The following is a 60,948-nucleotide window of genomic DNA, read 5'->3' as shown; positions in this document are numbered from 1 at the left end:
GACCTCACACCAACAGGTCTCAGAGGTCCCATTCAAGGTCAAGGCCTGGTCAGCCCGTGCAACATTGTGGCTGGCCGTTGCAGAGCAGTGGGGGTCAATGGCAAGGGAGACCCTGGCAGGGGTGAGCTGGTGGCTGGACCCACGGAGCAGGTGGTGATGGCCAGTGAGAGGTGTGGGCCATGGGCCCACCCCTTGGCACGAAGTCTCCTCTGCCCCTTGCCCAATAGGAGCTGTTGCTGTGTTCTGCTTTCTCCCTCCCGGCGTATGTGAAGTGACTTTTATCCAGGAGATGTGTCCGGTCAGTCAGTAGATCAACAAACATCGACTGAGCTTACAAAACATCAGACCTTGGCCGGGAGGGCAAAGATTTAGCCTCTCCTAATTACAGAATTCATTCACTCCCCAACATATATTGATTGAGCATTCACTGTACGCCAGGCCCCGAGACAGCAGCGAGAGAGACCAACATTCCAGTGGAGGAGATGGAAAAGGAACACGCGAAGGAACAAATGGGACAAGTTCCCAGAAGGAAAGGGCCTCGGGGGAGACAGAACATGATGTGGCTGCTATAGTTGGAGGATTTGGGGGGCCTCCTTGAGGAAGGGGCCTTGGGGCTGGGGCCTGGTTGATGAGAAGTAGCCTGGGAAGCGGAGAGGACGGGGAAGAATGTTCTGGGCCGCAGGAGCAGCACATGCAAAGTTCCTGTGGGGAGGAAGAGGAAGCCGGCGGTTCTGGAGGAAAGAGGTAGGATCCCAAGGGGAGGCCGTAAGGGGAGCCCAGCAGTTTGGATTCCTCTTGTTGTGCAAAGGACAGCTGTTGGAGGATCCAGGGCAGGGAGGGACGTGATTTGGTCCCGGCTTCCGAGGGTCCCATGGCTGTGGTGAGCTGTGACTGCGCTCCAGCCGGCACAGGCACGGGGCGGGCGGGGACACTGAGGGGAGGGATGGACGCGGATCTGCTTGCAGTCTGAGTCACCAGGAATTAGAAGCCTCATGAATCTTAGAATTAGACTCTCCTAATTAGAACTAGAATTAGGAGCCTCAGAGAATCTTGGCATTCGAAGCTGGCAGGAAGCTCACGGGGACCTGATCCCTCTCGGGCAGCCTCAGCCCCCAGGGCCCCACCCTTGCCACCCCCCCACCCCCACGCCCCCATCCCAGTCTCCCTGTGCTCCAGCTTCAACAGTCTGAGCTGAGCTGTCCCCCAAGCGATCCTGCTCCTGCCACCTGTCCCCTGCCCCAGATGTCTCGGTGGCCATACAAATAGCCAGCTGCTAAAAGACAAGATCACCCAGTCCCTCGAAGCAAGGGGGGACCCTGTGACCCAGAGTGTCCTGTGCAAAGTACTTCACAGTATTACTCTGTTTGCTTCTGATGAGGACCTGAGGAGATGCATGCCATTGTTCTTCCCATTTCGTGGATGAAGAAACTGAGGCTTAGCGAGGCAACCTGCATCCCCTCAGGGCCCAAGTCGGGGCGGGCAGGGCGGGAGAGGAGGGGTGGGAAGGCGGAGAGAGCAGCGCCTGGCACAGTATTTTTAGCCACTGCCTGCCTGGCCTGCGAGGGGAGGGGAGCCGAAGACGGTCTTCAAGGGAGGAAGAGCGTAAAGTGATGTCTTAATTGGGATCCTCGAGGAGAAAAACTGTTACAAGTGCTCAATTATTTTATAATGAGCCCGCCAGTGTGAGGAGAGAGCCACAAACATTTGCAAAGCTGCAAGATGTGTGGGGTGCTGCTGTGGGGGGCGGGAGGGACGGAGGTCCTCTCTCCTGGCTGTGAGGAGCCGGCTGCGTGCCAGGTCCCCCTGCCCCCCACTCACTCCCGTGATGGGCCACGGATGAGGAATCCAGGCCCCAGGCGACGTTTTGGTGAGCCTCCAGGAGCGGACAGGCCCTCCCACCTTGGCCCTGATAGGGGGGAAAGGGGGATGGACTCCAGGGATTTGGGGTGCTGAGGGCAGGGAAAGACGGGCGCCCTGGGAAGCACAGGGCAACGTCTGTCTCTGTCTGGGCCTCCCTCCATCGCTCCCCATCGCTGTCCCGGAGAAAGTCCCAGCTCTGCGGGCCTCGGTGGTCCTCTGGGACTTGCCCTGCTGACCCTCCACGGGCCCTCCCGGTGCCCCCATCAGCACCTCTCAGCTAACTGGGCCTGGGAGGTTTCTGCCTCCAGGCCTTGGCTTTTGCCATTTCTGCTGCCTGGATCCTCACCCTCCTTTTGTTTATAGCTGAAAAACTTATCATCTTTTGAGGTGTGCCTCGGCTGTTTTCTCCTCGGTGACCATCCTGTGTGTTTTGTCTGCCTGGCCGGCAGGCAGTGTCTAGTGAGTCCTTGGGTAAATCAGCCCCAGCCAGGGCCTCAGGTAACTCATGTAGCCAGTGGGGGGTCGGACTGAAGCTTTGGGATTCTGAAATGCTCAAGCTCTAGGGACCAGGATCTGCAGTGCCCAGAGGCGAGCCACAGGCCCAGAGAAGCTTTCCAAGCTGTTGGCCAGAGATCAGATAACCTGCCGGGGCTCCACCTCCAGCAAGGCCTGGCCCGGGGCAGGTGGTCAGGGTGAGTGACAGAAAGCAGATACTGTTGCTTCCATTTTACAGTAGAAATTTTAAATTTCGAGCTACTTTAAAACATACAGTTTGCCTTCACAAGTATGTCTAGGGATAGAACAGGGGCTGGGAAATGGAAACCTGAGGCCAAATCATGGCTCAGTGCTCTTGAGAGCAGGCCCCAGGGGCCTCCACTTCCCCATCTCTGAAATGGACATGTTAATTGCCTCCATGGTCCTGGAGCCAAGGTGAGGTCCCCAGGGAGCTGAGTTCCCATTACAGAGGCTCAGGGATACTGAGAGTGGCTGGACGGGCCAATGGAAATGTGTGTGTGTGTGTGTGTGTGTGTACAGCACAGTTTCTCAGAGGCAGGAGTGGGCTGCCTGGAGTTCTTCCCAGCATCCCCCCCTGGCCTAGGATCAGGATTCTGGAGGCAGCTGCTGCAGGGGCAGGAAAGGAGCAGGAACAGGACTCGGCAGAGGAGGGGGTGCTGTCCTCAGGGGGCCATGAAAGCCAAGGGGCTTCTTGAGGGGGCGAGGCACCCCCTGGCCTGCAGCCCTGGGTTGACGGCACCATCCAACTGTATAGGTGGGCAGTGGGTGCCTGAGAGGTCAGGGGAGAGGCAGAGAGGAAGAGGAGGAGCAGAGCCCCCAAGCTCTGTCCTCACTCACTCGCTCACTCACTCCTTCATTCATTCCTCTGTTCATTTATTCTTGCTTACATCACGCCTTCCTCCCTCCCTCGCTTCCAGAGATCAGTAAATGTTTCCCCAGCTCCTGCTCTGCAGCAGACCTCATGGTGAGTGCTGGGGACAACAGGACAGAAACAGGCTCTGCCCTTCAGTCAGGTCGGGGAGGGAGACTCCTTCCACATTTAATCCACAATTATAGTCACAGCCACGTCAGGGTCTTGGGGGAGGAGGTTGGGGGCTTCCTGGACAGGCTCACCTCTTTGCTCCAGAGGCCTCTCCTGTCTCCCTTTTGAAAGGTCAAAAGGACCCTCAGCTCAGGTCACCCCCTGGTCAAAACCTCCCCATGTCTCACCCTCTCTAGGATAAAAAGACAAAGTCTTCCAAAGGCCTCAAGTGTCCCCATGACCTCCTGACACAACCCTCCTTGGCTCTTGACTTTGCTCTCTCTGCTTCTCCCAGAACTCACCAGATAAGTCATACCTCAGGGCCTTTGCACATGCTGTTGTTGCTGCTTGGACCACTCTTTCTCTAGATATCCTCATGGCTCCTTCTTTACCTGCCTCAGGTCTTTTCTCAGTAAAATTTTTGTGGCCCAACCAAAAATTGCACCCCCACCAGCCCACCCCCCCTCACCCTGGTTTATTTTTCTCCATAATACCTAATATTCTAATCCCTCACTTAGCTTGTTTATTCTGTCTCCTGCATTAGGGCCCCAGCTGCCCAAGGGCAAGGATTCTGTATGTTTTGTTGACTACTCTGTCTCGGCAGCTGGCACAGTGACTGGCACACGGCGGGGCCCAACACATCCTACCTGAATGAATGAGCGATTAACTTGGTGCCCGCGGTGCTGCTCCAGTGTTGCCAGGCTAGGCTTGGCTGGAGAGGTTGGGAAGGGGTGAGCATGGGCAGCAGTCCTCCTCTTCCAGCACACGAGCCCCAAGGACTCTGCTGGGTCCAGTGTTGAGGGTGAAGACCCAGGTAAGTTTGAGGTAGGTGAATGGACAGATGGGTGACTAGGTGGGAAACGAGTTGATGCAGGAATGGATGGACGGGTCAGTCAGCGGGGGGCGGACGGCTAGCATGATGGTGCTGGTGCTGCTGCCGCTGCCGAGGAACAAGGAGCATGTCCTGTGTGTTTCTGGAGTGCTCCTCCCACACATCACATAATCCATCTCGTTTCATTCCCATCACCACCGTATGAAGGGAGCATTTATGTCCCCATTTTACAGATGGAAAAACTGAGTTTAAGGGATGTGAAATGACTCGCTATGGCTTCCCTGCTGAGGAGAGGTTGAAGCCAGATTTGTCCCCAGATCAGCTTGGCCTTCAGGGCACCCTTGCTGTTCAGGACAAGGTTCCTACCACATAAGTGAGTACCCTCGGGGAGCGGGCAACCCACCTGGGGCTCTCTGAGATCCCACCAGCTGGCCTCTGGAGAAGGAGGTCTGTGCAGACCTGTTGGGTCCCACCTGATGTTGAGAGATATATTGGGCCCCAGAGAAGTGAGGACAAGAGCAGCTCACCCCCAGTCCTCCACACGCCGCTGGCACCCAGCAGCCCCGCTATGGGGCAGGGGGTGTGGGTGGGAGGAGGACTGGCATGACTCATCACAGACGAAGAGAGCCCGTTCCAGCCAGCAGCACGAACCCCAGGCCTAAGGCCCAGCCAGCCCTGCGGACCCAGGCCCCACTGCTCTGGGTCTTGGTGCCTGATAAGGGAAATTGGGTGTCCTCATCCCCAGTGAGATGATGAATGCAAAGAGCTTGGCACATGGTAGGGTAGGGAGCTTCTGCTGACGATGATTCCAACCAGCTCTGCCTTGTCCCTCCAAGGGACCCTAGGCAGGTCACTGCTCTGAGCCTCAGTTCCCTTCTCTTTAAGTAGGATTCATGCCCAGTGTGTAGCCCAACCTGGGGCACAAACTCACAACCCTGAGATCAAGATCTGAGCCGAGATTAAGAGTCAGACACCTAACGGGCTGAGCCACCCAGGCGCGCCAGTTCCCTTCTCTTTGAAACGGGAAAGCAGATGTCTACCTCGCAGCTTTGCTAGAAAGATTCTGTTTTTCGAACAAAGATTTATTTTCCTGGCCAGCGTTCTGTGCGCTAGGGAGACAGCAGTGCTTGAAACAGACAAACATTCCTGTCTTCAGGGAGAGACAATTAACATAACAAATAAGTAAATTACAGACGAGAGAGAGAGAGAGAGAGAGAGAGAGAGAGAGAGAGAGAGAGAGAGAAGTAGGAGAGAAGTGTTAGAAAAGTAAATTTGGGGAAGGATGGACAGGAGAGGGGGTATAATTTAAAATAAGCGCACAGGAAAGTGTAACCCTGAGAAGAGATCTTAGAACAAAGACCCAAGTTTAGTGAAAAAGTGAGACTTGCCGGGATCTGGGGGAAGAACATTCTGGCAAAGGGAGAGGGAAGGGGAAGCAACCTGGGGTTGACAGGTCCTGGTGTGTGTGGGAAACAGCGAGGAGGCTGAGGAGAGGAATGGGAGATAAGATGAAGGGTAGTGGGGGGCCTTGAGGCTGTGGCTCAGCGGGGAGGCCCGGGAGGGTTTAGAGCAGAGGGTTTTAACCGCTTCCCAAACTGCTGTGTGAAGAAGGGCACATTTGTTTTTCTCGCCATGGGAGCAGCCCCTCTCCTGGGCCCTTTAGTGGCTGAGTCCTACTCCCCTCCAACAACTCCATACCAGCCCTGGTGGCCCCTGGGGAGACTGCAGGGATCCGGTGACTTCCCTGTACCAGGTCCCAGGCCAGAGCTGGCATTAGGAGCCCAGGGGCACGTGGGGGGCAAGCTGGCAGACAGCTTCCCCGTCAACACCCAGCTTGGGACCTGACACCCCAAACCTGAGCTCCCAGTTCCAAAGCCAGAGGGCCACTGAGGATGCGTACATAGGCACGTGCCTGGAAGCGGCTACATGGCCGCACCAAGCCCACAGCACGGCCAACGTCACGTATAGAAACTTCATCGTTTCCACTCGGAAGCGGGGTGCGGTCCAAGTTGTTCCCAAGGCAGAAAGCCCTAAGGATGTGTACTGTATACCCTGGGATCAACTGGAATTGTTTCATAAGCAAAATGATAAAAATCCTTTCTCAACCTCCCACTGCCCTCCCGCAGTAATGCTGGGGGGTAGCAGTGTGTCTAACCTTCTGAGCCCCCGAGACGGGAGAGGCTGAGAGGGGCCGGCCCTGGGATGGGGGGCCTGGGCAGGAGGGGCGGCGACTGCCTCACCCAGCAAGAGCTATGTGCTGACACGAAGCCCTGAATTCCCCATCTTGCTTCCCTCACTGCACCCATTTTGTGCCTAAGCCCTGGCTAGGCCGAAGGCCCGGGAGGGATCCCGGGACAATGGTGCCCCAGCTCCGGGCACTGACCTCGGGGCAATAGCTGGATGGGCCTGATCTCCGGCAACCCCCGCCCCCCCCCCCGCCACCTCACACACCCAGGACAAGCTGACCAGAGCCCCTGCCCTGTCATCCAGGCCTGTTACCCAGAAACAGAGGCCCTCTGGTACTTGGACACCTCTTGTGATGTGGTGCTCACTACCTTCCAGGGCAGCTGTGTGTGGTTTCCTCCCACCAGCCCTTTGTCCTCACCACTCCCCCTGCCCTGCACACCCTCCCTGCCCCCATGCTTACTGTACGGTGGGCCATCAGGCACCAGAGATCTAGGAGGAACTTGAAACCATAAACTACTATCCCCTGGAAGGGAGCACAGCACCTCGGTTATGACCATTTAGCCCCGAGTCAACCACTTCATGGCTGTTCATGGCTGTGTGACATTGGACTGAAGAGCTCCGTGACTCAGTTTCCTTCACCCATAAAATGGCAAAAAATGCTCTAATGGGTATGGAGACGTAGGTAGAGAAGATGCCTGGAGACGTCAGTGTGCCGGTCCTGGGGATGAGCTGAAACACACTGATGTCTTTGGTCCTCCCCAAGATCCTGGGGGTTCCCTGCCACCGTGTCCAGCCAAGCGACCAGCTTCGGGGATGTGACGAATGGCCTCTTTCTCCACAAAACCTCTGTTGCCAGTGTGAGAGCCCGTGCCGTGCACAGCCTCGCCCTGCCCTTCTAGCCTCCTCCTGGCCAGCTCTTCTGGTCACCTCCTCCCTGTCTTCTTAGTGACAGTTTCAGAGATCAGAGGTGGCGGGCCTGCAAGGGCCTCTGGGCCAGAGGCAGTGGAAGGCTGAACCAGGATTCTGGGCAGGGACTGAGGCCTGTGGATGGCAAGGACGGGACCCTCCCGGCAAATGAGGAAATCAAGGTTCCAGGGGTGAATGTATGTGGCCTCTCAGGGCACAGAGAGGTGAAGCCCCCCTCAACTACAACACCCTTTTTCAGACCCCTGGTCCAGAGCTGACACATCCCCTTCTTGGTCTGAACCTCCAAAAGGTTGTAAGACACCGGACCTTGTGCAGATGTATGTGCAAAGCCCGAATGAGGAGGGGCAGGGGTGTGGACCCACAGCAGGGGCTGAGAGGTCCAGGCCTGGGGTCCTGCGGTGTCTGTAGGAAGGGGCTGTGCACCACGATGGCGTCATTCCTCTGGGGGCCTCTGGCCCTTTTCTGTGTCTTGGACCCTTCCTCCGAATTCTGGTCTTCCATGCATCCAATATCTCACGGGACCCCAAAGGAGTAAGTCGTCACAATAGTTAAAACGCACTTCCGCGCTTTGGTAAATATGTTCTTCTTTAGGAACGCACTGATGGTAAAGTGGAATGGCTCCTTTAATCCCAACCATACTTTCAGGCCAGAGATGAGCATTAGTGATGTTCAGAAAGTGAACATTAGTGATGTCCTGCATACCCAGGAGAGGAATTTGACCACATCTGTGACCTTCCTTGGGGGGCAAAATTCTCCACCACTGCAGATACCATGGTTTGCTGCCTCATTGTAGTTGAAGGAAACACCACATTTCACCTGGAGGTTGGTAAAAATAGTGATATTTCCCCCTGTTCCCATACATGGACAGGGAGTTCCTCCTCATCTCATCTGCTCCTGTGCTCGGGGAGTGTCACAGTGGCCACCCCAATAATACCGCATTTGGTGAATGGGGGGACATGTGACCATCAGGGCTCTTCATGAGGCCGGGCACTGCTCTCGACACTGGGTGACTAATCCTTCTCGCGAATCCTTCTCACTGCCCCACAAGGCAGCCACTCGTGTGGTCCCCATGTGGCAGGGAGTAAACTGAGGCACAGAGAAGTTAAGTCGTTTGCTCAAAGTCATACAGCGAGTGAGTGTTGGCATCAGGATTTGAACCCAAGTCAGTCTGACCCTAGAGCTTGGGCTGCCCACCTCCTAACCACGCAGGAGTTTGGCTCATTTGTTTGGCTCATTTGAAGGGTCATTGTTGAATCCTCTGTGATCAGAAGGGACGTTCCCTGGGGCCAGGCTGGGCTCTCTGGATTTACAATTGGCTCTATATTTATCATCCCCATCCCTGGGCAGGTTAATGGATTTTAAATGGAGTCGATGCTAATTGCCCCGTGCTGTGGATATGCCTGCCCAGGGGGAGAGTTTCCTCCAGTTCTAGGACCAGATACCTTGACACAGAACAGCATCAGACCCATGGTGAAGATTTAAATGGGCCAAAATGGGAGGAAGGAGGGCGCTCAGGGCCAAGGAAACGGCGTGGGCAAAGGCGTGGTGGCAGGACCCGCTATGCCTCCTGGGGGGAGCCAGGCAGGCCTCTCATTCCAGCAAGTCCTCCCGGTACATGGGCACAAGGCGAGGCAGTCTCTGAGGAGTTTCTGTGAGATTCAGGTCATCACAGAGTGTTCATTAATCACCACAGACAGGACGGGGTCGGGCAGCTCCATGGGGAGTCCGGAGCAAGAAGGAACTGGTCAGCATGGAAAAATGGAAGGGAGTCATTTGGGACAGCTTTCTGGACCAGCCTCCCAGGGCCATGGGGAGCCCCAGGAGGAGGAAGTCTCCCTTTACCCTCAGCTTTGGGCTATTTTAAAAATTAATGACTCTAGGGAGGCACATTGGAATCCTTGAACATGGTATAAAGATACAACAGACTTACAGAGAACAGTTTGCTTCCTTCCTGCTCCCCCAACCCTGAGGTCTCCTCCCAATAGCCAGTTTCTGATGTCTCTTTCCAGAACATTCTACCAAACACCTGTGTGTGTGTGTGTGTGTGTGTGTGTGTGTGTGTGTATCGACCAAAAAAAAAATCCCGGTGATGGCATCCATCCCCTCTTCCACATCATGCTTTCCCACTCCATCTTACAGAACTTTCCCCATTAGATTCATTCAACAAATATTTCAGGAGCTAAGTGCTGCCCTGTGGTCAACCAGGCCAGACCTCTGTCCTCGTGGGGTCTGGGTCCTTGCTCTCCATAGCCGTGCACTGCCCTGCTACACTCGTGCTGTGTTGGGTTTTCATTCCCTGGTGATGCCATGCAGCCTGTCCCTACTGCAAGTGGTGAACTGGATGTCCTTCTTGGTACCCTGTGTAAGCAGATCAGTGGGATAAATTCCATGATGTGGAATTCCTGGGATAAAGGGATCTATCTTCTTAACTTGGCCAGCTGTCACCAGATTGTGGGTGAAACGTCAGGGTCTTGCTTGCTGGCAGGGCAGTGGTGCTGATGCGGATAGAGAGGGAGACTTGGGAGCCAGAAGTGGGACGTGCATGGGGAAGGAGAGGAGAGAAGCCCCCTCTGCCCTCAAGGACCCCCAGTTTGAGGGAGAGGCCAGATTGGTAAGGCACAAGGGTCCAGGAGAGCTGCGATGGGGAAGCCAGGGAGGTTGTGGTCGCCTAGAGGAGGCGTGGGACCCAGCCGCAGAGCGTGGGGCACCTGGGGAGGAGGTCTTTTCACTGAGCACCTGCTGTGTGTGTATTGCAGTGCTGGGCCCTTTCGGGGAGCCATCCCCCCAGAGATCTACAACATCCATCACTCATCCAATGAATAACTGGGGGACCTCCTAGGTGCTGGGCAAGGAACTAGGGGAGTGTCATGACCTTTCTACAGCTGAGGAAACTGAGGCTCGGGGTGGGGGGAGGAGGCAAGAGCTGAGGATCCAGGACTGTGGTCTCACCACCCCTCCCCCCTCCCCCATCCCTGAGAATGGCCCAGGCTGTGGGTGCTCTTTAAATAGGAGCATCCAAGCTCCCCTGATTCCTGGGAAAGGACCTCAGGACACCGGGAAGGTTGTCCACCCTGTGGCTGAGTTGTCAGGCTTATTACATTGATGAGATAATTTAACCAAAAAAAAAAAAAAATGTTGAAGCAATAAATGCTTTCTGCACAAAGTCTGAATGAAACAGACCCGATGCTGTCTAAGGGTCCCACGTGTCACACACGTGCCAGTGAGTCTCTCACCTCAGAACGGAGGCTGAGGGCCTGCTGAGGAGCAGAGACCCCGCCAGGTGGTCCTGAGTCTGGAGTGCTCAGGAAGCAGGTATAGACATTTGCCTCTACACGGAAGTGAGTGAGGAACAAGGCCCCCCTCCCCGGAGGGCACCCCACCAGCAGTTTCACCAGACTTTTGCTTTGCAAATCCAAAAGTATCTGTAGATTTTCTTGACATACCTAGGATCACGTGGCAGACCCTCTTCTGCTTCTCGATTCCTTCTGCGGCAGGGTGGCAAGGGCGACAGGGTATCATGGCCAGTGAGCTCTCCACTGCCAGGCCTTACGGATATCTTTCAGTTTCCAAGTCAGGCCCAAATCGGAGAAGATGAAACTGAGTCCCAGGGCTCAAGCCCTGCTCCCTTGCTGAGGGCAAAGGGGCTGGTCATGGGGGCAGGGAGTGACGGCCCCATGTGGGGACCGCAATGAGGGGGGCACAGGGAAGAGGCAGGCAGTGCCCACCAGGGTGGATGGGGCTGGGTAATTGGCCGGATTATCCCAGCAGGGAGGCCTCCTTGGGGGAAGCTATTTTTAACTCTGAGAGGCTGAAGTGACTTCCCTCCCTCGCTTTATTGCCCTTTATTCTTGTCATACTGGGGCCTGCAGGCCTTGCCCGTCTTCCTGTGCCTTTCGGGGAGGGGAGAAAGCGACCGGGAAGGGAGGGAGAAAATACTCTGCCTGCACCTGCATGCTTGTCCCCCACGTGGTTCTGCCGGGTGGCTCTCAAGCACCCCATGTTAGAGAGGAGGATTAGAGGATCAGAAGGTTTGAGAGACATTTTGGAGGTCTTGCTGGTCTTTCAAGCCACGACCTCCACCAGCAGCCCCTTGAGGCCACGGAGCAGAGTATCCGAATCCATCTCAAAAATCTCTCAAGTTGAAAAGGGGATTATTTCAAGAACAACAGAGAACTCAGAAGTCCAGGGGTGGATCTAAAGGCCCCAAGGAAGCATGTCTGGAATCGTTTCTCTCGATGTCTCAGCTTTGCCTTCCTCCCGGTGGGTCTCCTCTCCTGGGAACTAAAGCTCCTTCTTCAGCTGATCCAGCCAAAGTCCTAGGGCCAGTTCTCATTGGTTGACTTCGATCACATGTCTATCCTCAACCAATCACAGTAAAGCTCCCAGCCAGGGCTGGGTCAGGGGCTCACCTTGGGCGGCGGGGACGGTCCCAGCTTCCGAGAAGCACGTGGTAGAGAGTATGGGCCATGGGTGGGTGCACGGGTGGATGCGTGGGTGTGTGGGTGGGTAGATCCCCGAAGGGAACGGTTCCCAGAAGAGGGGCCCAAGCCGTGGGAGGACGTGGACCGCTGATGCCTCTAGGGTCTCGTCTCCAGAACGCGAAGTGCCCGATGCCCGGAAGTTGCGGGATGAGCGTGGCCCAGAGTCCCAGGCGCTCCCTCCCTGGCCTTCATTAGCTCGTCCTCCTGACAGCTGCAGCTCTGTGGGAGGCCCGGAGGAGGGGCCCGGGTGGCCAGGGTGAGTGTCAGAGCCTGTGCAGGCAGAAGGGGGTAAGTCAGTCAGGCCGAGTGGATCGATGCCTGCTTCCTGACGGCCGGGAGGGACTCAGTGTCCTGTTTCCAGGGCCGCCATCCGTTCCTCAAGTTCTGCTTTCCTCCAATCAATGCTGCAGGGTCAGCCCGGGGCCTGCGGGTGCCTGGGGACTGCGAGGGCGCAGGGGAGTCACTTCCTCGACCTCTCTGGCAGGCACCATCACCCCTCCCCAGCCCCTGACAAAGGGCCACCAGACTTGGCCAGCAGACCTCCACCTAGCAGCTCACAACCACCCCAGGCAGTCCCTTCCTGAGACCTGTCTGGGCGTCATCTCTACATCTACCAGCTGGGGGTGGGGGCGTCTAACTGCCCACTGATGGGGTAATAACGACATGGTCCTTCATAGTAAGTCCATGCACGTGGGCATTTAACCCACAGCGTGGCTCAGGCCAAGAGTGTAAACGGGGTCAGCCACTGTCACCATTATTGTTATTATCACTGTGATGTCTTAGGGGAAAATGGCACTGTGCGAAGAGCCTAGGCTGAAGGCAGGACTCCCAGGTCCTGGCTCTGCCCTGCTGTTACTGCCTGAGTGGTGGTGGAGGGGGGCTGAGTGGGGGAAGGGGAGGGGGCCTTGTGCATCCCACAGGAAATGCAAATCCTGGATGTGCTAGGCTCTGTTCTCTCCCTTTTCAGTTGTTGCAGTGAGAGGTCCCAGGACCCTGGCCACCTGCCTGGAGGAGGAGGCAAGGCTTCTGCTGAGAGCCATCCTGTGATCGTCTGGGTCTCTCCATCCTGTGTCCGTTCATTTTCATTTTGCCGACATTTACTGCACACCACTCTGTGCCAGGCCCTGGGCTGTGAACAACCAGGCAGACATTGTCCCTGTCCTCATGAACTGACAAACCCCGGAGGAGACCAGCAGTAAATAAGATGTCTCAGAGACTGGCCAGACAGGAAGAAGATAAAATGAGGGGTGGTGGTGAAGAGGAGGTGAGGGACTCTGGGGGGCCTCTCCAGGAGGTGCTGCCTGAGCTGCCCCCAAAGGAAGAGCAGTTTGGGGAGGGAGCTCAGCACCAGAATCAAGGTGGTGGCATCCCAGAGTTTGGGTGGCTGGCAGGTGCGCCCCCGGGGGAACAGGGAGGCTGAGGGGTGTGGGTGAGGTGCGGCGGCAGGTCCTGGGCCGCTGGGACTTTGGTCCTCACACCTGCTCTGCTGGGGGAGGTTCAGTTGGGCATGTAGTGAGTTCTGTTGTTTCAAGGGTCTCCTGATTTGGAGGTTGGGGCTGGGCCAAGGTCTAGGTGTGGCAGAAGGAAGCCAGGCAGGCTTCTGGGGAGAGGCAACCCTCAGGACGCAGAGATGCTAGGAGGATTCTGGGGAGCACTGGTGCAGCTGCACTGGTGAGGGACAGTCTGGTTTTCACATCTCAGTCAATGACCAATTTATGCCTGACACAAATGCATCGGCATTGTTAGATTGGGACGTGATTATTACAAGAGCTGGCAGCTCTGAGCCTGCTGCCCCCTCGGACCAGTAAACCCCAGCTGGTGGGCTGCCTCCTGTTCCCACCACCCCCTCCCATGGCTTTGTGGCTTTGGATTCAACCTTGCCTCTGTGGGCCTCACTTTTCTCAAATGAGGGAGTGACTCCAGGTGGGCCAAGGGGCTCTTTGGCCTCTCCCTTTTCAGGGGTTGCAGTGAGAGGTCCCAGGACCCTCTGGCCTGTGGCTCCTAGGATGCCCAGATGAGCAAATATTTCTGGAACGACTACTATGTGGCCCGTCCAGGGCTGGGAGGGACTGCCCCACCCGCAAGAAAGAGAGAATTTCAGATCAGGGCAAAGTGGGGCGTGGTCAAAGGGTGTTAGCCACGTTCCTGGAACTCCTACTGTGTGTAGGCTGCTGATCTCCCATTCACCTCATTGGCTTCTCTCACGGTTACGTGAAAGGGGGTTATTTTACAGAGACCTCAGCAAGGGAGGTGTCCATGGTGCCTGTGCACAGCCCTCCTGGGTCCCCTTCAATGCCACAAGGAGGCATGGAGTGATCCGTACCGCCGCCCCCCGCCAAACACACTGGTGATGGGCAGTGCCCTAGTGCAGCCAGGAACCGCTCTGCTCACAGACAAGGAAGCTCTGGGGCAGGTGTGTGAGCTGGCCTGAGAGACATCCCCCATGTGCCCCTGTTCCTCTGTGGCTCAGTCCCTGCTTCTGGTCATGGTTGTGTGCACGGTAGGGAGGCTGGGGCCCCACGTGGCCCAGGAAAAGCCTGGGTGTTGGGTGTGTACCAGCTGCTTCTAGAATATGATTTAGAACTGACTTGAATTTCGACAGGTAGGGGGGTTGGGATATGGACCCCAAAAGCAATGGCCTGGGGAGTCAGGCTTTCACCTTTGCCGGACATTCTTTCCTGGATGAGCCTGGGCAAAAGACACTCGCTGTCTCTGTGCAATGGGTCTAATAATGGCTCTGGGGGAGGCTTGGGGTCCAGGGGCAAGACCCCGCTTGGTGACTCTCTCGGTGGCGACTCTGTCTAGGGGTGCTCTGGTGATAACCCTTGTCTCAGGAACTGTCAGAGTCCTAGACACAGAGGAGCCCCAAGGTATTCCTGTCCATTCCCTAGCCAAGACATTTTGCTGGAACTTTCTCCCAGCTGAGGGGCATCCCAGCTCCTCTGGGGGCCCCATGGCAGAGTCTCATGGGAGCAGTGCCTTCGGGCCCATTTGTCCTGGGGTAGAACTGTGGCCTCTCTCCTCTGGGAAACTGGACAGGGGACAGTGCGGGAGCTGAATCACTTCCCTCCTCGGTCACTTCAAGGGAGAAGGAGAAGTTTCCTGAGTGCTTTTGGTCCTCTGGGAGGCTGGTCTCCGAGGAGGAGGCGAGAACCAGGACACTGTGTCCAAGGGAAGGCCGAGTGAGGCGTTGGGCTGGGATCTCCTGGGATGGCCCTTCTCTCCGCTGCAGCCCAGAGCAGCCGTCTAGGTGAGGGGGCAACGGCTCTCGTTCTGGGGACAGGTGTGGCTCTGAGTCCTGGCTCCACCTTCAACAGCTCTGTGACAGACAAGGGACCTCTCTGTGCCTCAGCTCCTTCTCCTGTAAAATAGGGCCATTGGGCGTCTGCACCCCCTTGTCGTAGTGACAGTGAAATGATTCAAGCTGGGTCCTCAGCATGGAGCCTCATGCAGCTCGACTTCGCAGGGAATGTCAGCTGTCGAACCCAGCCAGGAGCCGCACTAAGTGTGTGTAACCCTCACTGCAGCTCCGTGAGGCAGGCATTGCTATTACCCGCAGTTGGCGACACGACCTGGGAGCAAGGCCTGGGGGGGTGGGGCAGTGACCTGCCTCCACAGCTTCTCAGTACAAGCCTGGACGGCCTGAGGTCGGTGGGTTCTCTGGGTGGCTTAGGCCAGGTGGCACCTATGAGCTGCCAGGGGCCCGGAGCTTGGGGCTGTGTGCCTGGGGCCATGCGCCTGGAGCTGGTAGGGCCTGCAGACCGCCCTGTCTGAGCAGCCAGCAATCTGGGCGGTGGCCAGAGAGCCGTCCTCCTCGGTTAGAACCCTGCAGCCAGTCTCCCTGCTGTGCAGACACATAATTATATTTCACATTAAAGGGGAAGCTGGAAGCCAAGGGGGCCAGGGAGCCCTTTGAGGCCTGTGCTCTGGGCACAGACCTGCCTCCTTGGCCCAATTCTGTGGCCCCAAGGCTGAGCAAAGGGTCAGACTGGTGATAAAATGGGGTCTTCCTGGGCCAAGGCCCAGCCGGGCAGGTCTGTCTGCCAGGATGAAAGGCCTGGGCCTGGCGGGAGGTTGAGAGATCTGAGGCCCAGACAATAGGCCCCAGGAGGCTGGGAGGGTAGGGCGAGTGGGGACAGGCTAGGAAGAAAGCCTGAGCCTTGCAGGGGTGGCAAGAGAAGAGGGTCACACGGGGGTCAAGTCAGCAGAGAGAAAGAGAGAGAGACAGGGAGAGAGAGGGAGAGTAGGGGGGAGGAGCACCGAGGAGAAAGCAGGAGATGGGAGAAGCCAAACAGCACAAGATGGGGAGGAGAGAGATGCTATTAAAGAGGGGGAAAGGATGTATGTATACGAGTGTGCATGCCTGGTGTGCAGAGAGAAAGGATGCCGTGGGAATGATGTACAAGCCAGGATCTGTGTCCACAGAGGCACACGTGCAAATACCACCCTGGGCGCACACGTATGAGTGTGTGTGTACCTGTGCACCTGCAGCCGTCATACCTGTCCGGGTGTGCATCTTGCCTGCTTGTATGCCGACGCCTGAGCGTGTGTACCCGGCTGTGTGCACGCGCGTGTGCAAGATTCCCTTGCCTGTGTGTGCGCTGGCCATGCACCTGTGTGTGCGCGTGTCCCTGGAGGACATGCCTCTGTGTGTGTGTGTCTGTGTGTGCGCGCGCGCGCCCCATTGCGCAAGTGGCTGGCGGTGTGTGTGCGGGGGGCGGCCCGGGGCTGGGGGCGCTCTGGGCCAGGCTCGGGCCCGGGTGGGCGGGGGCAGCGGCGGCGCGGCGCGGGGCGGGCGTGCTCTCGGCGGAGAGTTAGAGGAGTTGCCGAGCTGGGTTCTGGTGGCAGCGGGGCGCGGAGCTGGGTGCGCGCCGAGCCTCTGCCTCCAGCCGCCTCCTCGCCCTCCATTCCTCTCTCCCCGCCTTTCCCGGGCCTTGCCGCTGCCACCGCCTCCCTGGGAACGGTAGCCGGGGGCGAGGGGCTGGCGCGGCCGGCCGGAGCGGGCGGGGAGGCGCGGGTCGCCAGGGCGTAGAGGGGAGCGCGCCGGGCCCTGCCCGAGATCAGATAACAGCCGGCGGGGGAGGGGGTGGGCCGGCCGCGCTCACAGCCGGACGGAGGGACGGACGCCAGCCGCGCCGGCCAGAGCGAGCGCCCCGCGGCCGGGGGCGCCGTCCAGGCGCGCGCCCCCGACCCGTGGCTGAAGTGGGCAGATCGGCGCCCCAGACCCACGCGCCCCTCGGGATGGAGCGCCCCCGGGGGCTGCCCTGAGGCGGCGGCGGCGATGCAGCCAGCGCGGTGGCGGCCGGGGCCAGGAACGGCCGCCCGGAGCTCGGAGGACGCTGAGCGCGCCGCGCCCGGGGCACTGACCGAGGTAAGTGCGCGGCCGCCCGGCGCCCGGCCCCCCGGGGGCCCGACTCCAGCTCCCCGAAGGCCTCTTTCTGGCCCCGGAGCGAGCACGAGGTGGTGCTGCAACAGGGAAGGTGGGGCGGGAGGGTTTTTTTCTTCCTCTCGTTTTCTGTTTTTTTTTTTTTTTTTCCTCCCTTGGTGAGCCATCGGAGGAAATGCTGACTGCGAGCTTTTCTTCCCCTGCCATGTCTCCGGCTACTGCCACCAGGGAACTTTGCTCCTTGCTAACCTTCGTCCTGGGGGCGCTCCGGGAAACTTTGAGGCACCCTCGGTACCCCTCTGGCTGACTAGCACATGGGGGCTCGGGAGGGAGCGTGGGGAGGCACTTTCGAGCGCGGCATCAGTCCTACGCGTGACCTTCCCGGAGACCCCGGGATGGGGGGGGGTAAGAGGGGGACTCAGTCTACCAGTGGCCCCGAAAATGCCCCCAGGCCCCAGATCTCCGGGTCCTTGGAGTCATTTCTCTTTCCCACCTCCTGTGCTCTAATGGAGTAAAAATATTCTGGAAATGGTGTTTTCCGCTAGCCAGCGAGCCGGCAACTCAAGCCGCACCTTTTTGCTTTTAGAAGTCAGTCTCGATCGCAGAGGGGATGACCCTTCAGCTGAGAAGCCCCCAGGGTTTCAGAGCAGGAGTCCCCCCTACGCTCTCGCCTCTGCTGTGGATGCCCAATGGGGAAGCGGGATACGGAAAGTGGGGGCTCAGCGGAGCGACCCCTGGGGCGGGGAGCTGCTGGGAGGGGGTGGTGAAGCTTCACATGGGAGTTGAGGCCCCAGCGCATGTCTGTGCTGCCTGTTCTGAGCAAGTGTGCACTGGTCATATGAATATTTTTAAACCTGTGTTTGGAATGGGAGGTCACAGAAAAGTGTTTCTTTGGAGGTGGTCTTCTGTTCTGGGAGGTTCTTGTCTCCTCACAGCCTGGAGTTGCTGGGACTTGGGGCCACCATGTTACTCATTTCCTAGGGGGTGTACCCATCTAGGAGTGCTGCACTGCCTGTGACCGTTTCTTCTTTATCCTTTGCTCCCAGTGCCCAGGCTGGAGCCCTGGGATAAAGTGCTGGGGACCTCCTGCCCCCCATATCCACCTCCCGGAACCCAGGTTCACAGGCTCTGTCTCCCAGGATCGTGGAGGCACCCACACGCCGCCGCTGAAATCAGCAGCCGCCTCCTCGAAGGTAGAACCCAGAAGGCGTTAGCCTCCGGCCTACCCCTTACTCCTCCCTTAGATGCCAAAGAAAAGTCCATCCCGCTACCTCGCCGGGAGCCCAGGCTCACTTTGTGCTAGGTTGCTCCTTTGTGGTCCCTCATGGGGCCTCCTCCCTGGGCAGCTGCCAGGGAGATGGCCCGGGAGGAGGTCCCAGCCCTAGGCCCACTGGAGGCTTATGGTCTTTCTTATGTGGAATGCACCGTCCTCTGTTCAGAGAAAATCACCTCCCTCCTTGCACTGGGACCCTGAGGAGAATCCTCAGAGAAGTCTGCCCTCAGCTATCTGATGGTCCCTTTCAACCAGCTGGGGGACTGGATGTTGGCAGCTCTGAGAAGGGGACCTTGGAAGGGCTCCCTTCAGTGGGGTCAAGACTCATTAGGGAGAGTGGGGTGCAAAGGGGAGGTACTTGCGTGAGCACTGCCGGAGGCCAGCACTGGTGCTCCGGCGGGCCAGACAAGAGGAAAGACCCCTGTTCTCTGTGGGTGCACCGCTAAAGAGGGGGTACTCTGTAAATGCTAGGCGTTGGCACTGCTCTGACTTGATTGGCCTGTCCCTGGACCCCCTCGCCATCATGCCCACCTGCCACATCAGACTGCCCTAGGGCTTCCAGATTGCTCAGGAGGGAGATGTGGTGTGGGTCGGCACGTGGTGGAAGGATATTCCATGAGCTGTGCTGTGCTGGGCGAAAGATATGCCCAGAGAGGCACAGGGTCTTGCCCAAAGCCACACAGCTAGTCAGGGGTTTGAGCAGAATCCTCCATCTCACTCTTCCCAAGCCAGGCGGCTGCCCCGTCAGGCCTATTGTCCCAGGACCATGGTGTCTGCCCGAGGCTGAACAGGGTAGCCTTGGTGGCCCTGCGGCAGGGAAATAGTGGGGACAGCAGTGAGGAGAGGAGTAACAGTAGCGGCGACAGCAGTGCCCTGCAGTTCTGCAGTGCTGGGCCAGACTCCGCCTGCGGGTGCTCTCCTCAGGCCCGGCCAGCCCTCTGGTGCCCCGGACCACAGTTGGCAGCACCAGCCATGGCACCCGGAGGCCTTGGCGCATGTCTGGGGCAGAAGCAACTGCGTCGTCACTCCTGGCAGCCTCTGTGGCCCTTGCCCAGCCCCAGGCTGCAGGCTGCCGGGGCCCCCTCAGAGCCCACCTGATGCCCACTGTTCGTCTCGCTGCTCCCAAGGCCTGGCTCTGGGCCGGAGCGGCCTGCTGACAGGTGCACCTGGTGTGTGTGGCTGGGCGCCCGCCAGGGCTTCGCTGGGAGTGACACACGGGCACACCTGCCCCTCCCCTGGGGCCTGCAACCAGAGCCCTGCCACAGGCTGAACGAGTCTGGGAGGGAGGCAGCTCAGGGGTGGCAGGAGAGGTGGAGGCCGGGCCAGCCACTCGAAGGTGTGGTGGGTGTGGGCTCCGTCCCCGAGGCCAGCTGTGCCAGGGGAATTGGCTGCGTGAGAGGAAGAAGCAAAGGCCGAAGATGAAAGCAAGATAGCTGGCTGGAAACTGGGCCGCGGGCAGGGCAGGGAGGTTGGAGGCTTCAGAGGAGCCTTGGGGGTGGGGTGGGGGGGCTGGGCCGAGGCAGGCGGATTTTCCAGAGGAGCTGGGGCTGCAGGCGGGTCTGGAGCCCTCACTGGGCGCTGGCTCAGGGCCCAGCACTCTGCCACCTGATGTAATTTCCTAATGGCCTGCCAGTGCAGAGGTGGCCTTAGCTCCATTGTACAGACGGGAGATGTGAGGCCCAGGGAGGCACGGGGAGGGACTGGAACCTGCGTCCCTCGGATTCTGAGCCCTGGCGCTTCCCCCGCCCAACCCCCTAAGACAGAGCTGCGCCTTCCCTCCCTCCACAGACACCCGCTGCCTGGTGCCCTGGGATGTCTCCTGCCACCTCCCTGGGACCTTGTGAAGGCCTGGGCTTGCAATAGGTGCTCAGGCAGGGCTCAGGGGGCCTGCGTCTGGGCTGCTTTCTCTGGCTGCAGAGGCCTTCGTGGGAACTCTCTCCTCACTGTGGCTGTGGTGCTGGGGCCTGTGGTGGGCTGTGGGCTCTAGGGCTGGAGCCCCGGGCAGCCTCAGCTGGGGCCCCACTGCGGTGTGTGGCATACAGAAGGTGCTTAATAAACTGATGGAGATCATCTATTATCCATCCAAAGAGAGGGAGACCCGGCCCCTTCCCTCAAGAAACTCACTGTTGGGGAGGAGGCTTCGGGGCAGACAGCCAAGGTGAGTGAGGCCCGTGGTGTGACTGTGGCTGAGTCACTTCTCTTAGCGTGCGGTTGCTCATCTGTGAAGTGGGATCAAAGCCTCAGCTGGGGAGGCTCCTGAGAACACCTGGGAGGGGAGAGTAGAAACGGGAGCTTCAGGGTGGAGGGGGATCTGAGCGGAAATCAGGGTGTGGAAAGGGAACTCCATGAAGGGGGAGAATGTGGACATTGGTGGTGCCAGAGCCTTCAGCATCTGTCATTCCAGGGCAGCCTCTCCTTGGACATGTGGGGACACTGAGGCCCAGGAAGGGCTGCAGCAGGAGAGGGCCTCAGACACAGGCCTCCTGCTCCTACGGGGTACCCCTCCTCCCTCCCCCACCGATGGGCCACAGCTCAGGTCTTCCTGCCCAGCTGCTGAAGTGGCAGCTGTGGAGGCAGCGTGAGGTCAAGGGGACCTGGGGGACCCCTGGGCCAACCCCCCTCGTTGGCCTTTAGCCCTGGAACACCAGACGGAGAACCATTTGCCCAGCCCAATAGGAGTGGGAGCCCTGTCCTCCGCGATCCTGGGGAGCAAGTCCACCCTGGCCCGGCATTGATGCTGCCCTAGAGTCCGTGGGAGCAGCCCCTGGCTCCTGCCAGGGACCCATCACCCTCAACCAGCTCTCCTCCTTCCCTCACCTGTGGTCTGGAGCTCTTTCGAGGACTCAGGCTTGGAGAGGAGCTGGAGAATGACAAAATCAAGCCTTCAGAGTGGCTATGGCTGCCTGAACACCTGCTGTGGACTTGACACGGTCTGGGGGCTTTGGTCTCTGCCTCAGGCTCAGGAGCCTCCTGTGGTCTTTTTCCACCCCACCCCAGCTCAGAATGAAAGCCGCACTCCTCGCTGTGGCCGCAGGGCCCTGCACAGTCTGATCCTCAGTACTTCCCTTTCTTCTCACCACTGCCTTCCTCTCCTTAGGCTACCCTGCCTTTCTCCTTGCTGCACCTGCAACACACGGAGCCTGCTCCTGCCTCAGGGCCTTTGCACTTGCCACTCCCTCTGTTGGAAACACTCTTCCCTACATTTCCACACAGCCTCCTCCCTCACCACCTTCGGGTCTTGTCCAAATGCCACCTCCTCCATGAGGCCTCTCCTGGATAACACCATGGCCTCCTTCTACCCACCTTCCCTCTCCTGTTTTTTTCCTCTGTAGAATTTAATGCCACCTGCCACATTATGTTTCACTTGCTTGTCTTGCGTATTGCCTGTCTCCCCTACTGGGAGGCAAGCCCTTGAAGTGCAAAGTTTTGGGTTCAGTTTGTGACAACCGTGTCCCCAGTGCCTCCAGCAGCATTCAGTGAGCAAGAGAGGCTCAGCAAACATGTGTGGAGTGAATGCGTCGGGTCAGCCATGCCCAGTGCCTGATACATGGAGGGTGCTCACAGCAGTGGTAGCTGCAATTATTGTCCCACTCTGCAGATAAGAAGACTGAGCCTTGGGGAAGTGACATCACTGGCCCAGAATTGTGGGGCTCGTGGGGAGCAGAGCCAGCTTTCAGACCTTCTCTCTGAGCCCTTGGCCTGCCATCTGTCTATGCGAGGGGGAGGGAGTTGGCATGTATTTCAGGCCCCGACGCTGCATTGAGCTCTTTATGTCTGACCTTACCCGCTTTGAGCTCTGAGCCTTGCCGTGTCCCAGGCCTCTGACTCGCTTCCAGCTTAGGAGGGCTCCCACCCCAACTCCGTGGGGGGCCAGAAGCCATTCCCATTGCAGAGCTCAGCAAACTGAGGTGCAGAGAGTCGGGGCTACGTGGTCCAGCGCGTCTCTTCTCGTTTGTGCCTCTCCGTGCCTTCCTTCCGTAGGATATGTGGTGTCCGGCTGCGGGGGCTGGGGGTGGCCGAAGGGACAGTGTCTCCATTTCTTGCCCAATTAAGCATTTTCACATGCCCATTGGCCATTCGTGTCTTGTGTCAGTGTGTCCTACCTCCTTTGCCCCGTCTCTGTTTTTGAGCACGACATCTAGGTTTAAATTTTTTTTTTTTTAATGTTTCAAGATTTGCCACGATCAACTTTAGCAGCTTCCCAGTTGTAAGAAGAACCTACAAGCGTTCTAGTTGGCAAAGCACAGCCCCTCCCGTTTCCCCGGATCGTCCCAGGCCTCTGCCAAGCTCGGGTTTACACCCCTTCTGTGGGTGAACAGATTCCGAGGGGCTGGGCCTCTGCCAGCGCTGCTTAGCTTCACCAGGCACCCACTGGGCTGTTGGGCCAGATGTGCCCAGGGCGGGGCACTGTCCCCCAGATGCCCACCCTCTGGGGCAGAAAAGGGATCAGGTCCCAATGAGCAGCAGAGTGACTGCCACCAGCCTCTGACCTGCCCCGGCCCTGCAAGTGGGTGACCTAGGGAAAGGGTGCAATAGGGATGGCCCTTGGGGGCAGGCAGGCTGAGGCCCAGAGAGGGACAGTCCCCAACCAGAGGTGCTACAGCTCGTTATGAGCAAGGTTGGGGGTGGTGGTCCAGACTCTCTGTCCCCCAAAGCCTCCTTGCAGCTGTTTGGAGACTTACTTAGGAGAGCATGTGAGATGGGGAGGTACTGAGCCGTGTGTGTGTGTGTGTGTGTGTGTGTGTGTGTGTGAGCACGTGCACGCACGCGCGTGCGTGCGTGTGTGTGTGTGTGTGTGTGTGTGCGCGCGTGCGCGCACGTGCTCGCATCTGATGGAGAAACAGGCTGAGAGGCTGAGGGCAAGAGAGGTCCGGGAGGGGCTGTGCAACCCCCACCTCCTGCCCACCTCCCTCTCCTTCCAGCTGCAGCCTTAGCCCCCTGAGCTGGCGGCTCCAGCCCTGCAATTCTCCAGCACTTAAAGCAAAAATAAATCACTGCCAGCAGCTGGCGTTCCGGGTGGTAGCAGCCGCCTCCCTCCTGCCCCCGACCCTGTGCCTCTGGGCACCTGGTTCCAGGCCAAGGCCAGGCCAGGCTTCCACTCAGGCCTGTGGGGGCCTGGGGAGCGCTGGAGAGGGCCGAGGGCAGCCGGCCCCATCCCTGCATGGGCCTAGAGTTTGGCACGGCTCCGAGAGCCGTCGAGGTCCCCTGGAAGGCCGAAGTGGAAGTGCTCGTGGGGCTCCTGAGGGTGCGGGGCTCTGGGGGCAGGTGGGGAGCTCCAGCGTGGGACTTCCCAGAGGCCTTGACGATGGCCTTGTGGAGGCTGGGTGTGGACAGGGCCTGGGAATCCCCCATCCAGTCCATCCTCAGGACCCACCCCTGGCGTCGGTTCCCTCCCTTTCTCCGAGGGGTCCCTCCGGTCGGGGCTGAGTGCGCAGGATCCGGGCGGGGGGGTTCGGGGGTCCTTCCTGCTCCGTGCACCTTGCTGGGGCGTGAGTCTGGGGCTCTGGGCCCCGCGCCTCAGATGGCGGCTGGGGTGCGGGTGGGTGGAAGCCGATAAAAGAAACCAGCAAATGAACACAGAAGGCAGCGTAGACTTTGTCCTCTTTTCTCATTAATCGTTATACTTTTTAATTACCCGAGTGTTCGATGCTCGTGGTAAAGTATGAAACCAGTGGAAGGGTGGCAAGCACATTTCTCCTTCTCGAACCCTGTCTCCACCTCACCCCACCCCAGAGCTTTATGTTCCTGAGGTGACCATTATTAGAGAACTTTCTGGACTGTCTGAGTGCTTACGCAAACGTGTGAAGGCAGTTATATAAACATGCCGACATCTATAGTTCCCTTTCTCCTTTCTTCCTTTCTTGCTTTCTGGTTTTTTTTTTTCCCCATGGGATCATTCCATACCTGCTGTCCCTGCTGCTGCCCCAGCGCTCCAGACCCAGGGATTTCGTCCTCTCTCCTTTGATGGGCCTTGCGTTGAGGGCTGAGTCACAGAGTCTCCAGATCATAGAGTCTTAGCTGCGGAGTCTTTGAATGCACAGAGCCCCCCAAGTGCACGGGTCACAGCTTCTTTGAGTTGTGAAGTTGTAGCCTCTTTGAGACACAGAACCTAGAATTGCAGAATTGGTCATCTTAGCCCTGGGAGAGGTGCCGAATCCTCGATGGGGTACCTCCTTCCTCAGAACTCTCTGGGAGCATTGGGGGAATCCAGATCCCCTTGGCTCCAGCCAGAATTTCTGATGCGGGGGGTCTGGGGTGGAGTCTGGGAATCTGCACTTTCCGAGCTCCCCACCAGCACAGTCCCCCTGCTCAGCCCCCTGCTGGGAAGTCACTGGGCTGCAGGGAAGCTCCCGGATTCAGGCTAGGTCCCACTCTCTGGGGGTCCTAGGGACCACTGTGCCGACCCAGCCGTCACTCTACACAGTCTGAATAGCGTGGGGAAGAAAGGTGCTGGCTGCCGTCCTCATAGTGGGGGGGTGGGGGGGTGAAGGGTTTCTGTTCAGGGAATTGGTCCCCCCTGGTTCATCCCTGCGCTGCTCCGTCTCAGGTGTCCACCACCTGCTTGGCAGCCCTGTCATTCCCCTAACCTGCTTTGAACTGCATCTGAAGGACAGCGCCAGCCTTGTTCCACTGAGGGCCCCTGGCGGGGAGGATCTGCTAGCCTCAGTCCGAGAGAGGTGTGCGTCACCCCTGCTGCTCTCCTACCCCAAGCCTCAGTTTCCTCATTTACAGAATGGGCATGAATACCGTGCCCACATCTGGGCATCCACTTGCTCATCCCCTCTTGGGTTTGGCTCTGCGGTCAAGGCAGGCAGGGCAGCTTCCTCCCTCTCTCTGCTCCCCCACCTTCTGCCATTCGGGCCAGAGGCGCAGCCATGCCCATTTTCTTGGCCTGCTGAGCCTCAAGCTGTCGGCAGCACCTGCCTGGCTGGGGCGGCCAGGCCACCTACTGGGCCCCGGGAGCCTTTAGGACCATTGGAGGGGGTGCCCCCAGCAGTCTGCGGGGAAGCTGCAGTGTGGTCCTGCCTCTCCCTGGGGGCTGCGTAGTGAGGAGACCCTGGCCACCCTCTTCCTTTCCCCTGCTGACCCTGCCAGCCCCTGCCTCATGGGCACCCCATGGGGCCTGGCCCTTATCCTGCAGCAGATGCTCTAGCCTGAAACTCCAGGGCCGGGTGACCAGGCTTTGGACCCCGTCCTGACCTGGCGACCTTCCTGGTGGTCGCTGGACAGGCTGTGGCTGGAGTCCTCTGGAACTGTGACCTGAGCCAGTGGTCTCAGTTTTCTCATCTGTGAAATGGGAACACTAAGGGAAATGGGTTGAATTAATCCGTACACTTGAGATTGTGTCTGGGTTGTGGAAGGAGTGCAAAGGCAGCAGTCCGGGGGGACAATTGGCCAGGTCCAGAGAAGACAGACAGACTCTGGGACAGTGGGGAACAAATTGCACCCTGTGTTGGTATCCTGTGGCTGCCGTAGCAAATTACTCCAAGCAGAGTGGCTTAAAATGACACAGATTTATTATATCCCAATTCTGGAGGCAGGAAGTCTGAAATCAGGATGTCAGCCGAGTTGCTTCCTACCCAAGGCTCTGAGGGAGAATTCTTCCAGGCCTCTCCCAGCTTCTGTAGCTGCCAGCAAGCCTCGGTGTTCTTTGCCTTATATATACATCCCTCCAATCCATGTCTGGCTCTGGTCTTGTCATCTCTTCTCTTCTAAAGACACTTGTCATTGGATTTAGAACCCATCCTAATCTAGAATGGTCTCATTTCCAGATCCTTAATTTAATTGTATTTGCAAAAATTATCCAAAGAAGGTCACGTTCACAGGTTCTGGGTGGACGTATCTTTGTGGGGGGCTGTCATTCAACCTACTACACATCGTCTACATCGTCAACCAAGATACACTGTCCTGTATCTTGATTTTTTCCTTTTTCAGAAAAATACTCTATTTTAGCCATGTATTTTGGAGTCCTAGAGCACTGGAGTCACATGCTTGGTCTCTGCCACTCACCAGCTGTGTGTCCTCAGGCAGATTTTATTTGATTGTTCTGCGTCTCAGTTTGCTCACCTGCTAAGTGGGGATATTAATGGTCCTTCCTCCCCTGAGGCCTTTGGGAGCAGTGAGAGGAAACACGCAGCGCTGGGATGGGGCAGGTGCGGTAGATGACACCTTTTGTTACTACATTGATCGGTGAAATGGTTATGAATCCAACTGGCATTTCCCACGTGAGGTGACTTTCCATTTAGTTCTCCTGCCTCTTTCTGATGCATGTCGGTCTCTGCCCAACGCTGGGGCTGTCACTGCCAGAGCGAAACCCAGGTACTTAGATCCTCATACCTAGGGTTGTCCAAAAGTTCCAGAAATGGCCCTGTGGGGTCTGAGGGCCTGTGCCTTTGTGACTTAGAGAGCTGTCACTGCTGCGCCCTCCAGCTGGTCATCCCAGGGCCCCCAGGTGTCAGCAGAATTAAGTGTGCTACCCCCCAACCCCCCGCGCCCACGGCCACCAGTGTCGCCTGCCACCCAGACCCTGCGGGTCCTGGCCGTGAAGAGCGGTGCTTCTCCCTCAGCGGCTTCATTTGTCTTTGGCTTGTTCTAGAGCCAGGTGAGCAGCTTTTCACGTCAACACACCTTCCTGCAGTTTTTCTGGATGCCGTCATCTCCCGCAAAGAGGTTACATTTGTGCCCTTCCTCATTCCCCCAGGTTGAGGTCCCTGGGAGTCAGGTGGCACGCCCCCGCTGCACCAGGAGCCCGTTCTCATCCCCGCGGCTCTTTGGGGCAACCCCCAGGGACAGGAGGCGGCTGCCTCATTTCACAGAGGCCAGAATCGAGGCTCAGAGAGGCCAGGTGGCAGCCCCTCCTGGCTCTGACAACCCAGTCTGCGTCCCCACCCCCTGAGAGCTGGAGGTGGCCGGAGGGAGGGGGCTGCATTTCATTCGTGCCGCCCCGCCCCCCATCCCCACCCCAGGCCACCAAGTGGCGTCCCTGTGGAGATGGCCCGGGCCCTGAGGAACCGCTGCAGTGCCTGGCCCGATGCCACATGGCCTGCAGAGCCTGGGTGTCCTCCGCCCCCTCCCTTGGCTTCTCGTGGCCATCAGGAATTTGGGGGGCTTCAGGAAAGCGCCAGGCCTGCTGGTGAAAGCAGCAGCCAGTGGTGTCACCCAGAGCCTTTATTTCTCAGGAAGTGGCGTGACGTTTTGGTGAGACTTGGCACCCAAAAATCATAATGAAAATGGCTGTTTACCTAATGTCTTCTGGTGCCAGGCTCTGTGCTCAGTGCTTTCCCGAACATTATCTCATTTAATTCTCAAAATGTCCTGGCCAGGCGAGGGGAGCAGGGCTTGAGAGATGAGCCACTGAGGGACGTAAATGGTCAAACAGCATTTGAACCCAGACTAAGAAGTCCTATGAGTGGGCCTCAGTTTCTCTTCAAAGCCATGAAGTCTTCTAGGGATCCCGCAGGCCCTCCTGGGTTCTCCCCTGAGGGGCAGAGATGCCCTGGGCCAAGGATCTGGGAAATGCTCTGTTGGGCATGAGCCAGGTTGACCTGTGATTCAACTGGGGCTGGCCCCCTCTGCTAGCTGTGTGTCTCGAGGCAAGCAGCTTCACCTCTCTGACCCTCAGTCCCTTATTCTGAGAAATGGGGCTAAGTCTACCCTGTTTTAACTGTGATTGTGTATGCCAAGTATTAGAACTATTTCAGAGTTCTAGATGATGGAGGGTTCCCAGAGTTCTGCCCATTTTGCAGGTGGAGAAATCGAGGCCCCAAGAGGGAGAGGGACTGGCAGAGCTCACACCCACACTGAATGACCTGCTGTTCTCCATCCCCTGTGACCTCAGCTGCAGGACATGGGGCTGGTCCCTTGTTATTTGCCCCCACAAGAGTAGAATAGAAAGATCATTGCTTGAGCACCTACTGCATGTTGGGAGGTTAATGCAGAGGAAAGATTTAGGTCAAGGTTTTGCCTAAAGCTCTCAGGGTGGGGCTTCCGCTTCCTCCCCTTTATCTGTTTCCTAGGTAGAGAAGGGACTTACGTCTGTTTACCAGCCCCATAGACCTGGAGGCCCTGCCCCCCGCCCATTGCTGCATTTTGTGCATCCGTAGATGTGGACAGTGGACCGATCAGGCTGTGTGCAGACCTCCATGAATGTTGTTTGCTGCCCCAGTCTGTGATGGCAGTGGCTCTGCCCCTGGTGCGGGTGAAGGTGGCTGTGGATCGCTCATTCATTCATTTAACTGTGAATTTAAAGTGAAATTCATCCATGTGGGCTGGGTAGATGTTTCCACAGAGGGTGGGGATGCTGGGGGTGGCAGAGTGGAGCAGGCACCCTCCGGGAAGGGTCTCTAGCCGCCGGCCCCACAGGGAACTGCGGTGGCACCAGGGTCGTCCACGGCGAGTTTCCAGCCAGTGGAGACTTTAGAGAGGCCTTTGGAGCCATCCCTGGGGCCCTAGGCAGGGGCGAGGGCAGAGAGGTCTCCTGCCACCTGCCTCCCGGGTGCACGCTAACCCTCCTAGACACACAGGGAGAGAGACTGAGAGGACAGGAAGCCCTGAGTCCAGCTGCAGCCCGCTGTTGCTTGGGCGGCCGATGAGCCTCACGGTCCCCTCTCCCTCCAGATCCTGCTTCTGAGCTTGGGCTGCTGGGCCCAGACCCATCCCTGCCCTCTTTGTTCCAGAACCATTCTCCTCAGTTCTGGGACCCTGCCTTCCACTCTGAGGTCCCAGAGCCTTAGCTGACAGTGTGGCCTCCTCTTTCACTGAGAAAATCAAAGAGAACTTCTACCCGCTCCTCGGTCCCCAGCCACGGCTACTCATGTCCTGCCCCCCGTGACTCTCAGCGAGCCCTCTTCTCTCTCCTGTGGATGGAACATGATCCTGCCTCGTCCACTGGGCCCCCCACCCCTCTCATCTACACAGGATCATTACCGTCACGAGTCTCCCTCTCTCCGGTAGACACTTTCCTACACTCTGCACCTGCTTCTTCCAAAGGCTGTCATTAATCGCCCACCATAGGCCGGCACTTTCTCCAAGGACCAGGACACTCCAGGGGACAAAACAAAGCCCTGACAACACCCGTTCATGGTAAAAACCCTCAGCGAACTAGGAATAGTGGGGAACTTTCTTGACTTGATAAAGACTATCTACTACTATAGCTAACATCATACTTAACGATGAGAAACTGTAAGTTTTCCCACTAAGATCGGGTACAAAGCAAGGATGTCCCCCCTCACCACTCCTTGTTACCATTCTACTGGAAGTCCTTGCAAATGCAATTCAGTGAGAAAAGGAAATAAAAGATATACAAATTGGGAAGAATGATAAAACCGTCTTTGTTCACAGATGGCATGATTGTCTATTTGAAAAATCTGAAAGAATAGAAAAAAAAAGCTAGAACAAATAAGCAGTTTTAACAATGTTGTAGGATACAAGGTAAATATACAAAAGTCAATTGCTTTCTTCTATACCAGCAATGACCAAGTGAAATTTGAGATTAAAGACAACACCATTGGTGTCTGGGTGGCTCAGTCGCTTAACTGTCTGAGTTGATCTCAGTTCAGGTCTTGATTTCAGTGTTGTGAGTTCAAGCCCCACACTGGACTCCATGCTGGGTGTGGAGCCTACCTAAGAAGAAAAAAATAAAAAGCTACAACTGCACCCCATACCATTTATATTAGCCCGCCCCAGAATGGAGTACATAAGTATAAGCCTAACAAGAGATATACAGGATTTTAAGAGGGACATTACCACACTCTGGTGAAGGAAACCAAAGAAGAACAAAATAAATGGAGAGATAGTCCATGTCTCAATATTGTCAGGATCCTGGTTCTCCCCCATCTGATCTGTAGAATCAGTGGCATCCCAATCAGAATACCCAGTTAATTTACAGATATGACACTGCGTGCCTTCAGGACTTGCTGTAAAGCTACAGTATCGAGACTGTGGTATTAACTCGGGAGTAGACAAATGGGTCAGTGGGACAAAATAGGGAACCCAGACACAGACCCCCCATCAGTATTGTCAGCCTATCTCTGACAAAGGAGCAAAGGCTATACAACGGAGCAAAGATGGTCTTTTTAATAAGTGGTGGTGAGACAACTGGGCATCCAGAAGCAACAAAAAAATATGAATCTAAACACAGACCTTACGGCCTTCACAAAAATTAACTCAAATTGGACCAAAGATCTAAATGCAAATGCAAAACTATTAAACTCCTGGCAGGTAACAGAAGAGAAAACCTATATAACCCTGGATCTGGTGATGGCTTTTAGAATATACTGTCCATGATGCGTTCCATGAAAGAAATGATTGACAACCTGGAGTTGATTCCAGGTAAAACTTATGCTCTGGGAAAGATGGTCAAGAGAATTAGAAGACAAGCCATGGATTGGGAAAATATATTTGCAAAAGACACATTTGATAAAGGGCTCTTATCCCAAATAGACAAAGAAGTCTTAGAACTCAACAACAGGAAACAAGTAACCTAACTAAAAAATGGGCCAAAGACCTGAATGGACACTTCAGTAAAGAAGCCATACAGAGGGTAAACAGACATAGGAGAAGACACTGCACGTCATATGTCATCAGGGAAATGCAAACTACAGCGACGAGATGCCACCACATGCCGGTGAGACTGGCCCCGATCCAGGGCACTGACCAGAGCAGAGGCAGGCGAGGAGGAGGAGAAACAGGGCTGTTCATTTCTGGGGCGAATACAAAACGGCACAGCCTCTTTGGAAGAGTTTGCTGGTTTCTTAAAAACAAGACGTGCTATTACCGCACTTCTTGGTCTTTACCCACCAAAGTGGAAGGCTTACATCCACACAGAAACCTGTGCGGATATCTATGGCGGCTGTATTCGTGATTGCCAAAACTTGGAAGCAACTGAGATGTGCTTCACTAGGTGAATAGATAATTAAACTCTGGCCCACCCGGACAATGGGATATTATTCAGCAATAAAAAGAAACAAGTTCTTAAGCCATGAAAAGACATAGAGAATCTTTAAGTGCCAATGACTGAGTGGAAGAAGCCAATTGGAAAAAGCCATGTGCTGTATGGTCCTAACCATAGAACATTCTGGAAGAGGCAAGTGGTTGCCTTCTCCGGGGTAGAGAAGGGGAGAGGAATAGGCAGGGCACAGGGGATTTCCAGGCCACCGAAGCTGCTCCGTATGCTACCACGATGCTGGACACAGTCATGACACATCTGTTCCAACCCGTAGACAGCACATCAGCAAGAGTCAGCCCAAAGGGAGGCTGTGCGCTTTGGAGGATTGTGCTGTCAGTGTACGTTTGTCTGTTGCAACAAATGTCCCACTCTGGACAGTGATGTTGATAACGGGGAGGCCGTGTATGGGTGGGTACAGGGGGGTAGATGGCAAATCTCCGAACCTTCCCCTCAATTTTGTTGCAAACCTAAACCTTCTCTGAAAAACAGTCTTGGAAAACAGTCTGGGATGCCGAATCCCTGCCCTCCAATGTCAACGGGCAGCTGAGCATGGACCATGGAACATACGAGAGGGAAGGGGACATGTGACCAGAGAGCTTCCTGGAGGCAGGAGGAGCCAGGAGGAGATCTGAGGGAAGGGGGCACCGAGAGAGGCCAAAGGCGGCTGGTGCTTACTGGGTTCAAGGACCTGGATGTAGAGTGAGGAGGGGTCTGGGGGCCGTGCAGGGTTGTGGTGTGTTTCTTTCTATCCCGCTCCTTGGGCTGTGGCTGTGGCCCCACAGAGTGGGTGCAAGCACCTGGATGCACGTCTGTCGGGCTGGAGTTGGGTTCAAATCTCTTTCATGTGACTTCTCAAAAAAACTTTTTTTTTTTTTTTGAGGCAAAATTCACACGACGGAAAATGAATTTTTTTTAAAAGATTTTATTTATTTATTTGATAGACAGAGATCACAAGTAGGCAGAGAGGCAGGCAGAGAGGAGGAAGCAGGCCCCCTGTTGAACAGAGAGCCCGATGCGGGGCTCAATCCCAGGATCCTGGGATCATGACCTGAGCTGAAGGCAGAGGCTTTAACCCACTGAGCCAGGCAGGTGTCCCCGAAAATGAACTGTTTAAAGTGAACCGTTCAGTGGCATCTAGAACGTTCTCAGTGTTGCACAACCAGTCCCTCATCTTGTTCCAAAACTTTTCCACCGCGAGAGGAAGCCCCGTGCTCGTTGAGGAGTCATTCTGCCTCTGCGAGCCCCACTCTCCACCCCACGGGCCCTGGAGGCCTCGCGTCTACTTTCTGTCTCTCTGTTTACGGACTCTGGATGTTCATAAACACGGGATCGCACAAGCCTTCGTGTCAGGCTTCTTCCACTTATCGAAGTGTTTCTGAGGTTCAGCCACATCGTCGTGGGGTCTGAAGCTGGTTCATTTTATGGCTGAGTGATGTGCCACTGATGAACGTCCACAGTCCTTGTGTCCTTTCGCGGCTGATGAGCGTTCTGGCTGTTTCTGCCTGTGGCTGTCGTGAGTCGCGCTGCTGTGAACAGGTGTTTTGTGCAAGCGCTGATTTCAGTCCCCTTGTGTGTACACATAGGGGAGGAAGGGCAGGGTCAGATGACAACCCCGTGTTTAAGTTTCTGAGGTGATATTATCTTCCCACATTGGAAACACCGTCCCTGCCCCCGCCCCAAGCTCCTGCTCATTTCCCTGCTCTCTGCAAGCACAGAACTCCTCACGGGATATGTCTCCAGTTCCTTTCCCCAATTTCACCTCTTGGGCTTCGTCCCTGATATTTATACCTATGACGGCAGTGAAAACTGCTCAGGTCCGGGTCACCTTTGTCCCCCGCGGTCACCTCCAGTGTTCGTCCCGCTCACCGTCAGCACCGTCTGGGTCCATGGCCCTCGGTCCCCGCAGGAAGGCCTGTGTGGCTCCACAGACGCCCCAGTGCCTCGAAGTGTGCTTGCTGGGGTGCCCTCTCCTCCCATATATGGGCCTCAGCCATCCCCTCAGCCAGCTCCCGGTTTTGTCTCTAGTCCAGGACTGCTTTCCCCTTCCAGGCTCAGCCTCCTGCCTGCCCGGCGGCATCTCCCCTGCATGTCCGTGGGCCCCTTCAACCCTCCACGGCCAGAACTGTGCTCCTGCCTTCTGCTGACCCTCTGCCCCCTCCCCGGCCTCTCCCCAGGTTGTGGATGCCCCACCATGGCTCCTAGCGGGGCTGGTGGTGGCCGACAGGTGGGAGGGCCAGCCAGGACTCCGACTTCTGGCACGACTGCTTCGGGGGCCCAGCCTGCACTCTGGGCTCCTCACTGAGCGGCAGGTGCCCGCATCCCAGTCTCCGCCTCCTCGGACTGTCCTTATGGTGAACCAGGGCAATCTGTGGGGAGTGCCAGGCGTGTGGCAGGTGCCTGGGCATTGCAAAGCAGTTTCCCATCCCTTTTTCCTGAGCCGCAGCAACTTCTGCAGGAAGCGCTCCAGGCATGCCACAGAGCTTTTCTGAATCTCAGTTTCCCTGTGTGTAAAATGGGGATAAAAAGCTACCCACTAGAGGTCCTAGCAGGGTTTTGTGTCCAAGAGTTCCCAAGGGCTTGGCACCCGCCTGGGACTCCGCCTGTGTCCGCATGGGGGTCATGGACATGTGTGTGCTCAGCAGGGCCCCGTCCAGCAGACAGGGCTCCCCAGGGAAGGGGAGTGGGCATGGAGAGGCAGGCGGGAGATAGAGGCCACCTCCCAACACGAGCCCCCTCCGTCGGCCTCCCCCCCCCACCGCAGGCTGCAGCTGCTGAGGCAGGAGGCAGAGGCCCAGCTGATCGCCCACCCCCTAATCAGCCTGTCAGCACTGAGGATCCGGCAGGAGCCCCCCACTAGGGCTGTGCCTGGAGGCTGGATTTGGAGGGGGTCCCAGCCACCTGGCTCCCCTTGGCCTGGGGATGCTGGTACTGTTGGGAGCGGGGGTTTCGTGGACCCCCTCCCCTCCTCTCTGCTTTCCCTCCCCACAACCCAGCCACCTCAGGAGGCGGAGCCCAGGCCAGTGAGTTCAGACTCTGGGGCCTGGGACCAGGCGTGGAGACAGGGTCAGACTGTCCAAATGGCAGACGGTATCAGTGGGTTGTGGCCCACGGTGATGGGGCCGGTTTGGGGGCAGGATAGACAGACAAGGACTGTAGAGACGGATGGAAAGCCTGAAGGTGCATGTGGGCATTGGAGAGGGGGGCACACGGCCGAGTTTTGTAAGCAGGTGGGAGAGATGTGTGCTGTGACCAGTGAGGAGGGCATGACCTGATGGCATCGGGGGCAGTGTGGGCAGGTGTGGGTAGCACACCTGGGCTGGGCCCCCACTTGCCCGGGCTCTGACCCTCAGTAACTGCTGCCCCTCTGGCCCAACCCCCCACTCCCTGGGGAGGGGCCGAGACCACTCCCAGGCCAGGGATGGGGTTTTAAGTCACCTGCCTTTTATTACCTCCACCATCCCTCTGCCACTGCTCCCCATACCGTGGTGTCTGCATCGCCCCAACACCCAGGATCTCTGGCTCACCTGTCGCCCCAGGTGGAGGGAAAGTGCAGGCTCCTGGGTCTCTGGAAAGGGCGTTTACTGGAAGCTTCTGCTGCCTCAGAGCTTTGTGGGTGCTCACACTTCGCTCTCACACAATAATCCTGGAAGATGCCTTCCCTTGGTCATCCCCATTTACAGATGAGGACGTGAGGCTCAGGGAGGTTGCAGGGACTTTCTGGGCCCCCAGGTGCTCCTATGAGCCCCAGTCCTGGGGCCTGGCTCTGGCTGACAGAGCAGCCCTCAGAAGCCCACAGAAGTCTGGATCTGAGCTGTGGCTCACAGAGTCTCCAGGGTTCTCAGGCCATCATCCCAGGCCTCAGTTTCTCCTCTGTAAAATGATAGTACTTATGTCATAAGATACTCAGGTGGTTTAAATGAAAGAATGTTGTCCTTTGGGCCAAAGTCTGGTGTATAGTATATGCTCAATAAACACAAACTTGCATTGTAGATCATTGCTGTTCTGGACGCAGACCCGGAGCCCTTGCTCTGTTCCTGGCCCCATGCTGGGTGGTTCCAGAGATGGATCAGGGACTAGAAGGTCAGCTTGAGGCTGAGGATGGTCAGAGCTGTCTCAGAGAGAAACCCGGGGGAGACCCCAAACCCAGCCTGAGAGCCTGAAGGAGAAGCCAGAGGACAGTCAGGAGGTGGGCACCCTGGGGGTTAGGGGCATAGCCGGGACAAAGGCATATGGAGATGGAACCAGCCGGGAGTTCAGTGTGGCCAGAGATAAACTGTCAGGAAATGTCCCATCATTTTCTTTGCAGAAACTCTTTCCTGGCCCTGTTGGGGCCACAGAAAAGGGGTGCCTGAAAGTGCTTGAGGACCCCTGGAGCTGGCAGGCCTGGAGAGAGCCCACGAACACACAGTGTGGCTGGTCCTAGGCTCTGTGGGTCTCTTCCCTCCGTACCCCCAGTGCCCGGCACAGAAATGCTGCCGCTGTGAATCATAGTGGGAGTGATGAGAATATTTCTCTATGCCAGGCATGGTTCTGAGTGTTCACAAACTCATTCATCATCATGGCAATCACCTCTTAGTACCCTGTATTATAGATGGAGAAACTGTGGTCCAGAGTGCTAAAGTGAGCTGCCCAAGTCTCAAAACATCTGCGGGCCGGAGCTACAGTTTGAACGTGGCCGGTGCTCCGTCAGGGACTGTGGGCAGGTCCAGGGAGAGGGGCAGGGCGGTCTGGCTTCGGGTGAGGCAGGGTGAGTGGGCCGGGCTCTCCGGGCTGTTGCAGCACCCCTGCCCTGTCCTGTGTGTGGCTCCCTTGAAGCCTGCCCTCTCTGGGTCCTGGAGCTCTGCGGCCAGCCTGGGACTCCTGCTCCCCAGTTGGGCCACAGTCTTGCTGTCCTTAGGTCCCTGGCAGGCCTGGTGTGGTGGCCTCTCAGGATCCCCAGCAGGGAGATACTGGCCGGGGTTGCTCAGAGGTGCCCTGACGTTGGAGTTGAAATGGAGGTGAGGGGCTGGTTGGCTCTCAGGTGCTTGCTGAGGTCAGAGGCCAGTCTTGGAACACCTGTTCCATGTTCTCCCTTGTTCCCCCAGTCCCATGGGGCAGGAGTGACATCCTCAGCTCACACAGGGAAATTGAGGCTCAGAGACGGGCAGCCAGGTGCCCAAGACACGCAGCCAGGGAGACACAGAGCTGGAATCGGAACCCAGAGCCGGTCCACTTCAAAGCTCGTGCAGTCTGGATTCAAGCAGGTGCTCTACCTCGGGCTTTGCAAGTAACACAAATGCACAGAGGCACCTTGCGGGCCTCGTGCTGTCGACCAAGTCTTCACATGCCCACCCCAGGCCCTGGAGGCACTGTCAGGGCCCATCTTACAAATGAGGACACTGAGGCCCAAAGAGGGGGCCAGTCTGTCAGGATTTAGGGTTCTAGGCAGTTCTCTCCCCAGGGGTCTCAGGGAAAGCCGGAGGTTATGGGATGCCCTGGGAATGGGCACGGGGTTTCCAGAATTCCCCAGCCTGATTTTGTTGAGGCCTGGCCTGTCCGGCTGTCCAAGGGGCGCCTTCTCTGTGAGGACGATGACAAGAGGGTAGCGCTGTGGTTTGAGGGCCCTTCCCATTAGTGCAGTCAACCAGGGCATGGACTTGAGCGCATTATTGGTCAAGGTCACCTGCCTGGCTTCCATTCCCAGCTATGTGACCCTGAGCAAGTCACTTCATCTCTCTGAGCCCTGGTGTCCTTATCTGTATAACAGGGATCACGAGAGTGCCTACTTCACAGGGCTGCGCTGGGACTCTGGGAGGCCAGATGCGGGGGCTCTGGGGCTGCCCGCCACGGGTAGGTCCCCCTCTGTCTCTGACAGGCCGTGCGGCCTTAGGTAAGTGCCTTCAACTCCCAGTTTCCTCCTCTGTCAAATGAGGCTAATAGCAGACTCTGTCCCCTAGGGCCTGGTCAGGACACAGTAAAGCAGTCAGGGTAAAGCCCCGTGATGTGAGCAGAGGTCCTGCCGCAGGCTCTCAGGCCTAGGCCACCCTGGAAGAGGGACAGGAACGTCGGACGTCTCCAGCCACAGGGCCGGAGGTCACTTCCTGGAGGCCACCCCCGTGGGGGGTCCAGCTCCTGGCGGCCTGCGGGGAGCAGATCACCAGCGGTTTCATCCCTTGCGCTCGGTCTGATGAAATATTTATAGCAGGCCGTGTTTTTGAGCAAGGCTAGGGAAGCATCTGTGGGTCGTCCCTCCCAGCATAGGCCGGGCTGCTGATGAGCAGGCCGTGGGGATGAGGAGATAGGAGCTCGTGAATAAATCATCGCAGGATCTGGGCTAATGGCCTGGCCGTGGGGCAGCGCGTGCAATTAGTGCGCTAATTGTCCGGAGAGGGTGACTTCTGCGTGGGCAGGGCCCAGGGTCCCCTGGTTTGCAGAGTGCCTGGTGTCTGGGGCGCCCTCTGCTGGAGCTCAGTGATTCTGACTGTGGGCTCTCCCCATATCTGGCGGTCAGGGCCCTGGGCGCCCACCTCATCCCAACTTGCTGTCCTCTGAGGGGGGCTCCCAGGCTTCTGAAGGGGTCTTGCACTGGGGATACTCAGCAAGCTGGGCCACATATGGGACCTTGGACCAGCATCTCACCTCCTGGCAGCGCTTGGCTAGCTCAGGGGCTGGGTGGGGTAGCTGTGAGCAGAACCTGGGGGCTCAGGGGTCTGCGCTTTGCCCCCTCCCAGCACCCCAGCCCCTTTCTTTTCCCAGTCTTTGTGTTCAGTGGTTTGGGTTTCTTTTTTTTTTCCCTTTGAACGAAGGCTGTCCCAGCTTAGCCAGCTCCTGCCCTGTTGCCAAGGTGACCAGACCATCTCTGCCATCCCATGGCCCCTGCCAACCAGTGCTGGGCGAGGAACTATAGTGCATGCACGTGCACCTGCCCCAAGCACACATGCACGTGTGTGCCACGCCTCGTAAAGCTTGAACATATATATAACACATGTGCAAGAGCAGACACGAACAGACCTACGGCCATGGTGTCCAACCCCTGTACAAACGTCGGCACACATTGTCCCTGGGAAGGCGCAGGCCCACGTCTGTGCACACACTGCACATGCAGTAGACCCCACACGCAGCCCTGTGTTCCTGCAAAAGAGCAGGGGTGCACCGCCTGTGGGAGACCCGAGTGGGCGTGGCTGTCCACTTCACCCCTCGCACTTCTGCTCACAGCTAACTCTCCTCCGGTCCCCGGAGCTGTCTGCAGGGGCACTCTTGAGGACAAACATCTCCTAAACTGCACCTCCCTGGCTCTGTACCCCTTGGCGGGGTGGAGAGCCTCGGGCCACTGCAGCCCCTGCCTCCCCGGAGCACCACAGACCACTTCGGGGACTTCCTTGCCCTTTGGGGGGATAACCAAGATTCGAGCTCTAGGCACCAACAGGCTGGAGCCTAGGTGTCCCTGGAGGGACTCGCTCAGCAGCACTCCTGTGACTTGCTGCCATCCTTCTCCTGCTTTTTCCGCACGCCCAGGATCACCTCCTAAATAAACTTCCAGCTCCTAAATCCTTCCCTCAAGATCTGTTTCTGTGGGGTCAGGTGCCTACAGATCACTGACATTTCTAGAAAAGCATGCGCCCAACCCCCGGACCTGATGTCCACACAAGGCTGTGCCCACACACAAGCACCTTCTGTGTGCTGGACCCCGGTGGGAGCACTCGGCACACACTACCTCTGTTAAGTTCCCAGCGGCTGCTCCAGGCAGGCTGTAGAATTAGGCCTGTCTGACCGGTGTGGAAATGGAGGCAAGGATTAATCCCGAGATTGTATGTCTTCCAGGTGGAGGCAGGGCAAGCTGGAGCAGGCAGGGCCGTGACCAGTGTGGGGGGATCTCCAGCCCCCCCAGCATCTCCCTCTGGCTGGCAGATGCTGGTCTGAGAACGGGAGTCGAAAGCAGCCTTGTTCCTCCTCCCAGCTGTGGGCCATGCAGCCTGGCCCGTGGGCCCACATGACCTCTCCAGAATGCATCACCAAAGGAGGAGGCGGCCCTCCAGCGCTGATTGGCCCATGGCTTTGCCGTGCTGGGGTCTCTCTCGGACCCTGGTTCTTCTTCTAGGATAGGACATGTGGGCAGTGGCACACACATGGTGTATTACCTAAAAGCTTCAGGCATGGGAAAGCTTTTCCGGGGGTTCTCTCTCAGGCCAGAGACCCACTGGGCACACCCCCTGCTCTGGGACAGATGCCCCCAAACCTACCTTATCCTCTTGGATGCAGGCTCAGAGAGGGCCAGTGGCTCAGGGTCACACAGCAGGAGGCAAACAGGGTTCAGACACCAGTGAGCTCCCCACAGCACCAGTCAGCTCTGAAGGAGGGGCAGACAGCGGCTCACAGCCAGGGAAGGGTCACTGTAGGAGGTGGTCCCGAGGCACCTGGAGAGACTGGGGTTTGTTCTAGAGACATTAGGGCCATGCTCGTGTGGTCAAGTCCAGGGTCTGTGTTCCTGTGGCCCTGGAAGGCCTGGGTTCTCGTGCCCTCTGCTGTGGGCACCAGCCATGTGACCCTAGGCAGGGTGCTCACCCTTCCTGAGTTCATCTCCAGCCTCTGTCAAGAGGCACGATACCATGAACTGAAGCAGCCTAGGTCACAGTTTTCGGCATGCCTGATGCACGGTGGGGCTGCCTTTCCTATGTGCTGGGGTTGGAGAAGCGTGTGTGTGGATGAAGCTGGGGTAAGGCTGCTCTGGGGGCGGCTCTGGGTCCTTTCCTACCCCCAGCTTCAGTCTCATTGTGACACTGGCCCAAGAAGAGCCTGCACCTCACCCAGGACTAGACGAGGGAATGCATGGAAGAAGATGCTGTCAGTGCTCTTCTCTGTGTTCCAGAGAATTCCTCAGGTGTGTGCTCCTGGGCTGGGCCCCAGCAGGAGTCCCGGGTAACTCTGGGTTTAACCTGGGACATCATAGTCATAGGCTGAGGCCCCGCCCAGGCAGTCTCAGGCCTCATCTTGCCCCCCCTTACTGGCCCTCCTCCCTTGGACTGTAGCTCCTTGCCTCGGACCTGTGCGTTTGCTGTTCCCCGTGGAGGCCTGGCTTTCTCCCCGCATCCAGACCACACTTCCCCCAGTGGCTGGACAGCCTCGGTGTGGCCCGAATCGTTGTTTGTTCCTTTTTTTCTGAAATGTCTGTTATGAACCCCCCGGGGGGGGGTAGGGGCTTTTCACCCCGTTCACAGGACACCCTGTATAGGGCATCTCTGGAGGCGGTGCTCGCTGCAGACAGGCCTGGGGAACAGACGCATGACTGAGGGACCGCGATGGCCCAGGTGACGTCACCATGTCACACAGGAGGCCCCAGGCCCAAGCCGGCTGGCTGGGGACGGCTTTGAGGTCCACTTGCTCGGGATAATATTCCTGAATGCACGAGGGAACCCACAGAGGACCACAAAGGGAAGCAGACATAGGAACTGTTTATCAGCACGTGTGGCCCGGTCATCAGCACGTGGTGGCTCAGGACGCCTTTGACAGCGAGAGCTGGTGGGGGCCCCAGGACTGACTGCACTGGGCACCATGCTGCCAGCCTTCACTGCTTCCACTTGTCACCGAGGGAGCGGTACATTTTGCAGAGAGAAAGGGGGAAAGTTCATGGGTTTTTCCCATCAAGTTCAGAGAACCCGGGATTTCATTTTTGGGCACCAGGTAGGACCTGCTGGAACATGCTATGGTGTGGCAGGGACTACACAGCCCTGCACCCCCCCTCCCTGCCCCACAGTGTCCTCCAGACCCCTCGGCTCCCCGCTACCCCCTGCCAGGCTCCTTTGTTTGGCTTCTGGTGTCCCTGAGCAGCCCTCCTGAGGGCTTAGGGACCAACCCGGTTGTCCTGCGCAGTGGCCTCTGCTTCTGTTTTGTGGCCACGGCTGGGGGGGGAGCAGGCTTCGCTGCACCCTCGGTGCCACCTGCCTGGCTGCTCTGGGGAGGCGGGCGTGGGGATGTGTCCCAGCAGGTGGGAGGACCCCCCGACACCCTGAGGCTTGTCCCGGGGCCTCCCTGCTGCCACGGCAGAAAGCTGACGTTTCCGGGGCTGTGGGCTTGCCAGAGCTCAGAGGGAGCTCTGATGATGGCAGCCTGGTCTGTGCTCCCTGCGGGCCCCTGTTCCCTGTGGGGCCTCGCTGCTGTGAGCAGTCAGTAGGGGAAGGAGGTGGGAGACTCCCATCAGGCCACAGCCTTCTCCCTGAGACAGAATGAACAAGACCCAGAAGAACTTCTCATTGGGCCGATGGGAAACTGAGGCCCAGACAGGGCAAGGTCCCATGATGAATTGAGACTGAAGGGGTCTTGGGGTGGACCGCCGCCACGCCTGCAGTCTTGTGGTGTGGGCCTTGAGAGTACTCCTGGGTCACAGTGGCCAATTCGCGAGGGGGCTTCTGAGGTCCTTAGTCTCTTCCAGAACCCGATCTCCATGCTCAGGGCAGTCAGACCCAGGCTCTGCCTTCAGGGGGCCCCTGGCCTGGTGGGGAAGCCTGGGAGGGACAGGTCACTGTCACTCAGGATGGTCTGATCAAGGACAGAGGGAAGCACAAGTGGTGGGGGCTTGGAAGTGGGTGTTGAAGGATGCATAGGAGTTTGTGGGAGAATGAGGAAGAGAGGGCACTGGGCAGAGGGTCTGGCATGTGGCAAGGCAGGGAGGTGGGAAGCACCACTACTGGGACATGGGTTATTACTGCCCCTGGCTGCTGAGCAAGAAGAGGCCCGGGTGCCCCCATCTATCCCACTGCCTGTGTGTCCCCAGCCAAGTCCTCTTTCTGAGCTGTTCCTGTCTCTTCTCGCTTCCTCTCTTCTCTCTGACACACTCAGCTCCAGCCCTCCCAACCTCCCTCCAGTTCCTTGAACACATGGAGCAACAGTCCAGCCTCAGGGCCTTCTTTCTTGCTGTTCCCACTTCCAGGAACACTGTTCCCACAATCTCTCCTTGTGCCACTCTCAAGTCAAATGTCACAATTTCCTGGAAGACCTGTAGAATAGGGCCCACCTTGCTCCCCCCAGCATGTTTTTTGCCTGTCTTGCTCCATGTGAGTGTCAGCCCCACGGACCCCGTCCGCACACAGTGGAGGCTCGGTAGATGCCTGCTGAGTGAGTAAGTGTTAGGTGTGATTCTTGTGAGGAGGAGAAGGCCCGGGGCCTTGGCAGTGTGCCCAGGCCTGAGCTAGGGTGAAGGGACGGTCCTTCTAGAAAGCCCCCTCCGCTTTCCTGGACTCCTGATCATAGAGCTCAGCCTCCCATCTATGCCAGGCCCCTCAGAGGTCTGTCAGGCCGCCCCAGGGCATTTTCTGTTCCCCAAATAAGCCGAATTTACCAAAAGGGGAGGAAAAAAGGGGGAAGAGGAACATCTGTCTCTGTGTCCCCCCAGCAGAGCGTTGGAGTCTCAGGGGGGCTGGGGCCAGGGCTCAGGGTCTGATCCTGCCCAGCCTTATCTAGACAGACCGCGCATGGTGCCCAGCCTGTTATGAAGAAACACAGGTCGCAAGGTGGGGCTGTTTCCCTCATGGGGGGATGGCAGTTCTGGAGGGCTCATTGGGGAGGTGGTGGCTGGAGCAGACAGACAACTGGCTCTGAGACTCAGCTCACAGATGGGTAACCCTGGACATGACCATGCTCCTCTCTGTGCCCTCTGTCAAAAATGCTTGTGGAACATTCTCTGATGCAATGACAGGTACTCAGCCAAAGCCGGGCACTGTGTTCCAGGGCCCAAGACATGGGAGGACTTGGCAAAGAGCAACAGGGGACCCGGAGAAATCTTGAAAGGCTTTATAGAGGAGGTCCTTCGTGCTTGAAGGCTACATGGAGTTCTGGAAGGCAGCTCAAGACATTCCCCTGGGAGGGGCCCCCTCATGCTGAGGCTCTGAGGCATGGACATTCTTGAGTCATCAGTTGCTGGGGGTCACACGATCTTCAGTGGAGAGCCTACCTCTAGCACTGTGTTCATTCCTATCATGTCCTTTTCTGTTGTTGATTTATAAGAACTCTTTGTATATTAAGTGCACCAGTCTTCTTTATAGTAAATGTTTTCACTTGCCTTTTTTGCTTATGATGGGTTTTGATAAACAACATCATAAATATTTTTATGTTGGTAAGTTTTCCTCCCTTATCTTTCATGGTCTTCCTTGTGCCAGGCTGTTCTCATTACTTTCTCTCAGGTCTTTGTTCTCCTGTGAACATGCTGGGTGCTTGGGAGATGTCTGAGTCTCCAATTAAGTTGAAGCTTGAAACATTACAGCTTTAAGAAAAATAGAGGCCACGGTGCCTTTGCTCACTGTGTACCTCCCCCTGGGGTTCCTTCCCATTCTTTCTATCTGTTCCTTCCTTCCTGCCTGGAGTGAGGTCCAGCCCAGGCCCTCCAGGGGCCCATGCCCCCTCTCTAGAGTGAGTTGGGCCCCAGGTATGTGGTGATGGGAGGCAGTGGGGAACCAGGAAATTTCCAGTTGGGCAACCTCCGTGTATTAACTTGGTGAAACCCCATGAGATGATACCACTATTAATCCCATTTTACAAGTCAGAAGATGGGCTCAGAGAGGGTATATGACTTGCCCCAGGTCACACAGGAAGGGACAGAGATAGGATTTGAACCCAGGCCATATTGCCCCGACTCATACTTTCAAGTTTCATTCTGACACCTCATTGCCCTTGGGATCAAGTCCAAGGTCATTAGTATGATATCTGGCACCTCTCAGGTCCTCAGTTTCTTCATCTGTCAGTGTCACTCCTTGGCCCCAGCGCCTACGCACACAGGACTTCTCTGTTAGTAGGATGATGATGTCCCCGTCTGTCTCTCTACACCCTCTTCAGCCCCAAATCCTTTAGGATTCTGGAATGTTGGGCTTGGAAGGGCCAGCCCCTGGGGTTGTAGATAGGAACAGGAGGCTCAGAGGTGGGGAGAGGCTTGCCCAAAGCCCAGTGTGTGAGGAGCAGAGCCCCATATGCACCGTGACCTGTGGGACTCTAGGTGGTACTGACAGCACTGCGGTCCATCTCGGGCTGGGCTTTCTCCTGTTGCTCCCTCCAGGAAGCCCCCCTGCACCCCGGCTGGGTTAGCCGTCTGTCCTGGGCGCCGAGGGCTCTGACTGTGGCTCTGAGCCAGCCTTGTTGTGACTGCTGGTTTACTCACTATCTCCCTTGCTTGGCAGGGCACCCCACGAGGACAGGCATTTGCTGGTCCATCCATGTCACTGGGGCCCAGCTGAGCCCAGCCTGAGCAGGCCCTCAGGAAGGGCTGACTGTAAGAGGGAGGCCCAGAGAGGGACAGACACCTGCCCCGAGACCCTTTAAGTCCCACATGCTCCTGGGATGGGAGATTTGGGACAGGTCTCTAATGGCCACTCTAGCAGAGAGCTCCCAGGGACCTCTGTCCTCGGCTACACCCAGAGGCCTGGGGCCAAGGACACCCTGTCTCCCTCCCATCCCCACCTGCTGTAGAAGGATGTTCTCAAGATAAAAATACCCTCCAAAACATTCCCCAGTGTCTGGCATGACCTGTCGTCCATCCTGGGGGCCAGAAGCTCCTGCCCTGGCTTCACCTTGGGGCTCAGAAGGCAGATGTCCACTTCTGCTGGCCATTTGGCCCAGCTTGTCCCTGGATCAGTGTGTGTAGCCCTGTCACCAGGCCGTGGAGCAGGAGTGGCCTGAGGGTTGCCTGCGGTGGCAGCTGCAGCATCTGCTGGGCACAGAGGACGGAGGTGGCCAGGCTCCAGGTTCTGCCAGCTCCTGGTTCTCCTGCTTCCCGGCCTCTTGGGGTGCATCTGGAGAGGGTCACACGGGACTGCGTGGGAGGGCAAGGGATACATAGGCCACCTTTCCATCCTCTCGGGAATCTCCATGTCTGCTCTCAGAGCTGGCAAGAGAACGTTCCAGAGAACCCTGGAGGGATTGGCCCTTACCCCAGGTCTGCACCGGGACAGGGCCTCCCTTTGCTCCCCTGACTGTGCAGAGGTAGATGGGCTGTACCTCTTCTGCAAATGAGGAGGTTGAGGCCCAGGAAGGGCCCTTCTTGAGCTGGGGTCATCCAGGCCTTGGCTTAGGGAATCGGGACTCGCTGACACCCTCGCGCCCCCCCCCACCCCCCAGGGAGGACTGAGGTCCAGGGTGGTGACAACTGCCTCCTGCAGGGCCCTGCTGCTCCAGGCCCTGTGCCCAGAGCTCACCTCCCTCACCACACTGAATTGCATGGGCACATCCGCTGGGCCGGCGTCATCAGCCCATTTTGTGGAGGAGGAAGCTGGGCCTCAGGAAGGGGAAATGCCTTGCCCTGTCCCCAGGCAGTTTTAGCCCTGGCCTTGGCTGACAGCCTGGCACTGGCAGGGGGAAGTGGGGAAGCTTCAGGGTCCATCCAGGCCCTGCCCTCACTGCTGGGAGTCTGAGGGCCAGTCTGGCCTGCCTGGGCTCGGGCTGCTCCCATGTTATGTGCAAGCCCCACCCCACTCCCCAACCGATCCAATCTGGGACCGTGCCCATGACCCAGGAAAGCATTTGGTGAACTTCCGAGGTTTGAATTCACATCATGGGCTGCTGTGGTCCTCTCAGGGGAGCAGGTGGAGCACTGGACAGGGTGTCCAGAGACCTGAGTTCCTTTCTCCAAACTGCGGCTCACTCAGTGGCTTTGTGATCTTGGGCCAGTCACTTCTCTGCTCTGAGCCTCTGTTTCCCTGGAGAATGGAACTAATTTGCCCCCCTCACAGGTGAGAACACATGTGATTGGGTTTGTGGGTCTGGGGAAAGCCCCTTTAGGAACTAGGGCATCGGAAACAAGGCTGAGAGAGCCTGGGACTGGCCAGAGGACCAAACAGGCCCACAGGAAGTGGGGTGGGCTGGACCGTCTCGCATCCTTCCCCCTAAAAGATTGTCCTGTGACAGCTCATCTTTTGGAGTTCCAGCTCCAGGTGACCCAGGGCAAGTGACTTAGCCTCTGTGAGCCCCAATTTCTCTGTCTGTGCAGCCGGGACAAGAAGCCCTCCCTCAAGGTGACACTGAATGCTGGAGTAACTGAAGACAGGAGCTGGACCCTCAGGCCAGGCACAGTGTCGGCCCATTCTAGGGGAAGGGCAAATATCAGGGATTTGGGCACAAGTCTTTGCCATGGAGATTCCCAGTGTGATGTGGGTCTATATAGAGCCTTCCTGGGCCTCCATTTCCCCATCACTTCCAGAGTGTCAGGGCTGAGAGAGGAGCCCTGCAGACCCACAGCCACTGCTCAGGGAATGGTGAGGGATGGGGCAGCAGGGGGCTGAGGACAGGGAGTCTTGAGGCAAGAGCCTGGAAGGTGAAAAGGGACCAGAAGGACATTCCCTTATGGAGTGAACAGAGGCCCAGAAGGGGGAAGTGAGTCACCCAAGGTCACACAGCTTGTGATGGGCAGAGGACTTGAACCCAGGTCTGTGTGCCTCTAAACCCATCGCTGTCACCTGCCCCAGGAGGCTTATGATGTGGGGGTGACTCACCCACAGTGCCCTTGATCCCAGCCAGAAAAGCCAGTGCGACAGTGGACGGCAGCCAGCTCAGCTGTGAAGGGGTGGGGCTCTGTGGCCTCGGTGGCTGGGAGGTGGGGGAAGGTGAGGGGGCCTGCCTCTGGAAACTCACGGAGGGCCCTCCCGCCACACTGTCCTCCCAGCCACACAGCACGCTGGGGAGAAAAGCAGGGGCCCCTTTGACAGTGGGAAAAGCGAGGCTTCTGGGTTGCTGAGATGACATAGGGTGTGTGTATGCCCAAGGCAAGTGTCTGACAGGTTACTAACATGCACCCATCCGTAGAGACATTTATGCACCCATGCACTCATCTGTAAATTCATCTGTCCCGCTCACTGAGCCACTGCATCCATCCACCCATCCATGCATTCACCTGCTCCTCTCCCCACCTACTCATCCGTCTGTCTAGCATCCGCCATCCACATGGCCACCCACCCATCTGTCCATCTGTAATCCACCACACACCCACACACGCACCCATAATCCACTCACCCACCCATCCGTCCATAATCCAGCCATAGACACACCCACCTACCTACCCATCATCCATCCATCTATCCATGATCCATCCATCCGTCTGTCCTTCTGTCCTTCTGTCCGTCCGTGCTTGAACCCTGTGGTTGGCACTGGGAAGGCTCTGTAGGTGGTGGCTAGGAGCGTAGGTTAGGGACCTGAGTTCCTCTGTGACCTTGGGGAAATGACCGCACTGCCCACCTCTCTGGAATGAGAACAGGGGTGGTTCCAACCCTGCGGCGTTGTTGTGAGGATAACATGAGCTAATGTCCCTGTGACACCTACCACAGTGTCTGGCAATCAGTGGGCACTCCGTAATTACCAGCTGTAATTTTCTCCGGGGACCCATCCCGTTCTGCCCTCCGCTGGTTTGGAACGGTTTCATAGACAGACTCGCAAGCTGCGAAAGTGTGGGTGTCAGAGGTGTGGGCCGGAGGCCTCTCCCACCTTTCACGGGACCCCGAGGGAAGCAGCTGAAATGTGGGTTTAGGTGGAAATCTCAGACTTTGGAGCCGTTGTGAGGAGAGCAGCACCATCTATAGTAATTCGGCTTTGCTCTGTTAACTTTAGGGTCCTGTAGTGACCGATTCTTCTCCAGCTGGGGCCTGGGAAATGGCAGCTGCTGCTGACACAGCCTTGAAGACAGCCACTTGCCTGCTCAGCACCGTTACTTAGAAGATAGGAATCAAGAGGTAAATGGAGGTCACCGATGGGCACCGATCCATCTAGCCATCCAGCAAGCAGACACTCATCTGTCTACTTGCCTGTCCCGCTCCCCTCCAGCCTCTCCTTAACCCGCTGTCGGCCTAGTTCCACACACCCCCTATCCACCTGCCGCCCACCCACCTGTGCACTCACCTGCCCAGCGCATCCAGCCGTCTTTCCTTCCACGTATTTCACCCATTTCCCGGCCAGTCACCCACCATCCCAGCCACTCACCCGTGCACCCAAATACCACTGTGTCCTTCCATCCACCACCCATCCATCTGGCTGTCCATCTGTCTGCTCATCTGCCTGCCCGCCCACCCGTCCGTCTCTTCATCCAGCCACTAAGCCATCCACCCAAGTCATTGAATTATTTTCTGTCCGCCGAACCCGTCCATCTTCCTGGCTACCACCCATCCGCCTGTCCACCCGTCAGTCCCATGTACTCATCATGTCCCTGACCGCCCACCTGTGCACGTGTCGTTCACCTCATCCGTCCATCGCGTTCCTCACCCATCTGCTTCTCCGCTGTGCGTTCCCTCCTCCCTTCGTGTGGTCGGTGAGTGCTCCCTCTGAGCCAGGCCTGCTCCAGCCTCTCCGGGCCTCCGAGGTTGGCCAGCGATGCGGCCTGGGCCAGGGCAACTCTCACACCAGGTAGAAGGTGGCTTCCGGCCGTAACAGGAAGAGCCTGGGGCCGGAGGATCCGAAAAGGTTCTGTAGTTCTGCTGATCCTTGACAGATGGGAGGAGTCTGAAGATTCACTTTAGCTGTGATCTGGGGGTCGGAGAACTTGGGTCAGAGAGGCGCCACAGCATAGCCCATTAGAGGCCTGCTGGTGTGTCCAGACAGGAGTGGCCTGGACTGGAGGGAGGATGTAGGTGATTAGATGGTGGACGGTTTTGAGAAATCAGGAGTCAAACCACACAGGACCTGCTGAGGGAGTGGGTATGGAGGCTGGAGGAGAGAGGAGACCGGGCTTCCGGCTCAGACAACTGGGGAAGTGGTCAGGTTGCCAAACGACCCTAGGAGGAGGGACAGGAGAAGGGGGAGGGGGAGGAGGAGGTCGGAGGAGCAGGAGAAAGGGGGAGAGTAAGGATGAGAAGGGGCAGGAGGAAGGGGAGGGGAGGGGGACCAAGGAAGAGGAGGGGGAGGGGGAGGCAGGGGAGGAGGAGAGGGAGGAGGAGGGGAACAGGAGGAGGGAAGAGGTTTGGGAGAAGAGGAGGAGCCCCACTGGCCAGTGGTGCTGGGGGACATCTGGGAGAGGAGGCTTGGGTCTGGGGAGGCACTGTAGACCAGGCACCCAGAGTACACTTGTCGGGGGCAGGGAGCTGCCCCCTCCAGGAAGCCTGCTCTGGGAGCGCTCATTCCCTAGCTGTTCTGATGTGGGAGCCGAGCACGGGCCAGCGGCCAGAGAGAGCTTTCGGGCTAAAAGCCTAGTGTCAGTGGTTGGAAATGGAGCAGGCAGGCCCTGAGGTGGTGAGGGCCCGGGGTGCAGGGGGAGCAGTGACCATCTCCACTGTCCTACTAGTCTGGCCCTTTCTCTCCTTGCGCCCAGCATGGGCTTGGCACAGAAAACCTGCACTGTGTAGACTCTGAACGTGTGTAGGCCGTGGTGTGCATTGCGGGCTGAGGTGGTCTGTGCTCTGGGGAGGGGAAGGGAATTTGTCCTGGAAGGGGCCAAGGAGATGGTCGTCTTCTTCCCCAGTGTGAGAATGGAAATGGTGCCCCCAGCCCTCCGGCTCCCCTCCACGCCAACCTCGGCCTCCTCAAGGGCCCCTGGGTGCCCCCCTCGCTCCCTGGTGCCCCCCACCACCAGCAGGCCCTTGGCCCTTGCTGTGCGCTCCCTGCCCCCGCCTGGCCCCTGTTCTCACTTCCTGTGTGACAGAGTCCCAGAGCCCTGCTTGGAGCCTCAGTCTCCTTGCCTGCAACTTGAAGATTGGATTCATCAAGCTCTCTCGCTTGATGAAGATAAAGATGTCGGCAGTTCCTAGAGTAGGAGAGTTGCAGAGGCTGTCCCGGGACACGGGGGAGGTGTTGGCAGCTGCCCGCAGGCCACGCACTGGCTGTCCCGGAACCGCGGGGTCTCCGAGGAGTTTTTTCCCATTGTAGGCTTTGATAACAAGGTAGTGAGTGCCCCATCCCATGACGTTCCAAGCATGGGCCCTGGGTCACGGGCACCTGTGAGGGGCTCACCTCTGCTTTCAGTGCCGAGATTCGGGGCTATCTGTCTGTCTTACTGGCACACAGTTCGGGGCCTGAAGGACTGAGACAGGAACTCAGTGTCAGGCTTGTGGTGTGACCCTGGGGCCTGGGGGCGGCAGGGGTTGGTCTCTCTCCCACCTTCTAGACTGGGAACTTGCTGCTTAGGGACCATGTGACTCTGGGCAAGTGACTCAGTCTGAGCTTCAGTTTCTTCACCTGGAAAATGGGGATAATAGTCATAAGGTTGTTGCAGGGATTAAGTGAGGTCACTGGGGCTCCTCGAACCGGGCCGGGCACACAGAGAGCGCACAGCAGGCACTGGTTAGTGCGCTCCTGCCTCCGAAGCACTCCAGCCAGCGGAAAGGCTTGGGTGGGGGGGGGCTTCAGCTCCTCCTGCTCTTGTAGCTAGTGCTTTCTTGACATCTGAGACTGGGGCCCCCGCCTTGCCCTCTTTCCCTGCCGGATGTTGCCGAAACCTGAGGTGCCCAGAGCCTCAGGGGACAGGCCATGGGGTGTCCTGCTCCATCCGGAGGCACCTCCCGGTGACTTCTGGGCCCCACCTTTGGGTCATGTGGTAGCTGCCTCTCTAAAAACTCCCAGCCCAGGCCCTGTTGTGCTCCAAACGCCCCAGTGGCTGGAGTCTGTCTGTGTCCACAGATCTGTGGTCGGCAGAGAAGTGGGCTCAAGAGACAGCAGGGCTGGGGACAGCTTCTCCGTCTCCCGGAGGTGTCTGGGTCTGCGCACTACACCGTCCCCTTCTCTGCCTGCCGGACTTGCCTCGCTATCCACCTTCAGTGTCGAAGTCACCTCATCTAGCTCAGGTAGCTCACCCCGGGGCCTCCCTCCCGCTTCCCTCCGGACAACGCCTCGGGTCCCTACTGGCTGACCTGGGCATCTACCAACAGTGATCCTAACCCTTGCCTTTACTGTCTCATCCAAGCCCACAAATTGCTTTGTGACTTGGGACAAATCTCAGCCTTAGTTCTCGAATCTATGAAATGGGGAGCCAGTCTCCTTACTTGCTGAGGCCTCTTGTAGCAAAACAAATCTAATAATATTTCTTTTCTGATCTAACTGTATGCATCCACTGAACAAGAGTGTAGGCAATAGGCCTGAGTATCCCTGGTTGGGGACGTTGTCCCACATTTCTTAAATCAAGTCTTTAAAGATCTCAAGGCTGCATGACCCTGCCACACCTGTGTTTGTCTATGTGGAGTGTCCTTGGGACGTTTGTCAAGTTTGTGGTTCTAGGGTTTCTACTCATGGGTCCTCTTCCGGATCTTTCTTTGTGGAGCTGCATTCACCAAGAGCCTGGGAGGGGCTCCCCACACCCCTAGCGTCACATGCACACACACAACACACACACACACACACACACACACACACACACATACACACATGGCAGATGGGGCCATGGAAAGCTGAGGACTGGACCGATACCTGGAGCTCCAACTCTATCTCTAAACCTTAGTTTCTGGGTGACTTTGGACAGTGACTCTGCTCATAGTCTCAGTTGCTAGCTGAGAAACAAGGGGGGCAAGTGTGAATGTGAACTTGTTGATTTTCTGTGTGGTTTGAGGAGGAACATCAACAGAAGAGGGGTTTCCCAAGCCTGTGTGACACAGTCTGGGTGGGTCCCAGGTGCCCAGCCCAGGGAGAAACACCAGGAGTCACCGCAGTTCCCTCCCTGGCCTGGGAGCTGGCCGGGTGCGGGGCTCCCCAGCTGATGGGAGCGGCACGCCAGGCTGGGCTCTCTGGCCTTTGATTCTTCTGATTCTGTCCCTTGCAGGCCTCGAGCTGCTCAGAGCCCCAGTTGGAGCAGCCATGACCCGCTGGACGTCCCTCAAGGCATCCAGGCCACATAAACCTGCCCCCTGTGGTCCAGTGGCCTGCCACCAGCATCTAAGTACCCGGGCCCTGGCCTCCTCCGCCAGGAGGGCCCAGGAATCTGGGGCTGAGCCATCTTCTCGGCGCAGTACCTGGGGTCCCCACCATCCCCGTCTCCCTGCCTCCTGGCCCAGGCAGAAGCAGCGTCCACCATCACAGCCCCAGGCCGCAGCTCCTCAGACCTATGGTGAGGTGGCCAGCTGGAGCAGCTGCGGGGGGCGGTGGCAGTGTGAGAAGAGGCCCCCGCAGGGCCTGACGTGCCCGCAGCAGGAGACCTCGCATTAGCTAGATTGGTTCGAATTTCAGCTCTCTTGCTTATTGGCTGTGTGGCTTTGGGGAAGTCACTTAACCTCTCTGAATCTCCATTCATGGTAGAAGTAATGATGGCAGCCACCTTCTTGGGGTTTTGCTACGATAATCTAAGACCATTTGCTAATGTGTCTGGCCTGCTTTCTCTGCAGTTTGAGGAGTGGGCAGTAAGGGCCGTGAGTGTTACATACGAGCCCACTCTGGGGATTCAGAAGCATCTGGCAATGGAGACAGACCCTAGGAGGGATGTGCAGCCTGGCTGCTCATGTGGACGTCTCCCTCACCCATCTCCCAGGTGTTTGAAGCAGAGGTCAGATGTTGCGTTCCCTCCGAGGCCCTGGCTGCACCTGGCCACACAGACAGGGGCTAAATCCCAGTGTTGCCTCCCCCTGGCTGTGTTGCTTCCAGTTTCTGGGTTTCTGGTGGGTGCTTGGCCCCCTGCCTCTGCTTCTGGACCGGCTGCCCTGGGACCTTCTTATCTGGGGCCTCATTGTCTTCTGGGCACTTGAGGGCTCCCAGACTTCTCTAACACTGGCCTCCTGGTGTGATCAGGTAGGGATTTGGGGTGGATGGGGTCCCCAGTGGTGGAGAGGAGTGTGCCCAACTCAGCGTCCCGCCCAGGCCAGCCGGCCAGGGTTCTCCCCCTCCTTTCAGCTGAGCCCTGCTGAACCAGGCTGAGGGCCTGAGCACCTGCAGCCCTGACGCTAAGGGCTAGATGGCCTCAGTGCCCACAGGGCCAGGTGGCACCATGGCTTCTGGCCTGCAGGTGCCTCGGCCTGGCACCAACAGGCCAGCCCGGAGCTGGTGGGGCCCTGGGGGAGGGGCTGCTGCCGGCCTGTCTGGGGGCTGAACATGGGTTATGGGCCTGAAAGCAGTGTGTCCGCCTGCAGGTGTCATGCCGTGGGACATGCGTGAGACTGCTTGGTGTGCATACGTGTGTGTGTGTGCGACAAGCCCACCAAGTGCTCCCCCGAATGGGCCAAGGACAGTGATGCTCTGAGTGTTCTCTAGATGCTGTCATTTAGAGCTGAGAAAGGCAGTGATGGGGAAGGCCGCTGGGATGGGGTCAGTCAGTGACCCCTCTGGGCACTCACCTGTGGACCCCCTCCTAGTTACGGATGGAGGCTGTGGTGTATGGGCACTGAGAGTGGGTGCCATGGGGCACAGGGCTCGAGCATCAGGAGGGCGTCCTTGGGGACAGGTTCTGCTCGAGGCCCGGGGGATGAGACAGCAGTAAACCACACAGCAAACTCACGACGCTCGGGAGGCCAGTGGTCTCATGGTGGGATCGGTGGGTGAGTGCGACCCCAGGCCTGTCCTTCCCGTTACTGTTACTACTGTTACAGGGTCAGAAGTCGGTGCTTTGGGGTTACCGTGAGGACCTGGGTGAGGGGTTACAGTCTCCCATGGGTTCAGGAAGCTGCTCCTGGGCATGGAGGCCAGGGACTGAGCGAGGTGAGGCAGCAGGAGGGTGTCCGGGCCGAGAGTGTGAGGGACCGGCCTGAGGAGCAGCGCACAGGCTGGGAGCTGCAGTGGGTGAGAGGAGGAGCCTGGACCTGAGAGCTGAGGGGCCCCAGACTCCATTCATGCGGGCCTCGCAGGTGCCAGCAGAGACTGGCTTTGGGTAGAGGACAGCCAGGCTCCCCTGCTGCCTCTGGACCAGGGTGGCGGCCGGAGCACAAAGGCTGGTGAGGCGGCCGCGATGCTGGTCCAGGTGGGTGATGACGGGGACTCAGGCCACGGTGGTGGGAGAAGAGGTAGGATTGTAAATACACTTTGGAAGCGGAGCCTTTGGTAGGGGGGCGCTCAGATGGGCTGACGATGAAGCCAAGGCTTTTGACCAGAGCTCCTGGGAAGCTCCAGGTCTGTTTTCCAAGCTGAGAAGGAGGGTGGGTGGTTGGCTGAGGAGGGAAGATGGAGAGCTCGGTGGGGGGTGAGTCGGGGTGCAGACGGCCACCCGCCATGGCCGAGGGCCCCGGGTGGGGGCAGAAGCCTGGGCCGGGCTGGCCTGCTCCGCCAGCCCCTCTGTCTTCTCTGTTGCAGGAGCCACCCCCCGTGGAGCCGGCCCGGGGGCGAGCCAGGGCCCCCCCATTCCCGGGATGACCTCGGCCGGCAGGGCCAACCCCTACAGTATCGTGTCATCGGAGGAGGACGGGCTGCACCTGGTCACCATGTCGGGGGCCAACGGCTTCGGCAACGGCAAGGTGCACACGCGGCGCCGGTGCCGGAATCGCTTCGTCAAGAAGAATGGCCAGTGCAACATCGAGTTCGCCAACATGGATGAGAAGTCGCAGCGCTACCTGGCCGACATGTTCACCACCTGCGTGGACATCCGCTGGCGCTACATGCTGCTCATCTTCTCGCTGGCCTTCCTCGCCTCCTGGCTCCTGTTCGGCGTCATCTTTTGGGTCATCGCCGTGGCGCACGGCGACCTGGAGCCAGCCGAGGGCCGTGGCCGCACGCCCTGCGTGATGCAGGTGCACGGCTTCATGGCGGCCTTCCTTTTCTCCATTGAGACACAGACCACCATCGGCTACGGGCTGCGCTGTGTGACGGAGGAGTGCCCGGTGGCCGTGTTCATGGTGGTGGCGCAGTCCATCGTGGGCTGCATCATCGACTCCTTCATGATCGGCGCCATCATGGCCAAGATGGCTCGGCCCAAGAAGCGTGCACAGACGCTGCTGTTCAGCCACAACGCGGTGGTGGCCCTGCGCGACGGCAAGCTCTGCCTCATGTGGCGTGTGGGCAACCTGCGCAAGAGCCACATCGTGGAGGCGCACGTGAGGGCCCAGCTCATCAAGCCGCGGGTCACCGAGGAGGGCGAGTACATCCCGCTGGACCAGATCGACATCGACGTTGGCTTCGACAAGGGCCTCGACCGCATCTTCCTCGTGTCCCCCATCACCATCCTGCATGAGATCGACGAGGCCAGCCCGCTGTTTGGCATCAGCCGGCAGGACTTGGAGACGGATGACTTCGAGATCGTGGTCATCCTGGAGGGCATGGTGGAGGCCACGGCCATGACCACGCAGGCCCGCAGCTCCTACCTGGCCAACGAGATCCTGTGGGGCCACCGCTTCGAGCCTGTTCTCTTCGAGGAGAAGAACCAGTACAAGATCGACTACTCCCACTTCCATAAGACCTATGAGGTGCCCTCCACACCCCGCTGCAGCGCCAAGGACCTGGTGGAGAACAAATTCCTGCTGCCCAGTGCCAACTCCTTCTGTTACGAGAACGAGCTGGCTTTCCTGAGCCGTGATGAGGAGGACGAGGCAGATGGAGACCAGGATGGCCGCAGCCCCCAGGCCCGGCATGACTTTGACAGACCTCAGGCCGGTGGTGGCGGCCTCGAGCAGCGGCCTTACAGACGGGAGTCAGAGATCTGAGCCACCATGGGCCAAGGTGCAGCATCCGCCCCGCCAGGGAGAGGCCCGGTGTCCCTCGAGGGCTCTGGGTTTGAGCAGAACGGGCCAGGTGCCCCGGTTGCAGACTCAGTAGCGTTTTAGATGTTTTATGTTTCTTCACAGTGGCCTGGGAAGGTTGGCGGGAGAATGGGCGACCAAAGCGGGCCGCCGCTGGCCTCAGAGGCCAGAGCAGGTGCAGGGAGGTAGCCTCTTGGGGTCCGGGCCAGGAGCCAGGGGCTTCTGTCTGAGGCTAGAACTGCGGCCTGCCCAGAGGTGGCTCAGTGGCCATCCAGCCTCTGTGGGTGAAGGCTGGCAGGCTGCAGGGCACCTCGCTGGTTTTTAACTTGGGGAGAAACACTGGTTTTGGCTTTCTCAACCGTAGCTTGAGTAAGACTGTTTACAAAAAAAAAAAAAAAAAAATTAACACGTGATTGAAAAAAAAATTTAATTTCTGGGGAGTATAAAAATGGACAGTGAGAATTCCATTGGTCTGCCGAGATGCAGGCGTTAGATGGGGGCTCCACGAGGTTCCCCGAGGCTGGACAGGCCTCTCCTCCATGAAGGCCGAGTGTGTGCCGGGCTGCGCTGTCCGCACAAGCGCAAGCGCGGGGCTCATCTGTGGTTCCTTCTGCTCACGGGCGGATTAGATGACGTTTGTGATGGAAAAACCAAGACCATGTTAATGATCATAATAAAAGCTTTCCAGAGTCACAGAGGTAGGGGTAGGGGCTGGGAAAAAAAACTAGCTTGAGCTTTTTGAGTTTGACTTTTGTACCTTAGAGGTGCGTCTCAGGGCTGGATATGGGACCTGCCTGCCATGGAGGGTCCGCTCTCCCCACCCCCACCAGATTTTCCTGTTTTACTTCTCTCCCTTTCTGCCCAATAGCCTCCACCCTTTCCACAGTGAGGGACTCTTGGAAAATGTTGGAGTAGATGGTTCGTGGGAAGGGAGGGCGGGTTCCCAGACGCCCAGGAAGCAGATTGGCCCTATTCCCACGGACCCCAGTGTGAGTCGTGCCTTAGAGACCCCAGGTGGGCCAGCCCCAGTTGTTTCTGTTTTACTCGGACTTGCCTGTCCACCCAGCTGCCCCTGATTCCACCACGAAGTCCTCACCAGCCTGTGTGTTTGCAGAGGCGGGCTGTCTTGGCCCGCTCTCTGCACCTGGGGCAGCCTAGGTGAGTGCAGGGGGGTCCCAGCCAGGCTGTCCCCGCTGAAGGGCGGAGGAATGATCTTAGAAGAGGTGTGCAGTTGTCAGCCAAGATCACTGGGACTGGCGCTTGCATCCTGGCAGCCTCATCAGGAAGAAGTTTGCAGCTATTGGCTCTGCTGGCCCGGAAGCAGGCCCCTGGGCCACAGGCTGCCCAGCGTGGGCTTGTTCTTGGTAGAGGACACAGCTGGCGGGGATGGAGTGGGCCAGGCCCTTCCCAGGACAGCTAAGAATTTTGTCCTCTCGAATGACCAGGCCTGTAAGGAAGTCCTTAATTAGAAAGCCCGTATGTGTCTCCCCAGCCTGCCAGCCTCGGCCATCCCAACCCGTGCCCTCCAAGACAGCTAGGCACCCAGGACCCTGGCCCAAGTGGGGAAACTGAGGCAGACTGCAAGGTCACGCAGTCGGTGGGTCGGTCTTGGGAGGCCGGGAGAGGCCAGGGGCCTGGGGTGAGGGCTCTTGCCTCTCCCCTCCTCTTCTACCCATCCCCAGGGCAGCTGGAGACCTGGCCTGAGGTCGGAGGCTTTGGAGGGTCTGGGCATGAGCTCTCGGTTCCCACCCATAGACACCCCGGGTCCGTGCCCTGAGGGATGCCTGACTCCCAGCATCCTGCCCTAGCCTCAGGCCCCAGCCTCATTTCCCGCTGGGGTGCTTCAGGCCGCGGAGGTAGCTCTTTCCTCTCAGGATCTGCTGGAGGGGCCTCAGCTCCTTCCCAGCCCAGGGCCTGGCTTCCAGCCCTGAGTCTGGCTGGCTTTCTCCATTTCAGCTCTGGGGGGCAAGGGTAGAGTTGATATGAGAGGGCTCACCTGCTCGTCCCCTCCCAGACTGTCAGGCTGAACGGGGGTGGGATGAGATGGCCCCAGTCACTTGGGGCCAGCACAGGGGCCTGTGTTCTGCTCTGCCTGGCCGCAGGAGAGCCTTACAGGGCTGGGGGGGCAGGCTTCCACTGCTACCATCCGGAGCAGAGCCCAGAGCCTCTGGGTCCCCCAAGGGCCCTGCCACCTCAGTGGCTTGGCGCACCTCCTCTCAGGCCTGTCCCCGTCCCAGGCCCACGCTGGATGGTTCAGCCCCAGACCCTGCGGGAGAGCAGCCCTGTGCTGCCTTTCATCTCTCGCCAAAGGCAGATGCTGCGTTTTCAAACTCTTCTGCCCTCTTTTTTTTTTCCCCTTCCCTGTATTTATTTATTTATTTATTGCTTGTGCTAAAGACCAAAATAGTCTCCCTCTTTAGTGCACTTGAAACGGGAGGGTGGATGGGAGGAGCTGTGTGTGTGCAGAGCAAAGATTCCGTTGTCCCTGGGGAGTGTGTGCTGGAGGGGGTGTGTGTGTGCCCATGTATGCGTGAGTGTGTATGTGTGTGTGTGTGCATGCATGTGTGCGTGTACATGTGTGTGTGTGGAGAGCACCAACCCTCTGAGTGTTCCACATGCCATGTGTGGTGCATGTGCCGAGCACAGGTGAGTGGGGAACATTTGTGCACCTGAGTCTGTGTGTTGGGTGTGCGTGTGCGTGTGAGCGTGAGTGTACATGGTGTCTGATCTGTGTGCTGTGTAGGTGTGTGTAGCCATATACTCCCACCCTCGCCCTCCCAGGCACCGGGATTTCCAAGAAGCTTCTCAACAGCCAGAACCAGGAGGTGTGGAGGTTGGAGTGGGCCAAGAACGTGGCCTCTGGTGCCCTCCTCCCTGACACACTGAGCTGCTTAATGTGGGAAAGGGGCTGTGCTGGCAGTGTGTGTGTGTGTGTGTGTGTGTGTGTGTGTGTGTGTGTGTGTGAGAGCACCAATCGTGTGGCATCACATGCGCCATCATCTCATCTCTGTACAAGCATATGTGTGCAATTACAGCTTTGCCTGAGCGCACGAGCGTGTGGACCCACAGTTCGTGGGAGTGCTGTGCAGGTGTGTGCCCATGAGGATCTCCCTGTGTGTGTGAGTCTAGGCTGACAACGTATACACGGTATGTAGGTGTGTATAGGTACACACACGCATAGTTCTCTGTGTATTGGCCCAAAGACGCATGTGCATGAGTGTGTGTTTTATATGTGGGATTGGTGTACTGTTCGCCAGGCTATGGGGCCAGGCACACAGGGCACAGGACGGACACCAGCTGTGACCATGGGTACGGCTGAACCCAGCAGTCCCGCTGGCCCTGTGCCCTGATTATGTCCATATGGGAATGCGTGGAATGTGTGTGCTGCCATGAGGCTTTTGTGCACGTGGACACGAAGTCCTATCTGCATGTGTGGGTGAGTGGTGCGTACGGACGGACGTGTGTGTGTGTCCCCGTGAACACGCAGTGCACGTGGTGCATTTGGGTGGCGGTGGCGCCTGGCTCCGTGCACAGGGCTGGTGCCTGCCTGTTGGGGGCTGTATGCATGGGCACGTGGGAGCGCGTGCAGGTCCCAGGAGTGTGTGCATATGAACGTCTGTGGAAGTGGTGTGTCCATGTGCACGCCTGCGCGTGCTGCTTGGGACATGGTGGCCGCCCCCCCGTGCCCTGCTGGTGCTGTGCCCCCCGGTCCCTGCCTGCCCGAGGGTCCCGGCGGGGTCCGGGGGGCGGGAGCGGGGGCCTGATGGCAAGGAGGCCCCTGCACAGGGGTGTCTGCCCTGCGTGAGGTCATAGAATGTCAAATCTATTTTAAATGGTGAAACTGGAGAATTTTCATGTTATTTTCAATACCTAGCGGCATCTAAAGACATAGGCCACGAAACTAGACCACATTAAATGCATTTTGATCTCTTTGAGTGCCACCGTGTGGAGATGTGTATTTGAAAATCCCTGCCTGGCGTTCTTGGGCTCGGTCAGCCCACTGTGACCCAGGGCCTGGGGGGCCAGGGTGGGGGTGGGTCTGGTGGGAGCCCTGGGAGAGAGGACAGAGCCCCGCCCGCTTGCAGACCCCAGCGCGCTCTTCCAGCTGGGACACGCCCCTGTGGGCCCCTGTGACCGCACACCCTCTCCCGCACAGGCCCTGGAGTGCGTCCTCCCACCTCCTCATGCTGGATGTGATACTTCCCCAGCTGTGTGACCTTGGGCCACTTCCCTGTCCTCCCTGGGCCCACACACCCCCCTTTTACTTCCTTCTGCTGAGATGCAGGGCACGTGTCCACATGCGGCTGTGTGCTGCATGTGGGAGAGGGTCGCTCTTTCTGAGGACTCCATCGTGGGAGACCCCCTCCAGCAGCCCTGGCTCTCACCATGGTGACAGGACAGAAAGCCGCGGTGGGCAGGCAGAGGGCCCGAGGACCCCTCCTCCAGCCTGGCACGGTGACAGGGAGGAATTGGAGTGGTGTTCTCCCTGGCGAGGCTGGGGTGAGCAGGGCCACAGGGCAGACAGGGGCCGCTGGCAGGGACAAGGGAACATGCAGGGAGGAAGACATGCGAGGCGCATCTAGGGCAAAGGACTGTACCAAGCGTTCAGTCTCTGGGGTGTCAGCGGCCTTCGGCAGAGGCCCACAGGGAGAAAATTCTTTCCTTTGCCCCGGCTCGTTCCCTCATTGGAGAACTTCTCTGCATCAGTGAAGGACCCCAGGGAAGCTTCCTTCTGTAGGATTCAGGGGATGACTCAGGATAAGGAGCTCCGGCCGAGGTGCCATGCAGGGATGAAGGACAGGAGGTCGGGAGGGGCTGGGGGCAGGTCACAAAGGCTTCTTGGAGGTTGTTCCTCTGGGTTGAACCTGGAGACAGGAAGACCCTGAAGGCTTGATCTGGGGGTGGGGGTGGGGATCCCCACTCCTAGTCCCAGAGCCCTCCTAGATACCCCAATACTGGAGTCTAAGCCAGTTGGGGCCAACGAGCCATGGCCTCCCCAGTCCCCCGAGC

At 57.9% G+C, this 60,948-nt stretch overlaps 1 protein-coding gene across 5 annotated transcripts; it reads left to right on the top strand.

The window, feature by feature from the left end:
- The first annotated feature begins 454 nt into the window (after positions 1–454).
- On the top strand, positions 455–56,654 carry KCNJ12 (potassium inwardly rectifying channel subfamily J member 12). Of its 5 annotated transcripts, XM_080826848.1 has the most exons (5): positions 16,939–17,195; positions 47,984–48,105; positions 50,978–51,141; positions 52,110–52,394; positions 54,560–56,648. In XM_080826848.1, exons 4-5 carry the CDS (start codon positions 52,145–52,147, stop codon positions 55,900–55,902), a joined length of 1,593 nt encoding a protein of 530 aa, XP_080682974.1. In that variant the 5' UTR covers positions 16,939–17,195; positions 47,984–48,105; positions 50,978–51,141; positions 52,110–52,144; the 3' UTR covers positions 55,903–56,648. The 5 variants fall into 5 exon arrangements, 4 of the variants coding, with proteins under 4 accessions (XP_080682976.1, XP_080682975.1, XP_080682974.1 ...); XR_013968187.1 differs by lacking the exons at positions 50,978–51,141; positions 52,110–52,394 and having other exon boundaries at positions 16,913–17,195; positions 54,560–56,055; positions 56,102–56,321; XM_080826851.1 differs by lacking the exon at positions 52,110–52,394 and having other exon boundaries at positions 16,957–17,195.
- Positions 56,655–60,948: the final 4,294 nt, after the last annotated feature.

Source organism: Martes martes, assembly GCF_963455335.1.
Source record: "Martes martes genome assembly, chromosome: 16".
NCBI lineage: Eukaryota > Metazoa > Chordata > Mammalia > Carnivora > Mustelidae > Martes > Martes martes.
Note: the sequence above shows the minus strand (reverse complement) of the source record. Positions and strands in the feature narration are given on the sequence as shown.

Excerpts from the sequence above, each read along its gene's own strand:
- KCNJ12 (XM_080826848.1), top strand. The coding sequence starts at position 52,145 with ATGACCCGCTGGACGTCCCTCAAGGCATCCAGGCCACATAAACCTGCC. Across the intron at positions 52,395-54,559 it reads CGCAGCTCCTCAGACCTATG|GAGCCACCCCCCGTGGAGCC; the intron begins GTGAGGTGGCCA and ends TCTCTGTTGCAG.